Here is a 72,089-nt window from a genome sequence, read left to right on the forward strand (position 1 = left end):
ATGTTCAGGTAAGTTCGAAAAATGTCAACAATTCGAATTTGAATAGTTGACATTTTTCTGTTTCGTTATTTTGATTGGTCTATGTTATTTATTTCGAAAATGTTTTTCTAATAAGTAATTATTCGCAAAAACGTTGTCAGAATTTTGATAGTAAACTGTAATTTTTAATAATTCAGATTTCCCTCTAGCAGCTGTTTTAATTAAGACTGTTGTATTTGTGGTATGGCCTGGTTTTAAATCTGTTAGTATTTCATCTACTTCCAAACTATATGCTCCACTTAAGTCTATCTCTTAATGCATCAGAAATTGCACATCCAAACTAACAATGTTCTGACAGTTTATAGCATTTTATCATATACTGAGATGTGTTCTCACTTCTAAGCCCATTCTTCTTTTGGAATATAAATAATTCCAGAGTCAGTACTGGCTTTAAGTTCAAATAGGTTTACAAGTTCTCTAACATGTTTTTAAATGGTTTTGAAGCAAGTGTCACGTGCTAATGAACTTCAGAATAGCCAATATATTTTCATGTGTCCATCATATTATCAGGACTGAGACCTTTTCCTCTTCTTTTATTCAAGACAAAATAAAAGTTGTACTGTTTTTAATAAAAGCTGACCGTTTTTCCAAAGTAGCATTACAATCATTAATATTTGCTCTGTTGCCTGCCATTTTGCATCTGACTTCACTTTAGGAACCTGGTACGATACATATTATTATGTGACTCCTTACACTCTGCAAAATTATATGCTGACATTTTCAGTGTATATTCATTTTATATACCAACAATCCCACAGTGTACTCTTTCTTCACCACCATTCAGTTTGTGTAATTATTCTGCATGTCTGACATCACCGTATATGCAACCTCATTTTACCCAAACTGCACTGTATAAGTATTTTCTTCATTATAAAATAATTGACTTATTCATTGTACAATACTGTTCATAATGCCTTTAGCAAAATCATCTTTACAGCAAAGTCAATCTGTACAAAGTAATGCCATTTCAAACATGCCTCATGATTCAACTTATGTCACAAGCTTTGCATCAAAGGTAACAGGAAAATGACTATGTATAAACTTATGGGAAAATATTAGTTTCTTATACTTAATTAAAATGTTATTTTTTAGCAGGTAGTCCAGGAAGGATTAAACCGAAGCAAACACACATGACAGTTTTAGTTCTGCTGTGGGGAGAAATCTTTGCTCCAAGAATGCTGCCTGATTAGACTTAATTAATTAGCTAGTAAACCATTCTGCATTTGAAACCAGATAAAACACTGCTTTGCCAAAATTATAATGAGCACAGGTATTCCTTTGGGGAAGAGACTGTGTTTAATGCCTTTTAGATTCTTAAAAGGGAAATGCACGCAGAATATGAAGTATTTTTCACAGCTACAGGTCTGCAGGAATCCCTGCACTGCAGCTGTAGCATTTATTTTGTACACAAAGCACAAATTAAGCTGAGCCCTAATGTTTTTCCTCTGGAAGTTTCTGTGCAGGCTAAATTGCTATATTTTATAAGAAAAGATCATTGATGCTTTTAAGAATCATTGTTTCCTGCTTCCTTTAGAAGACTTTCATTTAAACATCATCATCATCACAATGGTCTTGTTGTACCATAATAATATGAACCCCTGTGACAGGCTTTACAAACACAATCTCATTAATAGCCATTTATTTTATTTAAGATGCTTCTGAAGCAACATTTGTAAAAGTATTCAGCTGCACGAACACAACTGTACTATAAACACGCACATTTACATCATATTATTTTAACTTTTAACATCATTTCAATGAATAAAAACAACAGAAATGGTAATTTCTAGAATATAAATCCTATTATCTGAGTATTCTTCCTTTGTGCAGTTTCAAAGGAACAGCAGAAAACAAGTAATACTGAGCTGTTGTATAGATTCATAGATTCACAGATTTATTTATTGTTACTAGGCTAATGACCCAGAAGGCCTTTCGAACCCTAGCCAGGTTTGTCAGAAAGAATAATGATGTCCTGTATCCAAATTGGACATCTAGAGTCAGGTATTTATAAGTCACCTCTATCCATAAGGGACACGGGTGCCAGACCCACTGTATATTTCCTATTTCCTATCCACTGGTCTAGGTTGTACTTAACTGAGTAATAGCAGAATTTAGCTACACATGGCTGGGAAGCCTATTCCAGATGAGGTGCATTTTCTGGGATGTATATCTGTCTGATGTCCAGCATGTTCTGTTTAACTCACAGACAAAATTCAGGTCCTTAGACATTGTATTTCTGGTACTGTTTGACATACAAATATGCAGAAGATTCATAAGTGTGGAGTTTGTGGATATTTTGTAAGCCAGGCATAGATCACGCCTCAGCAATCTATAGCAGACTGAGTAGAGGCAAAGGGCTTTAAGGCACTCTGCATAAGGCAGGTTTGTTACGCCTTGTATTTTTTTTGTAAGAAACTTCTGAGGTCGTTCTAGTTGCTGCATATGCCTGGTCAGGTACACACCGAAGAGAGCATTGTACTCTATGATTGGTCTGATAAGGTCGGAGTACAGTGGGATAATGACCTCTTTGGACCTAGATGCCATGCCCTACTTATAAGTTATGCAACATAAAAGGATTTCCTTGTGACACCCCTGCACTGACCCAATAATCAAGGAGCCTCAATCCTCACCACTAACACCAGTGAGGGATGTGCACATTGGGAGGATGACAAGTACACACACAGTAAAGTACAATTTCCCTTAAGCCCACACAGAGATCACAGTCAGTCTGGGACTAGTTTCTTCCTCTCTTTCCAGATCTCCAATAAGACTCCCCAATGGCACAGCTATAAGGTTAACATCTCAGCTGAGTGGTCAAGTCAAAACCTCCAGCACCCTCTCTGTTCAACCAGTGCTTCGTGTCCCTGCCCAAGTAGCTCACACACATGCACTTTGAGATTTGATCTGCCCAGACTATACAGTAGTACCAGCTGCCACCTTATCAGCTATTATAAGGCCCTTACAAAAGGTAACCAATTCTACTGTGTAATGTTACTGTTATCCGAATGGTAAGTGTGTCCACTAAGGTTATTTAAGGGTGGCTTGTACAGTGTTACCAAATACATATGCAAGTACTGTAAGAGCTTAAATATCTCTAACAAACCAGCCACAATTAAAAGGTTTAAATATATTTAATAATAAATAATAACAGAACAAGACAATACTCAGTAACTCAATACAGTGACAACAGAGTTCAGAATCACAGGAAATATTTCAAAACAACATTTCAGACAGTCTCACATTAATACAGAAAACATCTAGACTGATCTTACTATTTTCCTATCTATCTCTAAGGGTGATACTATGATCAAAGTCTTACTTACAGAATAAGGCAAATGCAAGTGCTGAATGGATGTTTACAGATCCAAAACAAGATACAAAATGCACAGACATTCTCTCTGAGATAGTTCTTAAATTAATAATACACATTACTGCTGGGTTAGCTAGATGACATCACTATTTGACAGTTGCCTCTAGTTCCCAGGCTAAACAGATACCAACAGAATTTAACATGTCTCTATGAAAAATACTTATCTCCTAGATGCTGACACTCATCTCTTAGAAGCTTGCCTGAAACTAGAAGTCACAAAACGGTGCAGTGGTGCAGTGGTTAATGTTGTCGCCTCACAGCAAGAGATTCTCCTGTTTGATTATCGGCCAGGGTGCCTTCTGTGCAGAGTTTGCATGGATTTTCTCTGGGTACTCCAGTTTCTTCCCACATCCTAAAGACGAGTCTGAAGCATTTCTCCCTGGGCCTCTACTGAAAATAGGCTCTGTCCTAGTCGGACTTTCCCGGTCAACAAATGTTAAAACAATTAACACTTTTACATTTTAAACCTAGTGATTATTTCTGTCTTAAGACAATCAAAAGAAACTCTAGCTGAAGACATTCTGTCTTGTAGCTGTGTTAAACACAATTGTAAAACTCTTTACTTATTTTCTCAGAGTTTGCAAGTTAACTCTGTATGTCCCAATTTTTACTACAAAAACATACATTTTCACAGGCATATAGTCCATATACATTTCTGCTCTTTTCCAGCAGGGTACACTGTGGTTACATATTTGAAGCTCAGCACATAACATACAGGTTACTTACATTTGTAGACAAGCCTATGGATCATATTAATATTTACAATGACATAGAATTATTTATAAAATTCTAGCTAGCTGAGCTGGCAGCCTTCACATTCCTCACTACTGTGGCCACTTGGTGGTCAAAGGTAATGCTATTGTCAACATGCATACCCAGATCCCTGACCACTGGGTCGACTCTTAGGGGCATATTATCAACATGGTAATTAGCCAGGATGGTTGACTTCCCAAAGGGTACAATTATGCATTTTTTGGCTTTGAGTTTACGATCATGGCTTTAGCACCATTTATTAGTCAAAGATAGGCCTTCTTGAAGAATGCTAGTATCTGTAGGGGAGTCAATCATAACCCCCAGCTTGCAATCATTTGCAAACTCACCCAGCCATAAACCTTCAGCATTTGCTTCCATTTCAGAAAAAAATAGATGTAAAAAAAGAATGGGCGCAGTACCGAGCCCTGGTGGACTCCGTTAGTGACTGGCCTCTGGGTGGAGGTGGCCTCACCTATTTTGACCTTCATAGTCCTATCAATGAAACAGTTGGCTATCCAGCATGTGATAGAAGGGTTTATACCTAAATTAGTCAGTTTGCCTACAATTTCTGAGTGGGGACATTGTATCAAAAGCCTTGGCCAGGTCAAGGTAAGCTGTGTGCATTGGCTTGCCTTCATCCAGTACTTTGGTGACCCTCTCAACAATTCCACCAAATTTAATAGGCATGACATTCCTTTAACAAAGCTAAACTGTGATGGGTCCAGTATTTGCGGGTTACCTATGTCCTCATTTACCTTTCTGTTGTGAAAAGTTGAACTACAGACCACACATCAGTTTATTTAAGCATACAACTGAACTATTTATCCCACTATTGGTACTTTTTTTTTAATATGTACATTTGTTAACCAGGAATCCCCACTGGGTGCGTGTCCCTTTTTAGGAGTGGCCCAGGAGTGCTGTCTGGTCAAATGATTTCCTCAGAGTCACACAGTAGGCAAATGGTGGTGTAAGGACTCAAGCCCTGTACCTTGACTATACGAAGCAGCTTGTTAGCAGCTCAGAGGATTGTAGGATCATAGGAGCCTGAATCCTCTGTGCTAACTGCTTGAAACACCACCAATAGAGACATGAGTCCCCTATCCTCAGGAGATATACTGCTGTATCAGTATTGGAGAATGAGTGAATATACCCATCAGTCAGTTTGTATTCACATACTTCTCAATTATTCCTGGTTTCAAGGTCATGCTTGATGTTGCCCCAGAACATTTCTAGCCCTTAGAAAATATGTGATCCTAAATGACAAAACATTGAAAAGCACAGTCATTAAATAACACCAGAAAGTTCAGCTGCAATCATCTTATTCTTTAGAAAATGCATAACTGATGTAATTCCTTTCATTCCATCACCTTTCTAAGTGAAAAGCATCAATATTAAAATAGTAATAATAATAATAATGACCTTCATTCGCTGTTTCTGACCCTGCTTATGTTTTGCTTTGTCTATGATCCCTGACGCAAGAGATTAAGAGTTATGTATGGTTGACATCTCAGTTTGTACCAGTAAAGGGTTGAGGATGTGAGAACAAAAACATGCACTGGATTGTTTTTACGCCTATGAGAAAGTAGTATAGTATAGTATAGTATAGTATAGTATAGTATAGTATAGTATAGGGTAGTATAGTAAAGTATAGTATAGGGTAGTATAGTAAAGTATAGTACAGTAAAGTAGAGTAACAGTAAAGTAGAGTAGTGTAAGGAAGTATAGTATAGAATAATATAGTATATTATAGTTTTGTAGCCACATCTCAGAACTACAAAGCTAGAGATGTAGAAGAAAATCCTGCCATTCTACTATTCCTTATATATGCATATTTTACAGCCCATTAATTTAAGAGCTACAGCACACTAAAGAAACTGGAATATTTATGCCCTAATGGACAACTCAAGCTAGCTAAAGTCCAAGGTGTAATTCTGTGCTCAGCCCAGAATTAGAGCTGGCACTCTTCATCAATGCTGACGTTTTACCACATACTGATCAGCTTCTCATTTACAAGCTGTCCTGTGCTAGTTTCCATTTCAGTAAGGTTTGACGTGAATGGGCTACCACCTTGATGCATCTATAAATCTATCCAGTGTTTAACTGTGTCTTCTCTTTTCTATATTATTTCTTCTTCTAGTCTCTGCAATTATCTGGCTGGAAATTAACAGCAATGAGAGTAGAAAAAGAAAGAAAAACAGACTTGTGACAGGTAACAAACACAAGCAAAGAAAGATAGTGGATTTGGCATAATGGTTAAGGTCTTTACCTCGCAGACACAAAGTACATGATTTGATTCTGAGCTCAATTTATGGTTAGGCTTAAAATGGCCCTTTAAGGTGGCTAGTTTAGTATTTGCCTATGAAAGTATGATATCATTAAAGCTGTAAGCATACAGCCAAACCAAGACAAATGCAGGGCAGCTTGCTTTAAAATATTACAGGCAGCGCACTCCCAGTTGTAAGACATGGGAGTGCATGCAGACAGGGGGGTAGTGACAGCATGCCCATTTATACAACAGCAATGCACTGCAGGCACTTCAAACAAAACATGGCAATAGGTCTGGTGGGAAAGCCAATTGTATTAGCTAATCTCTGTCTCAAATCCTTTTCAACAATGATGCCTGCTAGTACAAAGGAAGGCAGAAAACAAAATGTATGACATCATTGCATAGCCTGTATAAATCCACCAGTGTCAAGCATTTGTTTCTCTTTTCAGCTCTGAAATTTCTCTGCCTGGTTGAATTTGAAAGTGTTCCTGCTGAGCCAGGCCTCAAAGGGTTTAGGCACGGTGCAGACAACAAGGATAACATCACTGAATTAAAAAGTTGAGGGGGGAGGCTACAGAATTCAGGGGGTAAACTAATATGTTGTGTTAATATAAACAGAATTCATAAGCCTGAGGCAGATTGTGCAGTCTACTGTATTCCCTGAGCCCTCGTGTTTGTGCCCTCCGTCCTCTGAAAGGCCATTTCTTTCTTTCTTTTTTTTAAATGCAATACAGGTCTGTGAGCAACCCCAGCTGAAAAAACAGTTGGGTCTACTAAATTAAATCTCAGAAATAGGGTCATTCTGTTTGGCATTGTCTGAATTTTTCTAAGGTGCTGGAGAAAACCTTGCATCTGTAGTCCATTTGGAAGCTGGCAGTTCCACTGTGATTCTCACTTTTGTAAACCAGTGCTGTTGCATATGATGTAAAGTGATCTGAAAAAAATGTTGTAACCTTCCCCACTATGCCTTACTCAGCTGAAATGCTATGTATATGAATATGAAAGCTATTTATTATCTGGCAAGCTCTACTTTATTTATTTCTGTCAAGGAAACAGAAGATAATGGACGTTCCCACACACAGCACATGACTAGCAAGAAACTGTGGATAAAAAATGTTGTGTCGTCATCATCAACTGCATGTAAATGAGACGTCTACTAGTTTAGCTCAGAAGGTTACTGCTGTCAGCTGTCAGCAATCATTATCCTGTAGTCCTGAGTCTGATATCTTCAGTTTTCACCTGCAAACTGCATCACTCAGAGCAAAGTCACATAACTAGTTAGTGTTTTGGAAATGCATGTAAAAAGGCACATTTTCTCCCAAAAGACTTACTTTAAGTTCATAAATATTAACAGAAAGGCTGTAGATACTGTTATACATTTCATAGTTCAAAGCTTCTGCTTTTCAATATTGCCCCATTTAATCGATGTTCATCTGCCCATTCTTGAGAGACCTACATGGCAGGTAGTTTGACTATCTTTTTGTCAATATAACACCAAAGGGTACGAAGTGAATGTGCTGGGGTTCTTTAAATCTACATGGCTCTTTTTCTGCTTCTCTGTCCCTTTTTTCAGCCTCAAACAGTTGCATGCATTACATGTGCAGAAACATGCCCGAACAGCACCAAAGCATGGGCCCATCTTTCTATACCATTTATATCTGTATGGTCACTAGGCCAACTGTTATCAGCAGGTAGCGCAATAAATCAGCTTTGTTTGCACAGTCACATTAAATATTAGTACTGCATCACCTCTTAGTCCAAGGAAATCAAGTCAGAGTCTGAATTAACAACCTTCACCAAACCTGATGAGACTCCCAGCTCAGCAAAAGCTGTGGTGACAGTTCTTTATATTCACTGAAAATATAAACTTTCATGTTTTCAGATGTTTAAAAAATGCAGGAAGGTCACATCAAAATGATTCTGTCCATGCTTAGCAGTTATATACCGAACTGAGAATAGGAAGCATTCATCAGTATCAGGGAGGTTTTGCCAGCTGCATTATCACTTAACGTCACTAGCATGGAATACCTTGTTATGGCATAAAGACATTTGGACTTAGAAGGTGTCACATTTGTAAAGTGCCTGGGGGACTTCAGTATGCTGTAAGTAGTGAATGAACACAATGAACTCCTGCAGGGACTATAAGGCATAATTGTTCAACATCAACACTTGTACTTAAAGTTGATGGTTGTCGGCATTTTTGGTTCAGATTCTCAGCATGTTTCTTACAGCCCTGCTTAGTGAATAAAAGCAGTGACAGTATTTCTGCTTTACTCCAAACAAGATTTTGCACAGAAAATGTAACTGACCTGAATCTTAAAAATGGCAGCTGTCATACTCTTAACCTACTATAAAGAAATAAATTATTTCTAGCCTCATGCAAAAATACTAAAAACTGTTTAAGATAAGGTGGCATGTTGTAAAACTAGGTTAATCATCTTGGAGGTTTCTAATATGTTTGTCCCATTTTAAAAGCAATATTTGAGCAACCCTACCACTTTAGAACATGTGACAAAAATATGTATGCATTGCATGCAGTGTGATTTACCACAGCAAATGCATAACTTCATTCATTCATTAGTTTTGTTATATCAGGACTCAAAATATTGCAACTTTAACATCAAGCACACAAAACAAGGTAAACTTCAAATGTACAACACAACATTATATACAAGGCATGAAACATCATCCCCCTGCACCCCACAAACACGAAAACATCCTCTTGCTATTCCGAGTGGGAGAACTCTGACAACACTCCCTAACTTATAAATATATTAACTCTAAGATTGCACAAACTGGAAGTTAAGGGAAAAGTAAGAAAGGAAAAAAACACTTTTTCCTTCAACTGCTGTCCAACCTCAGATAAAGTACAGACATAGCTATAAGAAAGCAGCAGTCAATGCAAAGAAAAACAGATACTTTAAAACTTTATTGAACTAGGCACTTCAATTCTCAACTGATTATAGTGACAAAAGTGTTCTATTCATTAACATCTCTGTGTTTCAACACTTTTGTCCCAGATTTTCTGTCACCTATTGTCATGTAAAAATTTAGTAAAACTGCTTATACTTAGTTTCTAAAATGATATTGACACAACAAAATTGAAAGTCTTGAAGCTGAAAAAGAAAATTGTTTTTGACATGGGCCCAAGAAAGTGATAACCTCTGTCCTAAACGAGTCTAGAAAGAAGCTACAACCATTTTGTAGCAAATGTACAAACTACTGATTAAAAGGTTCCTAATGGCAATTTGTCTACAACTAGTCTTTTATGCAGGAGCAAGGTTCCTTTGTCAAATGTACTACAAAACTTAAGCTGCTAACCAGTGGAATGCAAACTTGTCAATCACAAAGGGCAGCAGGCCACTTCCTGGCACCATCAAAACCACATAACCCAAAGGTCTTGTATTTATTTATTTTTAATGGCCCACCTACACCCATAATGTGGAAACTGTACCCCTTCACCCCCATTACTTAAATATACTGTCACCAATGAACACAGTAACTGTATGAACTGAACTGTAATCCTGCAGTCTAACTACAAATATGAAGGACAGCCAAAGAAAGATAACATCAGGGAAACAGTATCAGGAGGGTAATACTCAACCAGTTGCACATAAATTACCTGGAGAGAAACCTGCTATATGTCACATTCTTGTTACTTACTCTAATCACCTCCAAGGTGATCATTACTTGCATAAAAAACAAATACTTATTTTTAAATACAAACTTCACAATGGCAAACATTTCCGAAACATTGCCCTTGAATTTCTCTGAACTGACCACTTGTGTTTCAGAACAAGTTATTTATCCCAGTCCGAAGAAACAGATTTGTTAAATTTAACTTAAAAAATATTGAGAAAATTATGAATCTAAACCTTACAGAGTAAACATACTCTCATAGGTCTGGAGGTTTTCAGTTTTTAGTTCATTTTTTGTGTGTTTTGGAGATCAGTTTTATCTGGCCAAGCATCCTGCCTGATTTTAACAAAAAAGGACCTCTGAAAAGCTGAATTTGCTAGCTCTGTATAAGAGGCCGTATGTCAATTCTCCAAAGACAGCTCACAATTAAAGATTCAGGGATTTAATACTTGGGTACAGAATACACAAATTGTGAGTTGGTGGAATTTATTCCTTCTTAGTTGTTACACCACCTTCAAATGTGAAGGAATCACATAAATATAATGAATGAACATGTTTCTCTTTGACAGATATTGCCCTCTCAGCAAGCCATATCAACAATCACTGTGAATTGATCTTCTAACTGTTGTTTGCTTTAATGTATAATCTGTCACCAAAAACTGATAACCTACTTTATTTATATTTTTGATATCTCATTGAGAAGAAAATGAAAAACATAACATCCAAAATAATATATTTCACCTTGATACTGCAGGACACCCCACCACTACATTGACCTCCATAAAAATTAAATAAAAAGTAAATACAAGTGTATTGTACTGTAACATTGTGTATCATTACCCTTGCCTATAGATCTACCTGGTTTTATGCCAGGGAGAAGTGAAAGAACATCCAGTCATAGTAATGAACTTCATCTTGGAGCATTCAGACACCAAACTCTGTCCCCATTGCAGTCAAGCCACAGCAATGATTACTGTAATGTAACTGGCCTCAGTCTGACATTTGTTGTCTTCTACCAGCTACCTCTAATAACTATCTCTCACACTGCATGGAACAAATGGACAACATGTGGAACACGGGAACACTTACTAATTTCAGCTAGATGGCCCCAGCATGGTTAATAAAAAGTTTTTCATACTTAAAAAGTTATTTAAATGACACCATGATCCTACAAAAGAACCTGTGCCAAACAAACAATCGGTGCCCAAAACCATGGACTGAGACTAAATGCTATGAAATGTATAAGTGAATCCTTCATAAAGCATGGCTGCCTTTGTAACCACCACATCAACAATATCACCCTGAAAACTGATCCCATAGTTAGAGATGTGGGGACCAGTGCTGGCAATGAACTGACCTTTTATCACTATGTATCTGCTATTGTAAGGAAGTCTTTTTTTCACCACTCAGCTTATATCAAAGGGTATGGCATCCATCTCCAGAGGCATAATTGATCCTCTGGATGCAGCACTCATTAGGCTAAGCATTGAGTATAATTCCCGTTGTATGTACCTTTCTAAGCATGCGTCACAGCTGGAATGACGACACAGCTTCCTTATTAAAAAAGTAAGGGCCTAACTCATAAATATGCTGACCATCTCAAAGCCTTATCTCTGTGTTCTCAGTATCATACAGCCTACTGAGAAGCAACCTCTGTTTCTTGTACAGAGACTCACGCCTATTACACATTAAGCCTTGTTAAACCTATTACATATTTAGTAGTCCAATGGTATCAGAAACACATGCTTTAGAGACTTCACTCTCTTTTGCAAGATTAACAGAACGTGCAGGAGGAACAGGTATATAGCTCAGAGAATACCACTTCCATGGAACCGTGCTCCCCTCCACATAAAGCAGAGTACCTCTCTAACTCTATTCAAATGTAACTTGGACAAACGAATAGGTAAGTGCAAATTCAATCCTGGTTTACTAGTAAAAACCATCATGGATAGAGAAAACATGTAAGTCCCTAACATATACTTGTGCTGCCCATCTTTAGAGATTCATACTGCAAAATGCAAAGGCTGTTAATTATCATGGGAATGCAAGACTAGGTTTCTTAAGATCTTCATAGATCAGTAGCCTAGTAAATACCTATGAAGCTATGAGGTAGTATGATTCAGTATTATTAGCCATTGTGTTAAAAAAATTGTAACTATGAAAATGTGGCACTTCTTCAATCTGGAATAGTGTGGAACTTGGAATTTTAAGCATCAAAATGAGGAGCATTCTATGTAACAAGAGAGAGTCGAAGCTATGCTTCTTGTTTTCCCCAGACAGCCACTTATGGCAATCAGTTTTGATTGCTAAAAGTGGTAAAAAATAGCCACAGAAATGTAAGTTACAGAGGGCAGAAGGTGATACTACAGGGAAGAACCCCTTTACACCACACACACACAAACACACACACACACACACACACACACACACACACACACACACACACACACGCGCACACACACACACACACACACACACACACACACACACACACACACACACACACACACAAATGCACATTGATCACAGTAAAAGTAAATTAAAAGAAAAAAAAGCATATATATTCTGCTGTAGGCAGTGTCTACTCTTAGTACTCCCCACAGTTCTATCTGATTTCTTAACATGATTTAAAACAAAAAACATACCTACAAAGGGAGAAATGAAATGGTCCCAAAGATCCCCATGCATACCTGTCAACTGTCTGTCCAGATTTTCATAGAATGTCTTGTGTCTCATATTTTTGGTCTGTCATAAAATTTGTGGTTTTCTGGAAAATCATTGAGGATTGAAGTCACTAAATAATAACATACATTTTAGTTTCAGACTTCATATCCTTCAGATAATGCATTTTTGTTATTGTAACAACTTTCCAAGTTAATAATATGTAAAATCTGTCCCTATTTTGGGCCTTTTAGGCTTTGTCCAGATTTCTTACACTAAGGGGTTGAGTGGTATGTCTGCGCGTCTACAGTTTGTTCAGTAAACTCTTGTCATATGATTAATTTTAGCTTATATCCAGTGATTTCATGATTTACTAAATCATAGAAGTTTGATTAACACCTGTATCTGTCAACATTTTACCTCTAGAATTAGGGAAATGGTGAAAAAAAATAATTAGATAAAAGGCCCCAAACTGAGGACACATTTTAAATTCTGGTATTATTAACTTTGTAGATGGAAAAACAGGACATGAATTAACATGTATTTTCTGCGGTACAAGAAGTTGTAGCTGTATTGATTATCAGTACTGACTGACCGTCTCCCTTTCTCAAAAAAAAAAAAAAAAAGAAAAAATTGCAACTGTAAGAGGAACTGAGAAAACTTTTAAGCAAAATGCAGGATGTCCCTAAACAGCTATGAACATTTGACAGGTATGCTGGTACCAAATCTTAAAATGTGCAGTAAACGCATGTCTGTGACATCTTCTTCCAATTGTGTCTATGAGTACCAGGTAAGTAAAGTTTAAACAATAGTTTACTTCAGGCATTAAAGAACTGAACAGAGCACATTGATCACGCTCTCTGATAACCGGGTGACATTCTAAATTGATATGACTTGAAAATGTAAGAGTCAGCAAGTCAGACAATGCCTGACAGCAGAATAATCTAGAAGTGGCCAGTTTTTGCATTCTGTAGGCATGCTAGTCATTTGATAAGTCTTGTGTTACGACAATAGATTTCGCACAAAACCTTTAGTTCTACTGTTACCACATGACTCTATTTTGGGCAATCTTGATTTTTTTAAATGTTCTGCAGCAATAAAGAAATCAAAAATGATAAAATGTCCTTTTTAGGACAAACAAGTTGTCAAACTGTTCTCCTAATACTACAAACATCATGATATCCGATACAAAAAAAACACCTTTGTGCATACAGATATGTGAAAAAAAGCAAACATCAACTCTGAGTCATAATTTTAGTGTGAAACAAGTTAAAATCAACTTAAAGTCATAACTTTAGTGATGGAAGTAAACACAAGTCCTTCACATTAACCCAGGCCAAGATCTGTCGAGGAACTGCCTATCTTTCAATAGAGAAATACTCTTTTTAGAAAAGACGCGACCCAAGTAGCCATGTCAAAAAGCACATCTAGGCAAATGTATTCAAATCAAATCTTATCACCTGTTTAGCCAATTCAAAAGAATTTTACTTGAGAGTGAATTTAAATTAAATCTGCACCATAGTCAGTGCTAAAGGTGGTACAGAAGAAATAATAATTTGTCACAAAATAACTCATGTACCTAGTATGTGTTGTTTCTCTTGTTACACTTCCCCTCTTGATAGAGACTGTTGGGGAAACACTGCACCTTGTCAGAACAGCACAAACTATCCACTTATGCTGTGCTGATGAAGTGAATAAAAAGTCCGAAACATGCATGTCCACTGCTAGTGGAGTTTGGCTTTATTGGCCTAAATGCAACCATAAAGACATTTTAAAAAAGTCATGGACATTCAAAAGCCATGTAGCTGAAACACTTGATGTCCTGAGGGTGTCATTTGCATATATCCCATGGGCCTCCACTACAGGAGGTTTAAGGTATCACACAGTGAAATCTCTAGCTTGTCTAGATTTTCCTTGCAGTTTTTATGGTTTGTTTGTGTGTCCATTTTACCCTTTGCTTTGTATTTTATTAATGAACATAACATTAAGAACATCCAACTCAGTACCAATAGGAACATATAAGCACAATCTTATACATAGCAACAGGGAAAAATCTGTCAGTGGTTCTAATTTGCTAAGATTTAACACAACATATGATAATACTTTTTTTTCAGATCAGGGATGTTATTCTGAAGGAGGACATTTTTTGAAAACGATGTACCAGATACACACAATTTTTTCTTGGCATAGGCATCCAAACATAAAACCAGTGAAGTTGAATGCCGATGCACACAGGAGATGTTACCCATGTCATAACTGAATACATCATAAGAGAGTCCATCCATCCATCCACAACCCCCTTTTCCCATTTTTGCACATGGGTTGAGGTGTCACTTCAACAGTGACAATCATCCAGAGCCAAGGTTTATACCCCTGGGTGGCTAGTCCTGCCGTGGTAGTTTTTTCACACCACACACACTTGCACATCTCTCACACCTATTGTAATTTAGAGTGTCCAGTCCACCTACTGTATGTTTTTGGAATGTAGGAGGAAACCAGAGCAAACACGGGGAGCACATGCACACTCCACACAGTAAACAAAATATTTTACATCCATTAATAATTCTAAGGCTTTTGAAATCAGGCACCTTATCATCTGCATAACAGAATGAGTGATATACATGGTTGTTTGTTCCTGCAGTGCTTTCTCTGTGGGCCAGACAAGTAGATCATGGAAAAATAAAATTTCATTATACATAACTGACTAATCTTAAAAGAGAAAGGAGCCCCTTGTACAAACATTTACTGAAACAATACAGTTGTATTTACTTTCATTTGTATTATAAGTGGATTACAAAAGTTTACCCAAAAGTGATTGGCACAATCTTTTATCCAGGAAGAAATGTCAATGGATTGTTACTTTAGGTGCCCTTTACCCCAGGCTTAAATGAGTATATCTGATTATCTGTTTATGGAATAAGATTAATATTTACTACAATGGATGTTTTTGTCAGAAGGATCTTTACATTTATTAATTATTTTTTATATGCATATACTTTCACAAAAACAGCAAGGGTACTTGAATTATTATTTAAATTTGTTTGACTTGCAAAAGAAAAGCAGTTTTTGTTTTGCAAGGGACACGGTCTCTTAACTGTGGAATATGTTGCTGAGTAGTTACCTCTCCTTTTACACGTATTGCTGGTATGTTTTAGGCTCTCCTGGTTCCATCGTACTAAACTATAGGAGTACGAGGACTCAGCAAACTTTATAAAACATGGTGAGTTGTATTCACTGATTTGGTTTAGTATTTATGATAATGGATCTCTTTGTTATTGAATTGTTCATGTACTTGAATAGGTGATTTCTATATTGGTTAATTCCTTTTACATTTGTCCTATATACCTACATATTTTTTGTACTTATGAAACAGAGTATATGTAGTTGTCTTGCATAACTGATTTTGACCATAGGTGGCAGCAAAGTTAATGAAAGTACCATTTACTTTTGTTGCATGTTTACTTTTGTTTTGAAAGAAAAAAAAAAAAAATAAACAGGTCATTCAGTTAGGTTCTCCAGAAATGTTATGTTCTTCTTTAATATGAATTGTTGGAATGCTTTTGGCTTGATTATTTAAGAAGTGTAGTAAGAAAGATAGCTAGAAGCATAGCTGACTCAACTGGCACATTACTGTAATTAGACCATTGCTATGTTCAATCCCATCTCAGCGATATTGTAGTGTACTGGCTCACCAGATGCGCAGTAGCAAGTGCCGCCCCAACCCCGCCCCAGCTGGTTGACGTCTTGCTGTACTTATGAATAACCAAAAATGCAGTGGCTTCCTCGGCATGAATATTCATTTTGATGAGTAATCGCAGTTATATTTATATATATAGTGACAAACTACTACAAGTAATCCTAAACCGCCGTATTATGTCAACTGTACAAGAGATCCCAGTAAATATAAACAATTACTTTTCCCCTTTGCTTTTGCAGGGGGCAAGCCCCCTGCACCCCCTTGTGGGAGCGCTGCACCCCCCACACACCCTGCTATTTGAAAATACCAACTCCAAGAACCAACTACAAGGGGGTGCAGGGGGGCTTGCCCCCTGCAAAAGCAAAGGGAAAAAGTAATTGTTTATATTCACTGGGATTACTTATATGGGATTAGTTGTAGTACTTTATATTAAGCAAAAAGCAAAAGAAGGCTCTTGCGCACCAGTATTACAAACAAATAAATAAACTATCACAGGAATGTATAGTACTAAGCTGCTCATCTATATTCATTATATGCATGTCATCACGGGGTAATATACATGGCATGCCAATCATGCCTCATTTCCTTACCACTTCCTAGGTTTTAGGCTTGTCAATCACCCTGGCCACACCCACTCATGCACAAAACTGCCAGTGAGCCAGTACACTACAGTATTGCCCCCATCTCTATAACTGAAAAGAAAATACTTTACTGTAACACACAGTCAGAGCCACATCCTCCCCAAAAAAAAAAACAACAGCCATCCTTCTATTGGCACACCTACCAGTTGGCCAGATGCAGGTCATGTCTTCCCTTACTGCCCCAGCCATTCAGGTCCAGTTTCTGTGCCCTGCCTCCAACCTTCCTTTTGCATATTTATTTAAAAATAAATCAGTAGTTATTTTAAACTGCAGCAAACTGCTTGCTACAAACAGCAAACAGTTGATACAGTTTATACTCTGCCCGCAAAGAGCACTACAGTGCTCAGGTTTTAGTTAGAAAGAAAAAAAGTTTAGACCACACATTGAGCAAGCACTACAGTGTTAAGGTTTGGCCACAAAAAATGGTATTGCATAAAAGACAGATCCAGACTGTAACATGATTCAAACACAACCAGGTAAACCACACCAGCACTATTACACGTGTAGTAACCATTACTTCAGACCTTATAATTCCTAATTGTTAATTTGACTTCCTCCTTTCCTAAAATGTACCTACATTGGTTGCACCTGTCACACCTGTAAGTACCCTTCCTATTTTTGTTCCTTTGTTGTAATAGGTGGTACCTTTTTCAAATCTTTCTTTAAGATTTAGATCTCTCTTCCTAATAAATTGTGGTGCATCTGAACACCTTGTTTCCGCATGTATTTTGAGAATAGCCTAATGTTTTCTGATAGTCTCCTCCACTTCATAGTAATTACATGTAAAGGTGTGAATGAATGCACTGTCATATTCTACTTGAGTGCGTTCGTGGTTAATAGAAATATCACTTCCTTTACCTAATAATGGGGAATATTTCTCTTCCCTTTCCCGGGTCACCTCCTCTATCAACATTTCCACCATAGCCTGAGGATATCCTCTCTGAGTGAATAGTTCTTTAATAAAGTTCACTTCTTAGTTAAACATCCTATCCTCACTACACATCCTCGAAGCTCTAATAATCTGTCCCTTGACAATACCCTTCTTTTGATAGAAAGGATGACTACTCTCACAATGGAGGTATGAATTGGAAAATGTGTGTTTCCTAAAAATAGTGGACTGGAAGCAGTTGTTGGTTAAATCTCTGCATAATCTAATGTCCAAATAATTAATTTCCTGAAGTGAAATTGTATGAGTAAATCTCAAAAACGAAGTATTGTCATTAATGTAAGTCAAGAACGTAGTCAGTTCTTCAATAGGTCCATCCCAAAGAATACAGATATCATCAAGGAATCTGGTGTAATAGGTAATGTATCTAGAACACATAGTTTCCAAGATGTATTTTTTCTCCCAATAATATAACACTAAGTTAGCATATAGGGGGGCACATGCTGCCCTCATAGCAACACCACTTTCTTGCTTGTAATACTCACCATTGAAAAACATGTAGTTGTTCCTCAAGGTAGTTTCCAAGAACTCAACAATCAAATTCATAGTGTTAGCATCCAAATATCTCTCTTCAGTCAAAACCTCCTGAAACCACTTAAGACCTAACTCATGTGGAATGTTGGGAAGTAATTCAACAACATCCACAGTGACCATGATCACTGTGTTACTATATTTGTCACCAGTCATATTCCTCAAAAAGTCCCAGAAGTCTTTAGTAATATGCTTTATTGAGCCCAAAAACCTTTTGAGATGATAATCTACAAAAATGGCCAGTGGTTCTGTAATATATCCAGCCCCTACCACAATTGGTCTAAAACTCAGATTTTCTGTTCCCTTATGTGTTTTGGGTATCCCGAGTATTACCGGAATACGTGTTTTTTCCACATATAAAAATTCAAACAATTTCTTATCAGTTGCTCCCTGTAACAAGTGGTCTTTCAGATAATACTGGATTTTAACACATGAAACATATATCTCATTTTTAGATTCAACACTATATTTCTCTTCATCATTTAAGATCTCAAACATCTTGGTTTCGTAGTCAATCATGTACATAAGCACCACCCCACCCCCCATTGTTGGGTTTCATAATTCTGCAATTATTTCAAACTAGTTCCTCAATCAAAGCTTTTCCTTTTGATTTAAATTTCTCTCCTTTTCTTTGAAATTGTTAATTTTTCTAATATCCTGCTCCACTAGTTCTTCAAATACTCTCAAGACAGGGTTAAGGGGGGGGATTAAAGGTGCTTGGCCTCCTCAAGTTGTGCTCATTCCTACTTTTCCCTTTAAAAAACACTTTAAAATTTAATTTCCTCATAAATAACTTAAGGTCTACCAAGGTCCTAACCATATTAAACTGCCTGGTAGGAACAAACTGAAAGCCTTTAGTAAACAATGAAAAATGTTCATTTTTTTTATCTGTAAATCTGTGTAGTTGAAAATATTGAAGTTATTTTGTGTTAGTTTTTTGCCATTCTCTGTGACCAAAATGTCCTCCCTTACCATCTCCATTGTCTATCTTTCCATAAATTGTCCTCTTCCATGGCTGTTCTTTCTCATAAAATTTATGTTGTTGTTGTTCCAACCTCTCCCTCTGTTCCCCCTCCCTTGAAATTGATTGTATTGATTGTATGTATTGTACTGTCCCTGTTTCTGTGTGATTCTTTCGCTTCTCCTTGGGGGGGGGTCCTCTAAAGGGATGTTGTGCATAGTATTGGAATGAATAACTTCCTGAGTAGGCATTTCATCATGTGAATTTTCCCCTTCCATAACCCCATTATTATAAACCCAATTTGGGGGTGGGTAAGTTTTCCCCTCTCTGCATTCATTTAGGTTCCTCTGTAATTTCCTAACCTTCCTTGCTAATACATTTTCACAATGTGAATCTAACTCTCTAAAAACAGTATTATATTTAATTTTTTCTACATTGAATAGACAGTCACTTGTTAATTTATCATGCAAAACATTCACTTCTTTAATTACATTGTCTCTCTGAATTTCATAATTTCTAATCATTAACTTCAATAATTCAATTCCAAAATTATTAAACAGTTCTACAAGTTCCTTGTGGAAAATACTATTATTTTCAACATTGTTGGTATATTTATAGAGCTGTAGCCCCTTCGGAACTCTCCCAACTGCTACACATTCTTTTAAATAGTTAATCTCAAGCTGTACAGTTTTTAAATGTAAAAGTTTTCCTTGAATACCTTAAGCATGTCACTGTATGTTTCCTGCAATTGAGGTCTGTCCTCCGAAAAACAGAATCTCTTGGATGCCCATTTTTCGAATGTAAAATCTGTTTTGTTTAATTCCTGATTAATATTTAAGGAATTCATTGTCCCAGTGTTCACTGAATGCGAACGCATGTCTGCCATGCTAACAGTCACCTCCCTCAATTGTCCAACTCCATTCTGATTGGCCAAAGCTGGCAAGGCACCTATGACTTCACGCAGCTGTTGCTGGTTGCCCGGTAACACCAGCAAACTGCTACGAATAAAAGAATTTTGGTTCGTTGCTATCTATGTTAGTATTTCAAGCATTTTGTTGAATTCTCCCCTTGTAACTGGGGAATTCTCACTGCTGAGGTGCCTTCTGTGTGGAGTCTGCATGTCCTCCCTGAGGTCGTGTGGGTTTCCTCCGGATGCTCCGGTTTCCTCCCACATCCCACAGACATGCTGTAGGTGGATTGGACACTCCAAATTGGCCCTAGGTGTGCACGTGTGTGCCTTCTGTGGAAGGTTAGATGCTGGGCTGGCACCTCAGCACCGTAAAACTCCACTGCCAATCATGAGCGGACAGTTGATATGCTATAGTGACCCCTAACCAGGAAAAAGCCGAAAGAAGAAGAAGAAGAAGAACTGGGGAATTGTCAGTGTTATTATCTGTATCTTGAAACACACTTGGCAAATCTTTTAAAGAAAGATTCTCTGCTCCTTCAGCCATGGTGTCACTAAAATGACCAAGAACCAAAAAACAAAGGAGAAACCAATAAAAAGATGGACACCACAGCTTCCAAAGCCAGTTTTATTGCCTGTGCCATCCATTCAACTCAGCACAGAACCCGAAGAATAAAACTGTCACAGAACTTACAGAAAAGTCCACAGTAGATGATGAAATCCCAAAACAAGCACAATAATTTACAGTGTAGATAAAATCCACTAGGCACACAAATACAGTTAAGCACTTTCACCTAACTAAATGTCAGGCTTCCTCAGAACAATTATATGCAAATACAAATTATACAAATTTATGGTTGTAGAACAGGTTATAGGGGATGCCAGGGGTGGTAACTGGGAAAGTAAGCTGGAGTATAGGGAACTATACTGGCAAATAAAACTTGATGCAGGAAAACCCCTGGTTTGAATGACAGTATGACAGTATGAGCATTTCCAGTGTTTTGAAGCTGAGATCAGCCAAACTATGAATGTATCATGTAAAAATTGTTGGAAGTTATTAACAATGTCTCTATGCAATATTAATATTATTATATTATTTATCTTACTCTTACTGTTACTTCCCTTACTTTTAATCTTAGTTTTACAAATCTTTCTCCTGCTTCCCATATCTATCACACTTATTACCTCTAACAAAATTTTTTTCTCACTCCCCTTTTTCTTCCTCTCCTCCTCACTAGCCACTATTTGAATTTTTCCACTCTGACATTTACTTTATAAGTGAGTAATAAACTCTCGCACATATAACATTTCAACATGTTTTAATGATACATGATATTGTATTTGTCTTGTTTTAATGATGGTATATGTGTGCTATTATTATACATATTATATGTGTATTAAGTATTTGTGTTAATCTATGTATTTACAGTATACTGTAATATGATGTCAGTTTTCACCTATGTATATGTATTTTCTGTTCTTTTATTTGTGGATCTTTTCTCCCCAGGTTCCCACTGAAAATGGATAAAATTATCCAGTTGGACTTTACTGGTAAATAAATGTCAATAAATAAATAAAATACTATAGCTCTGCATATTCCACTGCAGTCAACAGAGGGAACTATGCCACTATTTATGCCTATATCTATATTTATATGTATATCAATATCTATACCTATATCTAAATGGTACCAAACCTGTATCTTGAAACAGCTTTCTCAGAAAGAATAAAAGTTTTACTTACAAGAGACAACAGAATATTTTCATCTTTCTAGAACACAAGTTTAAGTAAAAGAAACTTCAGCAAAGGCAGTCCTTCCTTGTAGGAATTCTTCACAAAAGATTTTAAAGCAAATCATATTACATTTACTGAATATGTTTTAGCACACACAGATATATTTAAATTTCATTTAACAGCTCCCTTTCATTTCTGGTTTCAGGGGTATCTTCCTAGCTCAATAATGCAGCAAAAGCTTCCAGCCTGGTTTCTCACTTTAGCCTTAAATTTCCTGGAGACTCCCTGACCCAACCATAACTCAAGAACAGAAGTGTAGCTGGCACAACAAATGCCCTGTAGCAGACCTACAAGCCAGCACCCCCACCCCTTCAGCTCTTCATGTGAAGTGCAAAAAATTGACTTCTGCAAAACTTCCCGCAGACAGTACCCAATCTGCACCACTCCCCCAAAAAAGTCTGTTTCTTTTACTGGCATACTAACCATGATGCCAAATGCAGGGCATGCCCCTCCCTCCTACCCCAGGCATTCACGTCCTTGTTTCTGTGCCCTGCCTGCAACTATCCTTCACTACATTAGAGTAACAAAAAATAAATAAATAAATAAAACTTCTATTTTAAACTGCAGTAAACTGCTTGCTACAAATGTAGCAAACAGCTGCTACAATTTATATCCTGCACTGAGTTCTACAGTGCTCAAGTTTTATTTTTTTTTTATTTAATTTTATTTTTTACATTTAAACTGTAGCAAACAGTTGCTACAGTTTATCCCCTGCATGGAGTGCTAGGGAGCTCATTTATTACTTAAAAAAATACTTTTTCAACAGTTGTAAACTGCTTTGTAGCAACAGTTGCTACAGTTTATATCCTGCATGGAGTGCTACAACACTCAGGTTTTAGTTATAAAAAAGATTTTCTTTTTTACATTTAATGGTAGTGAGCTGCTTACTACAATGTAGCAAGCAAATGCTACAGTTAGACCACACACTGAGTACTCCAGCACTTAGATTTGACCGCAAATGCAATAACAGCTTTTAAAAGCCAATATTGCACTAAGAGCAACCAGGATGATGGATAACTGATGGGATCATGCCCTCTAATACATTGTGCCCAGGGCAGTTGCCCCTTTTGCCCCACCCTAGCTATGCTACTGCTCAAGAAAACAGTAATCTGCTTCTAATTTCCTTTTCTGTCCATTATATTTCTCAACAAATACCTGTTTTTTGTTGAAAGTGGTCTGCCTGCTTTTAAAGTCATAGTGTTCTTTAACCTCAGCAGCCATCACTATTTTTTTATACATTTGTTGCTGGATAATCTCATCTGATACAAGTATCCTTTTTTAGTAGTAACTCAGGATCACTTTCTGGTCAGGTGATTCGTGTGTCATACAGTTGACAGATGAAGATGGAAAGAATCAAATCCTCTAAACTTTGTGTGTGTGTGTGTGTGTGTGTGTGTGTGTGTGTGTGTGTGTGTGTGTGTGTGTGTGTGTGTGTGTGTGTGTGTGTGTTTGTATCATACAAGTGGCTATCATTTGACCAAATCCCAACTGATAGAAAAGTGTATAGGGAGTATGTGATGGTGTCATTTCTGATCACAGAAATTAATAGGCAAAGGAATCAAGAAGAGTATGTGTGGACTGGAAATGGCCACATCATTATCATGTCAGCCTCCCAGATCTGCAGATGCTTGTGTTTGCATATTAGCACTGATTCTCTGTGTGTTGTGTTTTTTTTCCCATGGCTCTACACCCATGAAGTTAATATATATAAGTAAGGGGGTATGGGCGTATAGAGGTGCTTGTACCCCCCACCCTGTAAAGACATTTGCTTTATGCTGTATTTGTTGTGTAGAATGTTCAGGCATTTATGTTTGGAATTTTGTGAGTCAGTCAAATAAGCATTCAATCAAATGACATAGATCCATACATATTTAGAGAGAGAATGTAGTCTTACAGAAAAAGTCTTTTTAAAGGTGAAACCATGGTTTGCTGTTGTTGATATTGAAATTAATGGAGTACTTCATTTGCTGAGTGCTGGAAGCATTTTTTGGAGATTCTATAGATATACACATGTATATATATACATATATATATATATATATATATATATATATATGTGTATGTGTGTGTGTGTGTGTGTGTGTGTGTGTGTATATATATATATATATATATATATATATATATATATATATATATATATTCTAAAAAAGACTCTGCTAACTCTGCTAAATATTGGCGTCTTCACTGTGTAATACTTTAAATCTCCTGTAATGCAGGCCCATGACATATATTCAAATGACCCCTTAAGAATGTATCAGTATTTCAGCTACATGGCTTCTGAATGTCCATAACTTTTCACATTTTACTTTTTAAATCTTTACTGGTGCATTTAAGCCAAAAAGCCAAAGTCAGTGTTTTACAGATTCATAGATAAATACTAGGCTAGCTGTTCTTGTAGGCCATTTTAAGCCTAGCCAATTTCCCTACAAAGTTGAGACTCATTCCCTAAACCTTGTGTCTATGAGGTAAACACGTTGCCCATTATGCCAACTCCTTTGCCTTTGTGACCTTTTCACCCTTTAGTTTGGCTGTTATTTGTGATGTTTTGCAGGCACTTTAATGGTTACAGACATTAGGTTTGGTCTTATGGTCAGTGCTTCTAAAGTATAGTACAGCTAATATGTTTTTTGCCTTTGAATGTAGAAAAAATCCCTTATTAAAAGAAGTTAAGGTAATTTACATTTATAAAAACAGGAAACATTATTCCATTAATAAAAAATGTTTGGAAAGGTAGTTATTCATATTGTTGCGACTCCCAGTTTAACACATAATAAGATAATAAGTAAAGACTTTCTTCTTTTAAAATATCTGTGCAGGCAACATGTAGAAGGCAATCTTTTTGATAGACCAGCTTATCAGTATTACGAGGAGAAACAGCAAGTGAGTAACCTTATAGATGTAGCTCTTCTTAAACAAGAAAATTGTGTGAAACAACTGCAGGACAATTTCATAAGAGCATATGAGTCCAACAAAGATCAAGACACAGTGTTAGAAAGCCCTAAATGTACAAATGTGGTTAAAGGACACAGAAAGACAAAAAACCTCCATTTAAAGACATATGTCAGCATATACCTATGGCAGAGTATCCTGCAAGATCAAAACCAGTAAAAGGAAATGAGTCACACAGTAAAATATTGCAGCTTGATATTGTTGCAAAGCAAGGCAGAAGTCTCATTGCAGCATGAAAGTGTTGCAAAGCAGGGAGTGAAAATGACTTGCAGAACTTGGTGAGGAGAAGGAAACACCCACTCAAAGGGTATATTCCAGAGGGAATGAAGTTATTATAGGAAATACACAGTCTGAGATGGATTTTACTCTTCCTCTGAAGATAAAACATAAAGCTACAGAAGTAGAGAATTCTAAGCATCAGGTGAACATTGAGAAGGAGAAGTACAATAGAAAGAAGTAATTAATTAGTATTATTAAATAGGAAGAAGCAGTACCTGGTCAGAGTTCTCAACCCCTTTTTGTTAACATACAACAAAAAGCTCAAAACAAAGAAGATTCTAGGCAACACATTTTATAAGTAAGGAAAATGTAAATCTAAAGTAAAATAGGTGTAGAGGGACAGCAGTTTAAATAATAAAAGAAAAATGAGTGAGTAGTATATACGGAGAGAAACTATATAATTAGAGGTCCGTTCAAGGTTATTTCTTTTGAGATAAAATATGGGAACCTTAAATAGAAGTTGGAGTTCTATGCATCAGGTTCATAAAGAAGAACTAGAAAAAATAACAAGGTGGAAATAGCACCTAACACTGAAGATAATGGATTGGATTGTCTTTAAAGAAGATTTAGACACTGTGACCCAGGTACCCTAAGCATGCCTTTCTATCTCATGATGGGCTTCCTATGAAGAAACTATAAAGAGATGGGTGACCCCCCCCCCCCCGTAAGCTATATAAACTTTGAAAAAGGCAGAATAGAAAGATAACACTGAGTACAGTAATGGAAATTATATTAGTATTATAGGGGAATTATAAGAGAAGAAGCTGAACAAAATGTTTCCACTTTTTACCTGTACTTTGAGCTACAAAGTAATGTACTACCTAGAGCAAAGGCAGAGAATATGTAGTTTGTCAACTAATAATGCCAAAACTTTCAGAGACATAGTAATGAGGTTAGCACATGGTCACATACTACCAGGGCATCTATGAATGAAAAGGCTAAGAAATGCATCTTAGCAGAACTTAAGGCCTACTTTTGGTTAGATGCCGTGAAAGCTAGTATACAACCCCATGCTCAAGTTTAAAAAAATCCTTTGTTTCCAATACCTACTACAGAGGCATCATTTGAACAAATTGCTCTGGACATTGTCGGGCTACTGGTAAATGCAGCAGTGGGCTGTAATATACCTTCATTGAAGTACCCTGAGGCTAGACCACTGATGCAAAGCAAATGCTACATGCTAAATATACAGCTATAGTGGTAGTGTTATTATATCCTTGTACAGACAAGGGGACCTTATTTATGTCCAGAATAATACACCGAGTTTGACAGTGCTTTAAGGTAAAATCCTCAGTGTACTACTCCTACACATGGGTCAGCTATCCTCAGTGTACTACTCCTACACATGGGTCAGCTATCCTCAGAGTACTACTCTTACACATGTGCCAGCTATCCTCAGTGTACTACTCTTACAAATGTGCCAGCTATCCTCAGTGTACTACTCCTACACATGTGTCAGCTATCCTCAGTGTACTACTCTTACACATGTGTCAGCTATCCTCAGTGTACTACTCCTACACATGGGTCAGCTATCCTCAGTGTACTACTACTATACATGAGTCAGTTATCCTCAGTGTACTGCTCTTACACATGTGACAGCTATCCTCAGTGTACTACTCCTACACATGTGTCAGCTATCCTCAGTGTACTACTCCTACACATGGGTCAGCTATCCTCAGTGTACTACTCTTACACATGGGTCAGCTGTCCTCAGTGTACTACTCTTACACATGTGTCAGCTATCCTCAGTGTACTACTCCTACACATGGGTCAGCTATCCTCGGTGTTATACTCTTACACATGGGTCAGCTATCCTCAGTGTACTACTCCTACACATGGGTCAGCTATCCTCAGTGTACCACTTCTACACATGGGTCAGCTATCCTCAGTGTACTACTCTTACACATGTGCCAGCTATCCTCAGTGCACTACTCTTACAAATGTGCCAGCTATCCTCAGTGTACTACTCTTACACATGTGCCAGCTATCCTCAGTGTACTACTCCTACACATGGGTCAGCTATCCTCAGTGTACTACTCTTACACATGGGTCAGCTATCCTCAGTGTACTACTCTTACACATGTGCCAGCTATCCTCGGTGTACTACTCTTACACATGTGCCAGCTATCCTCGGTGTACTACTCTTACACGTGCCAGCTATCCTCGGTGTACTACTCTTACACGTGCCAGCTATCCTCGGTGTACTACTCTTACATGTGCCAGCTATCCTCAGTGTACTACTTACACATGTGCCAGCTATCCTCAGTGTACTACTCCTACACATGGGTCAGCTATCCTCAGTGTACTACACCTACAAATGGGTCAGCTATCCTCACTTGTACTACTCCTACACATGGGTCAGCTATCCTCAGTGTACTACTCCTACACATGGGTCAGCTATCCTCAGTGTACTACTCCTACACATGGGTCAGCTATCCTCAGTGTACTACTCTTACACATGTGTCAGCTATCCTCAGTGTACTACTCTTGCACATGTGCCAGCTATCCTCAGTGTACTACTCCTGCACATGGGTCAGCTATCCTCAGTGTACTACTCCTACACATGGGTCAGCTATCCTCAGTGTACTACTCCTACACATGTGCCAGCTATCCTGAGTGTACTACTCCTACACATGGGTCAGCTATCCACAGTGTACTACTCCTACACATGGGTCAGCTATCCACAGTGTACTACTCTTACACATAGGTCAGATATCCGCAGTGTACTACTCTTACACATGTGCCAGTTATCCTCAGTGTACTACTCCTACACATGGGTCAGCTATCCTCAGTGTACTACTCCTACACATGAGTCAGTTATCCTCAGTGCACCTCTCTTACACATGTGTCAGCTATCCTCAGTGTACTACTCCTACACATGTGTCTGCTATCCTCAGTGTACTACTCATACACATGGGTCAGCTATCCTCACTGTACTACTCTTACACATGGGTCAGCTATCCTCACTGTACTACTCTTACACATGGGTCAGCTACCCTCAGTGTACTACTCCTACACATGGGTCAGCTATCCTCAGTGTTCTACTCTTACACATGGGTCAGCTATCCTCAGTGTACCACTCCTACACATGGGTCAGCTATCCTCAGTGTACCACTCTTACACGTGCCAGCTATCCTCATTGTACCACTCTTACACATGTGCCAGCTATCCTTGGTGTACTACTCTTACACATGTGCCAGCTATCCTCGGTGTACTACTCTTACACGTGCCAGCTATCCTCAGTGTACTATTCCTGCACATGGGTCAGCTATCCTCAGTGTGCTACTCATACACATGTGCCAGCTTTCCTCTGTGTACTACTCCTACACGTGGGTCAGCTATCCTCAGTGTACTACTCTTACACATAGGTCAGCTATCCGCAGTGTACTACTCATACACATGGGTCAGCTATCCTCAGAGTACTACTCATACACATGGGTCAGCTATGCTCAGTGTACTACTCCTACACATGGGTCAACTATCCTCAGTGAACTACTCCTACACATGTGTCAGCTATCCTCAATGTACTACTCCTACACATGTGTCAGCTATCCTCAGTGTACTACTCCTACACATGGGTCAGCTATCCTCAGTGTACTACTCCTACACATGGGTCAGCTATCCTCAGTGTACTACTCCTACACATGGGTCAGCTATCCTCAGTGTACTACTCTTACACATGTGCCAGCTATCCTCAGTGTACTACTCCTACACATGGGTCAGCTATCCTCAGTGTACTACTCTTACACATGTGCCAGCTTTCCTCTGTGTACTACTCCTCCACATTGGTCAGCTAACCTCAGTGTACTATTCTTACACATGTGCCAGCTATCCTCAGTGTACTACTCCTCCACATGGGTCAGCTATCTGCAGTGCACTACTCCTACACATGGGACAGCTATCCTCAGTGTACTACTCTTACACATGCGTCAGCTATCCTCAGTGTACTACTCTTACACATGGGTCAGCTATCCTCAGTGTACTACTCTTACACATGGGTCAGCTATCCTCAGTGTACTACTCTTATACATGGTCAGCTATCCTCAGTGTACTACTCCTACACATGGTTCAGCTATCCTCAGTGTACTACTCTTACACATGGGTCAGCTATCCTCAGCGTACTAGTCCTATACATGGGTCAGCTATACTCAGTGTACTACTCTTACACATGGGTCAGCTATCCTCAGTGTACTACTCCTACACATGGGTCAGCTATCCTCAGTGTACTACTCCTACACATGTGTCAGCTATCCTCAATGTACTACTCCTACACATGTGTCAGTATCCTCAGTGTACTACTCCTACACATGTGTCAGTATCCTCAGTGTACTACTCCTACACATGTGTCAGTATCCTCAGTGTTCTACTCCTACACATGGTTCAGCTATCTTCAGTGTACTACTCCTACACATGGTTCAGCTATCCTCAGTGTACTACTCCTACACATGGTTCAGCTATCCTCAGTGTACTACTCCTACACATGGGTCAGCTATCCTCAGTGTACTACTCCTACACATGGGTCAGCTATCCTCAGTGTACTACTCCTACACATGGGTCAGCTATCCTCAGTGTACTACTCTTACACATATGCCAGCTTTCCACTGTGTACTACTCCTACACATGGGTCAGCTATCCTCAGTGTACTACTCTTACACATAGGTCAGCTATCCGCAGTGCACTACTCTTACACATGTGCCAGTTATCCTCAGTGTATTACTCCTACACATGGGTCAGCTATCCTCAGTGTACTACTCTTACACATGGGTCAGCTGTCCTCAGTGTACTACTTCTACACGTGTCAGCTATCCTCAGTGTACTACTCCTACACATCTGTCAGCTATCCTCAGTGTTCTACTCCTACACATGGGTCAGCTATCCTCAGTGTACTACTCTTACACATGTGTCAGCTATCCTCAGTGTACTACTCTTACATATGTGCCAGCTATCCTCAGTGTACTACTCCTACACATGGGTCAGCTATCCTCAGTGTACTACTCTTACACATGGATAAGCTATCTTCAGTGTACTGCTCTTACACATGGGTAAGCTATCCTCAGTGTACTACTTCTATACATGGGTCATCTATCCTCAGTGTACTACTCTTACACATGGGTCAGCTATCCTCAGTGTACTACTCCTACACATGGGTCAGCTAACCTCAGTGTACTATTCTTACCCATGGGTCAGCTATCCTCAGTGTACTACTCCTACACATGGGTCAGCTAACCTCAGTGTACTACTCTTACCCATGGGTCAGCTATCCTCAGTGTACTACTCTTACACATGTGCCAGCTATCCTCAGTGTACTACTCCTACACATGGGTCAGCTATCCTCGGTGTACTACTCTTAAACATGGGTCAGCTATCCTCGGTGTACTACTCTTACACATGGGTCAGCTATCCTCAGTGTACTACTCTTACTCATGGGTCAGCTATCCTCAGTGTACTAGTCCTACACATGGGTCAGCTATCCTCAGTGTACTACTCTTACACATGGGTCAGCTATCCTCAGTGTACTACTCCTACACATGGGTCAACTATCCTCAGTGTACTACTCCTCCACATGGGTCCGCTATCCGCAGTGTACTACTCCTACACATGGGTCAGCTATCCTCAGTGTACTACTCTTACACATGCGTCAGCTATCCTCAGTGTACTACTCTTACACATGGTCAGCTATCCTCAGTGTACTACTCTTACACATGGTTAAGCTATCCTCAGTGTACTACTCCTATACATGGGTCAGCTATCCTCAGTGTACTACTCCTACACATGGTTCAGCTATCCTCAGTGTGCTACTCTTACACATGCGTCAGCTATCCTCAGCGTACTAGTCCTATACATGGGTCAGCTATTCTCAGTGTACTACTCTTACACATGGGTCAGCTATCCTCAGTGTATTACTCCTACACATGGGTCAGCTTTCCTCAGTGTACTACTCCTCCACATGGGTCAGCTATCCGCAGTGTACTACTCCTACACATGGGTCAGCTATCCTCAGTGTACTACTCTTACACATGGGTCAGCTATCCTCATTGTACTACTCCTACACACAGGTCAGCTATCCTCAGTGTACTACTCCTACACATGGGTCAGCTGAACATTTTACCATGCAGAGAAATGGAACTGAGGAAGATGGCAAAAGCTGTGGCCATTTCATAGTATATGTCTCATCTGCTGTGGAAGAAGTACCACAGGCCTTGTAAGGATTCAGGCAGAGTTAGTATATGGCAGGCACCCTCATGTACTGGTAAGTATTGCCAGAAAAATTTGGTAAGATGAGAAGAAGTCCCATTTAAAAATGTTGTAGAACACTGTGCCTTCTTACAAGTTAGTCTAAATGTAGCATTGTCTATCATACAGGAACACATCGAAGCACCCAATTTGAGATGTATCTCCCTAAATGTATCAAACAATTAGAAAGACCTCAAAGGTTCGTAACCAAAAAGATCACAGGCCTAAAGTCCCTAAGGTGCCATGATTTTGTCTGTATGTAGGTGTGCATATTTGTGTGTGTGTGTGTGTGTGTGTGTGTGTGTGTGTGTGTGTGTGTGTGTGTGTGTTTGTGTGCGCATGTGCGTGTGTGTGTGCGCGCGTGTTCATGCATGTGTGTGAGTCTGTGCAAGTGTGTGTGTGTGTGTGTGTGTGTGTGTGTGTGTGTGTGTGTGTGTGTGTGTGTGTGTGTGTGTGTGTGTGTGTGTGTGTGTGTGTATCCTTGTGTCTGTGTGTGAGTGTTTACATGCAGGTATGTATGGGGGGTGGGTGTGTGTGTGTGTGTGTGTGTGTGTGTGTGTGTGTGTGTGTGTGTGTGTATCCTGTGATAAGCTGGTGCCCCACTCAAAATTTGTTCTACTACCTTGTACCAAGAGAGTTCCTGGATAAGTCCTGGCTTCCCTGTGACCTTGAACTGGATTTTGAGTGGATTATCAGACAATGAATAAATGAATGAATGAATGAATACATGAATGAATGATTTTCATTAGGACTGCACCGTTAACACACCCCTGCATCTCAACAATATTTTTATCAATTCCAGAGTTGCTGTTCCTTGAAGGCATGGAAAAGAGCACTTGGCAGTGATATCCTGCAATAGATAGAATGTTTTTTTCTTATGAAACATCAGGATGAGTGTGTTTTGATTACGTGTTTCAGTCAAATCACATACTTTGCCTTTTGCAAGTTTAGTTTTTCTTACTGTCTCTCTGCACACCTACTTTTCAGAATGTTATGACATGCATGTCATGTTTCTTCTGTAGAAAACACTTTTTGAAATGTACTGTTACAGTCTTCTTTTTGGTGCTGCTGTAATGAAAATAACTTTCTTTCATCCTTGCACATCTAATCTGTTTAATGTAGCTGTTATTGCTTTTGCTGTTTGCAATGCTGAGTCTTTGTAGACTCATGATGTAGGGGGTTTAGTGTGGTCATGTATTTTTCCTCATACATGATATGGTGAGCATAACCTTTCTTTCCATGGTGGGTTTTCAATGCCACAATGAATTTATTGCTTCTCTGCATTTTGGTATGTGGGTTAAATAATCCTTGCTGTATGTTTTACTTTCAGTGTCCACCAGCTTCTACAGTCTTGTCTCACTGAGAGGAGATTTTACAGTTTGCTTTTCATAGCCTTAGTCTTGGGTCTAATCATATTTATGCATGGTCCATAACTACAATGTAGAGCTTCTCTTGGTTTTACTTTTCCTGACATTTAGGAATCTGACTCCTGTGTCATTTGGGGCGCAGACACTATCTGCAATTCTGGCTGAACTGGAAGTGCTATATTTCAGGATACATCTTCACAAGAACAATGCAGCCTTTCAGCACATCTGTAATTATTTTTGTGTGCTGTTCCCTAAAGACTAGAGGTCTTCACTTATTAAATTTTCTTTCATTGGGTACAAAGACCAATAGATACACATAAGGACAAAATTACATTTTTGCAGTTTTTAGCTATTTTCTTTCCTCCACTGCCTGAATGCAGGTGATATGGAATTTTATTGCAAAATATGTATTATAAAATGAGGTTGTGGTTGAAACTTGAAGGCATTTGCTGAAAATATAAATTTATGTAAAATATTATGTATTCCTTGTTGTATAGATTTTCCTGTTTTCCTTTTATAAAACTGTTTTCCAAAACAATAAAGAAGGTTTACCTGAGAAAATTATTCTTCTTGTGAGTGTGCCATGTTAATCCTTTCAATCAGAAAAAAATATATATTGAACCATATTTTTAGTTTTAATTGCTGTACTGTGTTAGCTATGTCACGTTATGCAATTTACAAGCTTATGAGTATTTATATTCTGTCCATCAGTAATTCATTGTACTGATAACTTCATTTGTTTCATACTGTGGGTGGTCTTGTGGGTTTTACTTTTATGAATTATATAGTTCTTTTATTTGAGTCACTAACTACCCTATTCATCAGTCTTTTTTCTCTGTGAGGGACAGGAAACTCACGGGTAAAATGAATTAGGGTATTTTTAAATCTTTGTTCATAATATAAATACTTTTTCAACATAAGTTTGACAAATGGGAAAAATGAACTCATCTGATACAAAAAGTATTAAAAATGGATGAAATCCCTGGGACTGTCTTTATACTGCCACCCAGATGTAAAATGCAAATTACTCACATTGTAGACTGAATGAATCAGCAGACAGACAGACAGTTCTGATGTTATTCTCCACAATCTGTGTCACCACAGAAGGTGACTGAAAACAGATTCCACTGGTATTGCACAAAGCAGGCAAAATACAGTGTAGCCGGGGATGCTGAATTAGTTCTGCTCTAGTCGAAAATTGTGTTCTACATTATTATTAGATGTGCCATTCCTTTCTGTCGAGGCAACAACAGCTGTCATATAAATGCATGGATTGAACTCTGACCATACAACACATCATATAGATTCATGATAAGAAGAAACTATTAGCTGCTACATGACAACTATGTGTTTGACTGACAGTGCTTGCCGAAAAGTCTCATTCATTGAAGGTGGTCGCTGCATTTGGGGGTTTGTCCTTCCACCAAGTTAGTAACCATGTTGCTGTCCCTCACAAAAAAAAAAAAAAAACAGGCTACCTCAAAAGGAAAAATAATCAGTTTGTTTAGAATCTGCTCATTTTACAAGAAACTGTTTTTGAGAATCTGACATGATATCATCTAACTGGCCTTCTCTCCTTGGAGTTAAGTAACAAGGTCAATCAGTCATGCAGTGTGGGCTGCAAGTAACAAATGGATGGATCTGACATGGGTAGAGCAGTGGAGAATTTCAAGCAGCATTCAGTAATTGGATAACTGAAGAGGTGCAAAGCAACTAAGCTGAAGACATTTATATGCATAATGCTTCTTACAGGAGCTGGGATTAATCAACGACCGTATTTTTGTGTATATAGGTTCATACGTTCATAGTCAGTTATTGGGCAATCAGTCCAAGAGCCATTTTAAACTAACTCCAAATTTATCAAAATATTGCTGACATGTCAATACCGGTTATAGTTACAGTATAGGCTTGTACACAACAAGCATTCACAGGCTGCCCTTGTCCATTAGGGACTTAGATGCCAAACCAGGAGTCCATTTGTGATTTCTGATCTGCTGGTCCAAGTTATATTTGAATAGGGTTAGGCATGACTTTTGTTTCATATGGATGTCTGTTCCAGAGAAGGGAAAATGTTTGAGACACATACCTGTCCCTCCAATGTATCCTGTTTATATCCCAGACAAGGGCCAGGGCCTTAGAATGGGTATTTATGATGTTATTTGTTTTTCAGATGTACAAGAAATCCATCAGTGTGGGATCAAAAGATGCCATGTAGGGTAACCATACTTCACTACACAGCAGTCTATAGGAGACCAAGTATAGGAATGGGGCTTTGAGATCATATGAATGAGACTTGTTTGCTCACTGTATTCTTTTTGTGAGAAATGTTTGTGGTCTCTCAAGCTGTTTCAAGTGCCTGGTCAGATGCATGCAGAAGAGAGCCAAGTACAGTGCAACAATGACCTCCTTGGAGCTGGATGTGATATCCTTCCTCATAAGTTGTGCAACACAGAATGATTTTCTCACCACTTTAGATGAGGTAGTCAAATGTCAGGTTATTGTCAGCATGCCTGTTGCATTTGTGACAATATTGCCTGTTATGAGGAATCAAGAATTCTGGGAAGTAATATGTTGCAGTACTACCAGGGTTCATGAGCATATGTAGCATAGAATGTGTCATTTTGTTGGAAATGAGTAGCAAGACTGCAGATTTTAGATGCACGTGTGTGTGTGTGTGTGTGTGTGTGTGTGTGTGTGTGTGTGTGTGTGTGTGTGTGTGTGTGTGTGTGTGTGTGTGATCATGTATGTCTGTATGTGTATGTGGGAGGAGAAGGTTCTAGATTATGTGCATGGCATTTCTTAGTAAGATTAGACAATGAGACAGAATGAGAGAAATAGATTACTGGAGTTTAGGTACTCAATATCACTCCAGGCCACTCCCAAGCTTGACCATCCTTTGCAGAGGGATAGTCACGAAGGATGGCCAAATACCACCCTTCACCGAGAGCAAGCAAGCCTTCCCATGCTGTCCATGTCAGTTGCAATAAGCAGCTGAACTGGGAGTTGTCTGAAACATAATCAGTGCTGATTTGGGAATAAAGCTTTGACTGAAACTGCGTATTGTGAGAAGTTATTCAGTATTCAGAGTACAAAATTAAGCCATGGACTAAAATTCTGTTATGCCAGCAAAGAAAACATTTCTTATCAAAGAATAAATTCAATCTCCTTTGAAGGAATTGGTGTAAGGGCAGTTTCTAATATATACTAATAACTGATTCCAGTTTTCCACAGCTCTTTTACAGAGCTCATTTTGTTTCAATTGTTCTTATATAATCTAATCTTAGTTTATAGGGCTCGATATATAAGACTCTGTGTAGATCAAACATTCAGAAATATACTCATTAAAAGCAGCTTTGCACAAAACAATGATTTCACCACTGATTTCTCTGTATTTTAATGAAAATAGATCCAAAGAGAATAATCAGACTTTAAGTTAAACATTTATAAAGCATCCATCTCGGTAAATGTGCACTGGATCTTTTTTGGCTTAGCAATCAGGTCCATGGTATATGATCTAGTCTTCACTGGACTAAACTAATGAACAAGGGTACACAGACGTCTTGACTTAAAGAATTGGGTATGTAGCCCATAGTTTTGCAAATAGAATTATAAGTGTCAGGGTTTAAAGAAAGAGAGTGGAGTATCCTGTCTCGAATTTAGTGATTTCTCAGGTTCATTACCTTGGGTATAATAAATTGCATTGATCGTATTTTTCCCCCAAAGGACATCTATTTAATTGTAGATTGCTCTCCTACGCCCTAGAATTTAAATTATCAAGTGCTCTCTAAAGACACCCTGTACCACACTTGCTAGTTATTATCTGACTGAGTTTAATATCATTAGTAGAGGAGGCATAGAAAACTGATTATTGTAAACTGACAAACAGATCTTAAACAGATACAGGCCCAGAATGGACCCCTGTGAAAAACTCTGGTTAAGTTTAAACTAGTTTAATCTCAAACCCTTGCATTTTACACACCATTCTGAAGTTTGATTCCCACAGCCCTCTTTTGTCCACTGTGTGACCTTGAACAAGTCACTTAACTAGACATTACGTCCTTGCCTCCCCTGAAAAGGGACTGTATGTCCAGTAGGCCTAGCTGGTTAATAGAGATAATATCCAGAATATTAGTACCTCTTGTTGAGAAATCTACAATTGAAATCAGGTCCTCACCTTAAATATAAAAGGTAAAGGTCTTTGTAATGCACTAGACATATCAATGTTACTTTGGTCATTCTGGGGCAAATTCAGATTGTCCATCAGTACCTTTTACTTATTATCAATCATATGCACAATTTCTATCAACCTGACTAGCTCAATAAGCAAGCAACTGGAAGAGGAGGGGGGTATATAAATTCTAATAAGTGTCAAGACCATCTGTCATAAATTTATAGCCATGGCATACAATCAGGTTTTATGTTAAAGTTAAATGAGGTTGGTATCTCCATAACTGTGAGAACGTTTTTAACAAACTGGAAAGACCTCTATTTCTGCCCTTGCTACTGGTTCTGTTACGGAAATATATGTTAAAATTTAGAAAAAGTATCATGCTAGCCCTATCCCTGTACCAGATTTTTGCAGCTGTCTAGAAATGCAATTCCTTTTTACCATTTCATCATGCTAAAGAACAATATTGTTTATCTTTAGATTTATGACACTGAGTAAGACCATGGCAGTGTCCATTTTGTTTAGGAAGAGTATAAGTATTACTGACCTCCCCAACTTCAAAAATTCCCACTATCTTTGGTATTTAGTTCCTTTTTTTTTCTTTTTTGGTACTTAGTTTCTTAAGAAAGCCTTAAGCAAGTATTTTTTTTATCAAGCTGTAATTGATGAAGACCATCCTTCAGTCTCGAGCAGTTCCTGTACAAAGTAAAGTCTACATAGTCCAAATAACAAAATCCAATGAGTAATCATCTCTCCAAAACGCAACTGTTAAGCATTTGCATATTTAGAAGTCTGAGAAATTCATTCCCATATCAGGCATTACATTTGAGTAAATTATCCTAACTCTCATGGTCTTAACTTTAATAAATAGGCCCAAAGTCTACTTAATTCCAAGCCAGCAGTGGACATCATGTTATAATATCCTGCATGCAGGATAACTGCATCTATATTGCTTTTATCGATTTGAATTCTCAGGAGTCATTCAGAAATATTTTTACTTATTTTTTCTTCAGGTAGCAAAGTAATTAATTTTTTTATTAATTGTCTTCATTACAAAAATATGAATAACTACTTTGAATCACTGGGACCCCAATAACTAAGGTATTTACTAGCTTCATCGTCCTTACTGTTTATGTTACCTTACATTATCAGAATCACAAAGATGTCTGTACAAGCAATCTGAGATTACAGTAGCTAATGTTATGATAGATAAAATGTTGAGAACATTGCATCCTTTTCTTCTTAATAAGTTAAACTTGTTCCAAAGGAACATGCAGTGTGGAGTACCTAAACCTTTTATGTTTAGAGTTCCAAAGGTTTCTTTTGATTGGTACCTCATTAAATCTGTTTTGTGAAGATATTGCAGACTGTAATATGTGCCTTTACCTCTACTTAGTAGTAGCTTTCCATTGGTTAGATTTCACAACCATTGCTCAAGTGTGAAATGAATGAGGTTGCAACTAGGGAATCACATTTACGTAAATTGCAACTTATCAATTTGTATTTCTTATAGGGAATCATTGCCTGTCCTGTTTCTATTACAATGCTGGCAGTAATTGTTTTCCTGAGTTTTCATTTTTCCTCCAGCAAAAAAAAAAATTTTTTTTTTGAGCAACCAATTAGAGTTGTAACTCAGTCCATAGGCAACTCAACATTTCATAGTGGAGCCATTTTAACAGGATCTATAACATATTATGTGAAAAAGCCATTCCCAGGCACCCTTGGTTCAGGGTCATATGTTTCTGCCTCTACACCTCTCAATCACTCAGCTCAATAAATCTGGATAAAGCTTGAAATAATGAAGGAACAAAGGTCCAAAAATAGGGACATTTTTTAAATATAGCTCTTATAAACTTAGAAAGTTGCTAGAACAGGATTTGTATTAGCATGCATTTTCTGAAGGATATGAGGTCTGAAACTCAACTGTATGTCATTATTTAGTGACTTTAGTCCTCGGTGATTTGCCAAAAAAGACCAAAAATATGATGTAAAAATTTAGACGTTCTGAGAAAATCTGGACAATTTAGACATATGTCTGCCTCTGCCATCAACACAATTTCTCTTTTTTCAAGCCTCTAAAGTGACTAAAGTTCATCTGACAATTTGCATGACATCATGTATTACATCATCCTTTAAGGGCTGGGTAGAGCCTAACAGAGTACTACAATTGCTGATGACATCTCTCTCATCTAAGTAAGATTATACCTTTCAGTGCAGTTCACCTCTAGACTCACCCAATATTTACCTTTATCAGGGATTTCAGTATGATTATTTAAGCCACAACTGGATTTAGATTTATGCATGGTACCTCCTAATAAGTCATACAACTAGAATACAATATTGTCTCTGTCTTTAGTCATTCTGCAATAAGAAAGTAGTAAGTCCCCTAATCATAAAATTATGGAACACTTAGGACATGGATCAGTATTGTGATCACTCATCTCAGAAATTATGACAGATTTTCATCAAATCATCTTATCTAAATGGCACTCATTAGCATGGAGCTGTCAGAAGGAGAGAAAAATCCAGTGTTTCTTAAGATGGGACTATGTCATCTTACCCATCTTCACTCTAGAGTGCTTCACCCCCCACATCCCCTTATATAAACTTCATCTGAGGATATAATTAATTTAGATTAAGTGTCCCAGTGTCATTGGGTGCTGTCTAGATCAGCAGAACTAATAATTAATTAAAGCATTCCATTTCACTTTCCCTATTTTGCACAATACATAATACATTCTGGAGGTGACATAGTTTTCCGCTCGACAATTGGCAAATGGATGCCAGATTATGGAGCATACCACATCTTTTAATTATTTTTTAAAATTTGCTGCAATAATTTTTTTTTCTGCTTGGTCCATGGCGATTTTATGTTGAAGGCACTGGCAGGACTATGAACTTTGTTATCTTTTCACTTGCTGACTATAGTATCTATACAGTATAGTGACTTATCTATAATACGTTCCCATTTATTAGTGGTAATAAGTCATTATCTACCATGGGATGGGTAAGGCCATAATCAAACAGGATAGATTATTTTGAACCAAAAAAGAGAAATTGGCTCTGCTTAAAATGGCCCCAAAAGGGCATCCAGCCTAGTACTTACCTATGAACCTATAGTTGTGCTGCGATGATTTGAGGTGAAATAGGATTCTCTCATATCCTAGTCTCTTGGTTGTGGAATAAAGTGGTCCATGACTTTCACAGCTAGAGGAACACTGGTGTGGCCTGCTGTATTCTTGACTATTTCACCTTTACTGATGCTTGATGCTAGGCCATTTAGCAGTTAAGAGTTGGGCATTTGTACCTCCTGAGCTCCACAGATGATTAAAGACAGCAACATTTGAAAAACTGCAAAAAAATATATATATAATATATATATATATATATATATATATATATATATATTATATTGCATGACAGTGGAGAAGAGGCAGTATTTTGAGTTTTCAGTATTTTGGGATCCAGTATTTTGTTTTTTCAGTCTTTTAAAGTAGACCGATTTTGGGAGGGGGGGTTGTTTTGTTTGCTTGTTTGTTTGTTTTTTATTGCATTGCTGGAAGAATAAAAAGATGCTGTTGTTGATGTACTGTAGATTGGCCATTATGCAGATGGTTTTAATAAGACTACTTAGTAACCATTTAATGCTGGTCTTCTAGCAATGGCAAACTGTTTTTACAGCTGAATGTGGCTTCATTAGAATTTAATTTTAAGTCTACCAATCAAAATCTTCTATTAATATTTTTATATCAATGAAGCTTAATTTGTTTCTTATTACCACTTTGTTACATTGTTTTATATGGTTGGAAAGAATAATTTGTAGCAGATTTACTGCATATTCTTCTGCTGTTGTTGATTTTAGATATACATTATGCAACATTGTTGCAGTTACTGTTTTTTATAAAGTGCTTAGTAATAAGCACTTTAATAAACTTGCACTTGAAAAGTGCAAATTTCCAACAGACAGTTTTAATATGTCTTCTAAGACAAATATATAAGCACTTTCTAGTAAGCTTTTGGTTCTGACAAATGTTTATCAATGAATAGACACCAACAGAAATTTAATGACCCTTCTCACCAAATCTAATAGATTCCCACAAGAAATAATTCAGTTAAAATAAAACGACCACAATATGCACACACACACACACACACACACACACACACACACACACACACACACGCACGCACGCACACACACACACTTCGTGTGGGTAAGCTATCTGTATGTGCAGTCAGTGTCGAGTTCTCCTATAGTTTCTGTGCTATTAGAGGCCTGGCTGAAGGGAGAGGGTATGAACTGCTTCAGACTGATCACTTCTCCCTTCTCCTTGAAGAGTAGGGCTCTCCTTTCATGTCTACCATTAGCACTTCCAGTGTATGTCCAAGGGTAATGGCAAAAACAGAATACTTTCAGAAAAAAGAAAGTTTTCAGAGAGGAGCAGGACTCTTGTCCCTGAAGTTGTGTACATTGCAAGCCTCCACTGCCATGCTGTTGGGTCAATATGCAGGACACAGCAGGGCTAAGTAATAAAAGTAGCCCCTATATCTCATGCTATTTGTAGGATTAAATTGTGCACAATGATAACAATTACCAAACATGTTCCATTGTGGGAATGGAGTGGCAAAAGAGCAAAACGGACAAGAAAAAATAGTCTTTCATGATGTTGTGACATCATGATGAAGTCCTTAATATCCGACTTCCCTGTGTTCCCAGATATCCCCAGTAACAGAAGATGAGTATTCTTATGCAAAATCAGGGATGAAAATGCCGGTGCTAATTATGTAACAAATTCTTGAATTAACTTATTTACAATCAGTAGCGGAGTATCTGTTTACTCTGGCATCCTGCTTAACTCACTGTTCAGCATTAGAAGTCTAGATTGCTTACTTCAAGGTTTGTAAGGCATGAATGATCTGAAATATAAACATTCACCTTTGTTTTTTCTCCTTCAGCTTTCTCTGATCATAAAGTTCTCATCCTCTTTTGGCCATTTTATTTTCTATACTCCCCAAGTGTCGGAGTATACTGAAAGAGGGGTCATGGTTATTATCTGATGGCAGCTCATCTCTCCCTGGCAACCAATAACCATACCACCAAATTAGAGTGTGCTATGATGGCACAGTGGTGTATGTCTATGTTTCTGTGTATCTGTGTGTGTATGCTCCCCCCTTATGCCTGCTGCTCACTGAGATAGACTCTGGCTCCACTGTGACCCCGACTAGGATATTATAGTGAGCATCTGAAATGAATGAATGATTCTGTCTGCACTCTAATGTAAGAGGTGCCTCTGTACTCTTTTAAAATATGTGTTTGCTGTACTTAATATCTTTTACCAATGATTATATTAAGAATAAAGTGTTAGTTCCTTTAAATTCTTTCTTCAGAGCAGATATAAAAGGTATGTGCTAAGTTAATGTAGTAGGAATACCACTCAGCAAATAGTCTCAGCAGCATCTGTTTTGATTTATAGTGGTAGGTAAACTAAAACAATTAAAAAAAGTGATTGCACCCATCTCTGATGTAGTATGCTACCGAAGAGAATGGTTTTATATCTGAACAGCTGTTAGTGAATGATTCATAAATCTATTTTATTTTCATTCCTATTTATGAAGTATGTTCCATAAAGATGTTTCTTTTATTGGAAAGATGAAAATAAATAAAAAAATCATAACTATAGTAATGCTAACCAAACAAGGAGAAAGGAATGTAAGCAGAGAGTGACAGTGAGATACTACTGAAAACAAAATATGATAAAACATACCTAAAGTAAAGCAGACAAATAGTCTTGGCAGAGTTGACTACCAGTTGGTTTATATAAGCACATGTCCTGTATGCAGTCTTAACGCTAAACATGGGCAAAGCAATATAATTAGATGGGATTCATCTCAGAATTCTGATAAAAATATGAGTAAAACCAGTAACAATCAGTAAAACCAGTACCAGCACTTGTAAGTGTCCTCTCTAATATGTCATGAAAGTTTAGATGAGTTTATGGGACTGGAGAATTTTGCTATATTTGGATGTTTATACATTTTATTAGTGGATGCAAATGAGAAACACAAATGTGACTCTAGTGGTTTGGAAGAAATGATTTGATCCCCTATAACAAAGATAATTATTGGGTACTCAATATGTCAGTGGAGTGCATAATGCAAGAAGTGGGGATTCACACCAGAGGGTGGATATTAGGCAGATGATACAGATTTCTTTAAGTGAGTCACCAAATTGATAAACAAATGTGTCACTGTGGGTATGACCTAGTAATAAATCAACTAAGTTCAAAGAGGGAATCACACACTAAGTTAAAATCTCCCTGGTCAATAGAATTTGGAAAGTAACAGTAAATGGTATCCATATTAAGAATTTCAGAAGTTGTGTCAGATAATTTGAAGGGGGCTAGCTTGAAAATTAAAAAAAAATAGAATTATATAACATGGCACAAGAAAATACCCCTAAGGTGATTCTATAAAAATAATGGAAGATGATAAACCAGCAAAAAAACAAAATCTTAGCATGTAGTAATACCTGCTCACCATGACAATTAGTGCTGAACTGATTATGCCTGTTTACACTTAAAGGTTATTAAAGAGCTGGGAGTTGACTGTGATCCTGAAAAGATGCACACTTACTATGTTGTTTGTGTGCATGTCTGTGTGTACAGATGAAGTTGCTTATTTAGCATCTGGGGCAGTTCCCAATCTGGTGCCCCTCACCACCTCTAAGATGAGCTGAAAAAACACACCTCCCTTGAAGTAGCGCTCTTCTTTTCTGCGTGCTTTAAAATGTAGCAAACCACAAGCCATAAGTACAAATGTACATTGTAGCACATAGTGTGCTCATTACCATACCAGCTTCTTACAGCTTCGGGGTTTCAGCACTTCAGTCCTATTGATTCTGTACCAACTACTCCATGGGCATTCATTTCTGAATGCTGGTACTTTCATAAAGCCACATTAGCACTGGAATGTTCATACACCTGCTTGCACACACACACACACACACACACAAATACACACAAGTACAGGTATCTCTAGGCAATTTAGAGAATCATCAGTCCACCTATATTCTTCTCTTTGGAATGTGGGAGGAAAGACCAGATGAAAGTTCACATGAAAACAATGAGGATGTGCAGTGTCCATCCAGAGAGCAGCTCAGCTAGGATATATGAAATGAAAGCACTGTGAGGCATTATCTCTAACCATGCACCATGCAGAGAGCAGCTCAGCTAGGATATATGAAATGAAAGCACTGTGAGGCATTATCTCGAACCATGCACCATGCAGAGAGCAGCTCAGCTAGGATATAAGAAATGAAAGCACTGTGAGGCATTATCTCGAACCATGCACCATGCAGAGAGCAGCTCAGCTAGGATATAAGAAATGAAAGCACCGTGAGGCAGCATCTCTAACCATGCACCATCATGGCACATTACAAAGCATAATCATATCACTAGCTATCAATTAACTTCAGATTTAATTCATTATTCCTTATACTACTCTTTTGGCTTCTCATCTCCTGTTCTTTGGCTTCATAGTCTCTTTCACGCCACCAGACTTTTAACAATGTGCTTCATAAACACATAGTAAAACTGCTCAGGAGTTCAACAAAACATTGATATCATTGTTCTAATAGGTGTTTTGCCTACATTTTAATCTGGCTTGAACAGCAAGAAGTCTTTTCCGCATATTATAGGCCACTTCTTGGAATCCTAATCAATATTTTTGTGTGGCCAGTCGCAACATGTAGTCTTATTCTCCCAGCCACCAAAAACTGCCAAGTGTTACTCAAAGACAACTGGACACCTTATTTATGAGTTTTGGAACTTTCAAGACTATTTGCATTTTTTTTCTATCGGCTATGACACCTGAAATCATAACCAACAGCAACCTAGAGGAGTCAAACTCATCAAAAAACATCCCCAAAAACATGCAAGTGCCATTTCTTTTAAAGCATTTTATTGGATGGAGCCCACTATATTGCCACATCTGATGGGCTTCACCTTCATTTGAACTTCTATAGTATGTATAATTCCACTACCTCAATGCTGTAGAGAAAAGTCAAAACTGAGGCAAAACTGAAAGACTGGCTCACACAACTGCAGTTTCACAGTATTGTTAATATATTCACAGCTGCAGTATCGCAGTACTACTTATACATACACAGCTGCAGTATAGCAGTACTGTCAATACAATACACAGCTGCAGTATCACGGTACTGTCAATACAATACACAGCTGCAGTATCATGGTACTGTCAATACATACACAGTTGCAGTATCATGGTACTGTCAATACATACACAGCTGCAGTATTGCAGTACTGTCAATACATACACAGCTGCTGTATTATGGTACTGGCAATGTATACACAGCTGCAGTATTGCAATCCTATCGATATATACACAGCTGCAGTATCACGGTACTGTCAATGCATACACAGCTGCAGTATCACAGTACTGTCAGTACATACACAGCTGCTGTATCATAGTACTGTCAATACATAAACAGCTGCAGTATCACATTACTGTCAATACTTACAGGCTGCAGTATCATGGTACTGTCAATACATACACAGCTGCAGTATCGCAATACTGTCAGTACATACACAGCAGCTGTATTACGGTACTGGCAATACATACACAGCTGCAGTATTGCAAGCCTGTCGATATATACACAGCTGCAGTATCATGGTACTGTCAATACATACACAGCTGCAGTATTACGGTACTGTCAATACATACACAGCTGCTGTATCACAGTACTGTCAATACATACACAGCTGCAGTATTGCAGTATTGTCAATACATACACAGCTACAGTATTGCAGTACTATCAGTACATACACAGCTGCAATATCACAGTACTATCTATACATACACAGCTGCAATGTCACGGTACAGTCAATACATACACAACTGCAGTATTGCATTTCTGTTGATACATACACAGCTGCAGTATCACGGTACTGCCAATACATACAAAACCATTCTGAGATTGTGATTGGTGAATTTCAAGTCAGAAAACAGCATTCTTGGAGTTGTTATTTGCAAAATGGTATATCACTTCTTTTTTACACCTGTCACTAACATTGGGGTTAGGCCTGTGATCCAGACAGCTCTTTTACTTGGCCTGTTACCTTCTACCCTTTGCAGTATTGCAGTATTGTCAATACATACACAGCTACAGTATTGCAGTACTATCAATACATACACAGCTGCAATATCACAGTACTATCAATACATACACAGCTGCAGTATTGCAATACTGTCAATACATACACAGCTGCTGTATCACAGTACTGTCAATACATACACAGCTACAGTATTGTAGTATTGTCAATACATACACAGCTGCAGTATCATGGTACTGTCAATACATACACAGCTGCAGTATTACGGTACTGTCAATACATACACAGCTGCTGTATCACAGTACTGTCAATACATACACAGCTGCAGTATTGTAGTATTGTCAATACATACACAGCTACAGTATTGCAGTACTATCAATACATACACAGCTGTTGTATCACAGTACTGTCAATACATACACAGCTGCAGTATGGCAGTATTGTCAATACATACACAGCTACAGTATTGCAGTACTATCAATACATACACAGCTGCAATATCACAGTACTATCAATACATACACAGCTGCAATATCACGGTACAGTCAATACATACACAACTGCAGTATTGCATTTCTGTTGATACATACACAGCTACAGTATCACAGTACTGTCAATACATACAAAACCATTCTGAGATTGTGATTGGTGAATTTCAAGTCAGAAAACGGCATTCTTGGAGTTATGTACAAAATGGTATATCACTTATTTTTTACACCTGTCACTAACATTGGGGTTAGGCCTGTGATCCAGACAGCTCTTTACTTGGCCTGTTACCTTCTATCCTTTGTTCTCATGCTTATTATTGAAATGCACTGGTGTATTCTGACTCCAGGGGGTTTTTGCCTGTCTCCAGGGGATAAAGCATTGAGACAATTTGGATTTACCTTCACTCCTAGCACTAGATGAAGAGAGGCAGAGCCTATCTTAATGCGGCTTGACCATTTTTTTGTTGTTGTTGTGGTTTTGGCTTACCTGGGAGGTGAGCATGCAGTGATGTCAGCATGTGTCTGCCATGCTTCCATGATTGCACTGCCCAAACATCTTACTCCCATGTATAATTTGTTACCAGATCCCTCCATTAATTAATCTAGTCTTTGGCAGTGTTAAACATGTAGATCCTAAATATAAATTCCTTCCACTGGAATAAGTGATATTTCCTCCTCTTTTGAGGGAGGCTTTTATTTATACAGGCAATAAAATGATCAAGGATGTCTGTAAACAACTTCTGTGCAATTTTTTTTTTCACCATCTCCTACATTCAGAGGGCAATCTTCTTCTTCTTGTCAAACTAGTTATTTTATTTGCTGTAAACCATTTTGTTATGTAAAGATTGGGCTCTACTCTAAACTTTCCCACCCAGCATCTTTTGTATAATGCAAACCCTGGTATGTTGACATCCATATCTTGTTTTGCTGTGTAACAGGCTTTAAAGATTGTTGCAATATGCAAGCAAAGATCCATTACTTCTCTGCAAGACTACATGACAGAAAATGCAATTTCCCAGCAAAGTGTGCTCAAAGTTCACAGCCTGTGCATACAAATCACTGTAACATGTGTACTCATGTCTGAAGATCAATCAAGTAGATACGTCACTGTATAAATCTGAAACAAAGCATGTATTGTGGGGCACAAGCCATTCCTCCCTCACCCCCCTTACTTAATTATACTTTCACTGAGGTCACTTCACCTCAGGAAAAGAGTAATCATCAACAGAGAGTAAAAAGCTGCCCTGTTCTCCAGGAGACTGCAGTCTTGGAGAACACAACAAATAACGTACATGCAAGCACAAAGGAATCCAGCATGTATGGAACTTACAGCAACAAATGAACAGTTACTACCTCAAGCTGTGAAGTTCAGACAACTATAATGTAGTCACTCCTATATCCAACAGTAACAGCATGGAAGCTTTTAGACAGTCATATTTGATTAGGGCTAGCAGTTTAGCGAACCTGCTCTTGGGCACTGGTGGTTATAATCCTCCATTTTCTTGTAACTTTAAATCTTTCTAGTCTACATTTTCAGTGTTGCCTTCTATTATCAATATATTACTATTTCTTAAAATTTCATATTATGTTATTGCATCCAGTTTAATAATTACATGGCATTTTTTCTGCAGAGGAATGAAAAGCAACCATTGTCCACCAGCTAATTAAGTGCAGCTAGTGAAATATCTAATCCATCATTTAGGATTTAGTACCTCTACTTGGGCATAAACAAACCACCACACAGTAAAACTTGGATTACTCCATGTATATTTACACTCTCCCACAAAGCCAAAACCCTAAATTCTGCACATGTCGTTCAGCTGCAGTGCAGATTATCACAATGTGTACTTCTTCTTTAAGATCTTTCCCCAGTTTTACGAAGCACAGTGCTCTTACTTCTTTCTTAGTAGTGTCTTTCTTCCTGGACAGACAGCAGTATCCTTTTCCATTCTTCTTACAGATGTCTCCATGATCCCAAGATTCAGCATAATCTTTGCCATAAACGGCAGCAAGAACAGTCCAAACCTCCATAGCCCTTCCCTCACCCTTGTTCTACCTTCCCAACAGCGAAATCCCCCAGCAGATGTTGTTTTCATCTTGGGTGAGGTTCTGCACTATCCTCCTATGGATCTCCCACCATGTGTTTTCCTTTGTAATTTCTGTACAGGAACCAATCTTCTGTAAGGAAGAACAGGAACTATGGAGAGACACAGTTAGAGAAACACACCTGTAGTCCATCTCCCTCATTTTTCCAAGTCCCTTGAGGTCTAAAAGCTTCTATTTCTTTACACCCCCTGGGGATGTGGTCAAGGTATTTGTAGTCCATTGGTACAAGAAGTGGATCCCCTGAATCCAGGCTATTATTGTTCAATGATGGTATACCTCCTGTGTCAAACTAGAGAAATGGCAGCAAACTGAGTTATGGTACAGCCTCCAAAATGTCTTCCAGACAGTAATAGTTATGCTGTCAACTCTAAATGAAGGAGTTATTTCATCTATGCATATTTCTAAAGAACATAGTGTTATAACCACTGGTTTAAAAAAAAATCAATGATACTTTAGGAAAAGTCAAATCAGCAGAAGGTGCCTTCAAGGATCTAGGTAGATGACAACAATGGTTATATCCTCAGTGGGTGCAAATGTGCCACAACGGCTACAACAACCACATGACAAACACATTTATGATATAGTCACATCTATGGCAACACCATATGCAACTAGAGGGAAGGTAAATACTGATGTCAAAAGTAATGCAGTGAGGAATATGCAAACCTAGCCCATTTTGATACATGAAGCGACTGTCACAAGGGTTCATCAGCAGCAGCTTCTTTTTTCCCATTTTCTACATGGGGTTGAGGTGTCACATTAACTATCGCCATCTCTTGATTCAGTGCAACTCTCCTACCTTCTTTAGCAGTCATGCCTGTCTTTCACAAGTCTTTTATACAATTTATCCATTCTGTGCCAGATGTCATAATTTCCTCTTGCTATCATTTCATAATGGTCAGCCAGTGCATAGGAATTCTTCATGCACGTCCGCAGGTTTGCCAGGAGCAAATCATCAAATCCCATAGTGCACAATTCTGTGGTAGACCATAACACCATATGAATGTCAGACAGTTCCCAAATTAACAAGACATAACAGTCAAAAATGGAAGGTATGATGACATGCAACAAAGAACAGAAGACATAGCCCATTACCAGTTTGTGAAGCAATGCATATACATGAACACTATACTGTCAATGAAGTTCAAGTTCCTTTTCATTAAAATGCTTGTAAACCAACACCATCACAAAAATAAAACAGTTAAAACATTAGAACAACAAAAATCCACAGCATGGATGATGATTAAGGAAGTATAATAAAAAATTATAATAATTAGTCATGGTAAATCATATGCCAGTGTAAAATATGTGTTTTCAGTGTCCTTTTAAAACCAGACAGTGTGGTGACTTCCTCACCTAGTGAGAAAGCAGTTTCCAAATTGTGGTGCCTGATGAAAAAAGGAGATAGTATAAGATATCTTTGCCTGTACTCAGAACTTCGAAAAACATGAGAGAACTGCGGGAAACTAAGCTTTATCAACAGAATACACAGTAGGCATTTTGTCCTGAAGAAAGGATAGCTAAAGGAAGACATTTTATCCTTAGAAAGGGAGAGCTAATTCTGTATTTGTCAGTATCACAATGATTCTGGAGAGCTATCTCCTTAAAACATTCTCACAATGAAACACATATATAGAGAACAGCAAAATACACATAATGGAACATAAATATTTACCTTCCTGCTGGATGCATGTGGGACAACAGAGTGAAAAGATGAGGTATTAATCCCAAATGCTATTTAATGAGTTAATCCTGAAAAGTATGAGAGAAACTATTTCAAGACAATATCAACAGCCCCACAATAGGACCAAATTGTCAAAAAAACTTTCATGGCCTACTACTTCAGATGTTAAGGAAAGATTAAGGAGGGCCTGTACTTCTTAATGCTAATGATCCTTCACCATTAAAAGGCCATTCGAGACCCATATAAAAGCCATCTCAATACTATGTCATTGCAAAAGGCAGACAGGAAACAGCATGAAGTTAATAGCTCCTATAAAACAGACTCAACCTTTGAATAAACAACCAAAACAATAACATTATAAATAAACATAAGGTTAGATATGGGATGATAGTTATAAAGATCTTCACGATTTAGATTAGACTTCTTCAACAAAGGGGTCAGTAAGCCTGCTTTTGAAACAGACGGAAATAGTCCATTACTCAAGGAGAATCGGTTTGATAAATGATATGGCTCATCTAATTCAAATCAGGCAATAGTCAGTTTTGTTGGATATGGGTTCAAGCTATATCTAGCAGGCCACATGTCTGAAGCCACAGAGAAGAGGTATTTGCAATTAGAAAGCTGAAAATAACACAGGTTCCAAGAAACAGTCTCATCATAAGCCCTATAATGTTCACTGAGCTTTTCACAGAGAGCATGCCTAAACTCAGTGATGTCAACACAGCTGCAAGGATCTGATAGGCCAACTCATATTCATCAGACAAACGTGGTCTACTGGTGGACATACAGGCCAGGTTATTCAGTCTGTTCATCAACTGGCACAGCACAGCCATTTGTTTAGATATAGTAGATATTTCTTTAAGCAGAAATGTTCTCTTTTCATAAGACATCTATCTATGCTTAGCAAAAAATATGGTGCTCTTTAAGCATAAGCTTGGCATCAGTGAAGCTTGTATACCTCTATCTATGCTTAGGCCTCTGCCCCAATGTCCTAAGTCTCAGGAGTTCAGTGCCAAGAGAGAGGTCGAACAGGGTAAGGTATGAATAGCATATATAATATGGGATGGTGGCACAAACAGGTTCAGGGAAGAGCTCATCACCATATTATAAGTTTGCCAACAACAACTTTGGTCCACTTACACTGGACACCAAAAGGAACCGGTGGGAAACAGGAGTCAGCTGCATAACAGTTTCAAATAGCAAATTCCTAAATCCAGAGATCATGTGGTTAAATGTTCTCTATTTTTAATCCTCCTATGGCAGAATATGAAAGCTCAACAAACCATGGAAAGATTTTATTGTACCTTCTGGAACTTAATTCCAAAGGAAAATGTAATTTTAATTCAATAAAAACAGTAGCAAGAACACATAATTGGATACAGTGGATATTTACTGCTCTGCACATGTGTTCTCTCAGTTCCAAATGTTAGCACCAGAACTGGATAATTTGAATATTTACTAAATGAATTTGTAATTGGATGAACAAGGTAGATGGGAGGAATCAGGACAGATGGTAATAAGACAAAACAAAAAACACAAAACTTATATAGGAAAAGAAGGAAGAGCAAAAATTATATTCCAGAGTACAGCAGGATTAGAATCTAAATGGAATGATACCAGGAGGAATATTTAAGGAATTATAATGTGATAATATTACACGAAATCTGCCTTGTAAGCTCTGAAGTGCTGAAAATTCAGGATTATGAAAGTATAGCCATCGTAGCGGAAATCTTATGATCTTAATCAGGACAAAGTTAGAAAGCATACCTAAATGGATGTTCTCTTCTGAAAATTCATTTATAGTGAGACTTAGGGAGAAGTGCATTTGATGATAGTAGATGTAGTGAAAATGTCTCAGCAAGTCAAAAATGTGTGGGCAGACTTAGATTATACAATCATATGAGAGAGAGAGATAATAAGCTGATACTCTGATGGAATTTTAATGAATGAACTAGTCAATATTGTAATTACAAAGGCTTATAAGACAAAAAACTAAAATATAGTCTGACAACACTGTGGTGAACTGTAATGGCTGCCAATTATTTAAAATTATAAATAAAAATGATCTGTGGATAGTAAATGACTCTGGTATTCCCAGTAATAATGGCAGACGTATGGAGATGGCATCTGAAGCTGCATTAGTTATTTGCTATAATGCTATAACATAGTCACTCCTGAAATTAAACAATCAATAAGTAATACTGCACAGGAAAACAAAATGGAGAGTAACAATTTTCCAATATTGCACAGGAAAACAAAATGGAGAGTGACAATTTCCCAATACTGCACAGGAAAACAGAATGGAGAGAGACAATTTCCCTTTGAACTTAGTAATTTTATATATCAAAAGTCAGATGCCATTAAGATGAATCATACAGAGCAAAATAAAAATGTCCAGTTAAAAAAATAAGATGAAAGAATTTTAAGAAAAAGGAAGAACACCTAAAAAAGTAAAAAAAAAAAAAAAAACATTAAATTAATAGGAAGAGAGGAAACATGATGTCCCACAGGAAACAACTGCCATCTTTGCAAATTGGTGCAGAGATAAAAACCAAAAGTGTGAGATAATGTAAAAGACATGGTATGATAAGGAATGCAATTAGATTTATAAAATTGATTGCAAAAGCATTAGGAAATGAATAAAGTGAAGGTATGGAAAACCTGTGAGTAGCTATAAAAAGCAATTATGTGCCACTCTGAGCAGCATGGGTTTTTGCCATCCCTGGTGGGTGGGTACTTCCATGGGTGTGTCCTGCAAGGATCCCTCTTGGAGGATGGAGACATTATATTTGGGAGGTGTGGACCAAAGAAGGGATAGGGTGTTGGACGTGGCTGAGATAATGTGGAAGTAGGCAATATGCTACGCATCACCATTACATGCCTGTCCCCAGGATATTACCATGAGGACCATGGGAGGGAGGAAATAATAGGGGTAGGTCATAAAGCTAACCCTCAGGCAAATGTGAATGATCAAGACCTTCAGAACACCCTTAAAATGTATTTATTATTTTTTATTTTTTGGTTGCAAGTGTTCTTATACCTTTGTGGTTCCTGTGTTTTACACCCTTAAAATTCCCTTCATCTCAAGCCCTATCTGAGATAGTGCAGAGGGTAGGAGGTGGCTAGTATACCCAGGGATAGACATCGGGTACTGGGCAGTAGGACCATAGGATGATGCAGAGAGGGGAAAAAAAACAATTGTATAGGAAATTAATACATGGGAAGACAAAATATGAATAAAAGATGAAATTATATTTAACAAGTGATAGAAAAAAAAGGAAGGATGACAAATGCTTTTGGAATTTAGTAGTCCAGAACAAAGAAAGATCTTCTAATCATGGGGACTGGTTAACAGATAGGAATTTGTGACTCAACTATTTAAAGAAACATGGTCAGGAAACATAGGATAGTGATGTAACTGAAAACAAAGTGCAGGAGACTTAATAGTGGATTTGATCTAAATCTTTAAGTAAATGCTGAAAAATAAGATGCTATATATGACGACTGAAATGAAACAGAACTATGAATCTAGATGAGATAGGCAAAAAACTGTATAGTCTGAATGAAAATGAATGGACAAAATTTATGGCCACCAGTTTAAAGAATAGACTCTAAACATTAAACTTTGAATATCCTGGAAATGGGCCATTATAGTTCCTATTTATAATGGTAATATTAAATGCATCGCCCTATCAGAATACCTGACTGATTCTTAATGGTTTTATCAATCATCATCTTAAAGAGGCTAAAGAAATGACAGCTGAAGATATAATTCACAAGCATCAGTATGTTTGCAGAAATAATAAATGTATAAGACCCATGTTTTATTTTGGGTCATGTGATAGAGACATATGCAACAGTTAAAAAACAGAAGATGGATATTGCTTTTATAGATCATGAAACAGCTTTTTGTCTCAGTAAATAGGATACAATTGTGGATGGCAATGAGGAAAATTGGTACAGAGTAAAGCTTGGTAGCTGTAGTAGACTTTCTGTGCATACCAGTATGGATCAGAGTAAAAATATCATCACAAGGACACCTTACAGAAGAGTTCTAAACTGCAAGGGGTGTACACCAGGGACATGTATTTATTTATATATGGCCGTGTACCATTTCACTGAAGGTAGCTTTGACCAAAGCACAAATGGTCAAAAAAATGACTCAAGGTACACTTGACTGAAGATACAGTTGACTGAAATGCTATTTCATTGAAAAGTGTAGAAAGTCTGTAGATGGTATTTCTGATGTTGCTTTTGCTCATGAAAGTTATTAGCGGTCATATTTTAGAAGATTTTGTGTCAACTGGTAATGCCTACTGTTATGTTGTATCTGCAGATATGTAGATGTTTTGTGTACCACCACAGATTCACTGGGGTGGTGTTTTTTTCTTCTCTCCATTTTTGTGTGACTATGAAGTTAAAATAAATAATTAAGGGGGCAGGGGTGCAGGTGAGCTTGATCCCCTGCAAAAAAATCTTTAGACTGTTTTCGACAAAATAGCATTTCAGTCAAATGTTTCTTGAAACAGATGCAGTTTCAGTCATTTTATTCAAACATTTGTGCTTCATTCAAATCCACATTCAATGTAATGATAGATAATTGTGTGTACATATAAGTGTGTGTCTATATATGTATGTATATATATATATATATATATATATATGTATGTATATATATATATATATATGAGAGAGAGAGAGAGAGAGCGAGAGAGAGATACATGCACAGTGGATATAAAAAGTTTACACACCCCTGTTAAAATGTCAGGTTTTTGTGATATAAAAAAGTGAGACCACAATAAATCATTTCAAAACTTTTCCCACCTTTTAATGTGGCCTGTAACCTGTACAATTCAACTGAAAAATAAACAAATCTGTTAGGGGAAAAATATAAAAAATTAAAAAAGTACAATACACTGGTTGCATGAGTGTGCACACCCTTAAACTAATACTTTCTTGAAGCACCTTTTGATTCAATTATAGCATTTAGTCTTCTTGGATACACACCTGCCATCAATTAAAGAGACTCTGATTAACCCCAAATAAAGTTCAGCTGTCCTAGTAGGATTTTTCTGACATTTACTCAGTTGCCTGATACAGCAAAAGCCATGGTTTGCAGAGAGCTTACAAGACATCAAAGGGATCTCTTTGTTGAAAGGTATCAGTCAGGAGAAGGGTACAAAATCATTTCCACAGCATTGGATATACCATGGAACACAGTGAAGACAGTCATCAAAAAGTGGAGACAATATGGGACAACAGTGACATTGCAAAAAACTGGACATCCCTCCAAAACTGATGAAAAGATAAAGACAAAAACTGGTCAGTGAGGCTGCCAAGAGACCTAAAGCAACACTGAAGGAGCTGCAGGAATTTCTGGCAAGTACTGGTTGTGTACTACATGTGACAACAGTCTCCCGTATTCTCTCTATGTCTGGACTTTGGGGTAGGGTTACAAGATGGAAGTCTTTTCTTACACAGAAAAACATCCAGGCCCAGCTAAAATTTGTAAAAAAAATACATTGTCTCCCAAAAGCATGTGGGGAAAATGTGTTATGGTCTGATGAGACCAAGGTTGAACTTTTTGGCTACAATTCCAAAAGGTATGTTTGGCGCAAAAACAACACTTCGCATCACCAAAGGAACACCATCCCCACGGTGAAGCATGGTGGTGGCAGTATCATGCTTTGGGGTTGCTTTTCTTCATCTTGAACTGGGGCTTTAGTCAAGGTGGAGGGAATTATGAACACTTCTAAATACCAGTCACTTTTTGCCCAAAACCTTTAGGCATTTGCTCGAAAGCTGAAGATGAATTTCACTTTTCAACATGACAACGACCCCAAGCATACATCCAAATCAGCAAAAGAATGGCTTCACCAGAAGAAAATTAAAGTTTTGGAATGGCCCAGCCAGAACCCAGACCAAAATCCAGTAGAAAATCTGTGGGGTGACCTAAAGAGGGCTGTGCACAAGAGATGACCTTGCAATCTGGCAGATTTGGAGCACTTTTGCAAGGAAGAGTGGACAAATATTGTCAAATCAAGATGTGCCATGCTGATAGACTCCTACCCAAGAAGACTGAATGCTGTAATTAAATCAAAAGGTGCTTCAACAAAGTATTAGTTTAAGGGTGTGCACACTTATGCAATCAGTGTATTGTATGTTTTTTTTATTTTTTATATTTTTCCCCTAACAGATTTGTTTGTTTTTCAATTGAATTGTACAGGTTATAGGTCACATTAAAGGTGGGAAAGGTTTTGAAATGATTTATTGCGGTCTTTTTTATATCAAGAAAACCTGGAATTTTAACAGGGGTGTGTAAACCTTTTATATCCACTGTATGTGTGTGTGTGTGTGTGTGTGTGTGTGTATATATATATATATATATATATATATATATATATATATATATATATATATATATTCGGCAGAATGTCGAACTGAAATGTATCAACTACACTACAGCGAACAGGTAGTGTAGTTCGAGTATTTGGGTCTGACATTGTGTAGGGAGATCGTGGTTCAGTGAGGAACAGGGAATTAGCCCATTTCCTCACTGTAGTGCGATCACGGAGTTCGTATATTTAATGTGCAAAGGGGTATACCAGCCCCTTGCAAAATAGTAGAATTAACGTACCATTGACTGTCAAGTATAACAGTACTTTAATGTGTATAGCAGAAGATGAGTGACATCACCTCCTGCTATGTTGAATACATCGAACTACAGATGTCGATGTATTCATTTTTGCCTTGGTTGCTGTTTCGAAATTCGAAATTCAGCATTTCAAGTCGACATTCTGAACAGTCGACCGAAGTGGAAGCAGAATTTCAATAGTAAACCATATATTTGTATATATATATATATATATATATATATATATATATATATATATATATATGTATAAAATATATACATATACATACACACATATGGTATGTTTAAACTCATGAGTGAAACAGAGGACAAAGTTCCTAAAATAAAAGATAAATTGTGACTTGTGTGGGGTTTTGTGGCTGATTTGCTAATTCTAGGAAGTAGTCTTGGTACATTAAGAAGTCATCTGGTCTAGAGACATCCTCACAGCAAAAGAATCTTCTAATTAATGAGAAAACAAAGATGATTTCACATGATGAAAGAAATAGTTACAAAGTAATTAAAATAAATAGGCAGAAAGTAGAAGTGGTAAATGCTTGTTTATAACTGGGAATAATGGTTTCCAAAAATAGAACATGGAAACCGCAGTGAAATTTTGTCAAACCAAATATGAGTAGGGTAGACTATACTCTTTGGAAGGTAGATCCTAACCTCCGTGGAACACCTATAGCCCCTGCATTAAAAGAAAAAGCCTGCTGTCATATTATACTCATTACAGCCTAGTGATGTCTCCAGGTGTTTCTGCAGTTACATCATACTGGTGCCTCTAGGGGTCAAACACTGCGTATTCATTATTTGCATTAGTAATTCAAAAAGCATGATTCATAAAGGATATCAGAAGATTTCATTTTAAAGGTTTCACAACGGCAAACACAACTGTATTGATATTTAACCTCTGTCTAGTGCAGATAAAGAGATATTGAATGTTATTTGCATGCTGTTTATTTGTATTGCAATAATTTTAATATTTCTCTGTCTCGATAATCAAGTAACACAGAACTGCTTAGCTTGATAAGAAAGCTCACATCTGTATGAAGAAAATCAGCTGCCCATATGTTTGTTGCTTGAATGGCAAATGATATATATATATATATATATATATATATATATATATATATATATATATATATATATATATATATGTTGTTTATACAACATTACATAATTCATATTTACTGTAGTTACTGTGGCTTATAACATTCAACTTAAATCCTAGAGCTGAATGAATGCAACCATTGTAAAGATTACTTTGTGCTGAACAGTTTACTGTTTACAGTTTCCACTAACACTTATGGATCTAGAGGTATAAACATTGGTTTGAACTGTGAGGCAACAACTTCAGTTTTTAAAAGTCTCAAGCCACACTCACTGGGAGTTAAGAGTAGAAGCTGAAAGAGCTCCGCTGCAGAGAATGAGTTAAGGTGCTGAATGTTGGACAGGTACAGATTTGGGAAATGTATTATCTCGAATCTACATGTTAAGAAGTTTGTGATGAGTGCTACTGTCCTTTCCCTTGGCATTTTTGAGAGAAAAGCATATACTGACCCATGAAATATCTGGCAGACTCCCAATAATTAGTCTTCTGGATAAAATTGAACAGAAAAAAATATATTGTCAACATGCATGAACGTTTGAGAGAAGACGAACTGGCAGAAAAATGGCATTAGAAGAAGCCCCTTTGTAAAAAGAACACAACTTCTGAATACTCTTTCTTAAAGACATATTTAGCTAAGAACATCAATCTAATTAATTATACCTATGATATTAAGAAAACTATCAACTCATTTTGGGATATAAAGAAAAAGTCAGTAGATGCAAATTAGCACCAATTCACCAGGTTATACATTAAACATAATAATAAAATATACTTATATGAAATCTGCTCAAGAGATTTATAAACAGTATATGCATGATACAAATTTGAGCTATAATGTGACAGTTGGTGGGTAGAAAGATTTGATCATAGGAGCAAAGTTCAGAAGTACATCTGCTATATGCAGATGACTCAAAATATTTTTATATCACAAGCCACTGTCCAATTTATGAGAAGATAAGAAAGAAATTGTCAATCTCTTAAACTCAAATTATGGGAAAATTATACTTAAGGATAGTAAAGAAATGTTATTTTCAGTAAATGAAGCATATTATTTTACTAGGGTCACCACATTGTTGAAACTCATACAAAAATGTAAAAAGGTCCAAAGAAAACCAAGTCAGTCCAAAACGAAACCACAAACCAGCATTTTAATAATCCCAATAAAAATAAAACAGAGAATGGTTAAGCGCTTTTGTCTGTCAAGTCAGACATCTTCAGGTGGTTCTAAAGATGTCTGACTTGACAGACGAAAGCGCTGAACCATTCTCTGTTTTATTTTTATTTGGATTATTTAAACGCTGCTTTGTGGTTTCCTTTTGGACTGACTTGGTTTTCTTTGGATTTTGTTTGGTGTATACCTGATCAAGCACTGGTGGAATTATTTTGGAAAAATGTAAAAAGGAAAATTAAATATGTCTATTCCCTCCCTCTTCCTCTTAAGAGTTTGCTTATTCCTCTCCAGAGCTCTGGCGCCATCTTTAAATACTAAAAACCTCTGCCTGCCTACACTCTGTTTCTGTCTGTCCCACGGGCATCCCTCAGTGGTGTGCACAACTTCCCTTAAACACATTCAAAGGTCCCAAAAAAAAAAAACTGAAGCAACTACCTGCATACAATAACATGGAGAGTGGAACACCGTACAAACCAGTAAAAGCCACCTGCAAGTTCTACTTTTATCAACAGACTGTGAGCAGTTCCCTTAAACACATTCAAAGGTTCAACAATAAAAAAAAAACCTGAAGCAACTACCTGCATACAAGAACATGGAGAGTGGAACCCAGTACAAACCAGTAAAAGCCACTGCAAGTTCTACTTTTACTAACAGACTGTGAGCAGTTCCCTTAAACACATTCAAAGGTTTAACAATAAAAAAAAAACCTGAAGCAACTACCTGCATACAAGAACATGGAGAATGGAACCCAGTACAAACCAGTAAAAGCCACTGCAAGTTCTACTTTTACCAACAGACTGTGAGCAGTTCCCTTAAACACATTCAAAGGTCTAACAAAAAAAAAACCTGAAGCAACTACCTGCATACAAGAACATGGAGAGTGGAACCCTGTACAAACCAGTAAAAGCCACTGCAAGTTCTACTTTTATCAATAGACTGTGAGCAATTCCCTTAAACACATTCAAAGGTCCAACAAAAAAAAAAAAAAAAAAACCTGAAGCACCTACCTGCATACAAAAACATGGAGAGCAGAACCCTGTACAAACTAGTAAAAGCCACTGAAAGTTCTACTTTTATCAACAGACTGTGAGCAGTGTAGGTCTATTATAATCTTCTCTCTGTGATACTCCTACTGATTCTTCTGCAGTGCACACTACTGGACCCCCCCTTTTTCCTCCCATTTACTGTAACAAATATATACATTTTTCCATAACTTTACATTTATTTTATATTCTTATATTTTCTTTATATTGTATATCACATTTCTTTTATATTCTTATATTTTATTCTCCTGTTTATTATAACAAATATATACAGTTTCCCAAAGCTTTACATTTATTTTATATTCTACTTCCCTGATGCTCTACTCAATCTGTTTTTGAATTCCCAGCGATAAACAGACACCTTTAGGTACTGACCTGGGCTTGCTGGTTGATTGTTTTTCTCTTCTCACCGCTTTCTCCAAGTCCTGGTCCATAGACCCCCCCCCACTTTTCTTGTTCTCCTAACATAATTCTAGTGTAAGTTTCCCAGCCCTGTCAAACCTGTTTTCTCACAGCTTTCTCCAAGCCCTGGCTCTTAGTCCTCCCCCTTTTCTCAGTCTCCTAACATAAACTTATTATAAGGTTCCCAGCCCTGTCAATCCTGTCTATTCCCTCCCTCTTCCTCTTGAGAGTTTACTTATTCCTCCCATGAGCTGCGGCGCCATCTTGAAATACTAAAAACCTCTGCCTGACTACACTCTGTTTCTGTCTGTCCCATGGGTATCCCTCAGTAGTGTGCACTTACTGAATGTCCCTTTCTAAAACCTCTGGCATAACTACATTATTTTCCTACTTCTCAGTGAACTGCAGCTCCCCGTTGGTGCATAAATAATAGAAACAAACAGAAAGGTAACATTCAAACCAAAATGATAGGCTGCCCTATTTCTGTAGTTGCTAACCTTTTCACTGATTGTTTTCTGTTTGGCGGCTGCTGCTTTTCACTGAAGGGCTAACCCGCTCCAGTCACACTTAGGGCTCACTCTGCTCCCCTACTCTGCCCCCAAATCTCACCCATCCCCACTACCTGTACTTTTATACATCCTCTGACTCCTCCCCACCCAGCACCTCCAAACCCACCAATCTGTAGATCTACATCACCCCAAACATCCACCCCTCCTACTCTGTTTGGCGGCTGCTGCTTTTCACTGAAGGGCTAACCCGCTCCAGTCACACTTAGGGCTCACTCTGCTCCCCTACTCTGCCCCCAAATCTCACCCACCCCCACTACCTGTACTTTTATACATCCTCTGACTCCTCCCCACCCAACACCTCTCCAATCACAATACACCTAAGCCAAACCCACCAATGTGTAGATCTACATCACCCCAAACATCCACCCCTCCTACAATGCTCTACATAACATCTCTCCCTATAACCCCATTTGCCCTACTAATCTCTCTCTTCTCTTACCTAACTCACACTTTTTCCCAACCCTTGTCATAACTCTCACACTTCGCACTACATCTTACCATCAACCTCACTTCCCATCATACTCATCCATCTTATATGAACTCTTTACCTCTAACCCAATCTATTTTTTCAAACCAAAACTGCTCCCATCCCCCCGTACTCCCCTCCTAAATGTGGTACCAGAAAATCACTACTCTCACACAACCCAATCTACCCTTGCCCAACACACTGCCTCACTCTTCTACTCCACTAAATCTCTCTCTCACTAGCCGGTGACATCCACCCCAACCCTGGACCCATCTCTAACATGAATCTCACCAAATCCTCCACTCAACCCACAAACTCAAAGTCCATTCACCTTACAACACTTAATGCACAAAGCCTACAAAACAAAATCCCTAACCTCCATGCCTGGCACTAACATAACCAACCTGACATTACTGCAGTTTGATAGTGAAATCATACCATAAGGTTTCCAAATCATTCAAAATGACAGAGCCCACAAAAAAGGAGGTGGAGTAGCAATAATCTACCCCACCTATCATACCATAACTCCCTACTCCAATAAAATACCAACCTTTGGCAATGCTGAATTTATAATAGGTTTACTAAAAATAAACAGCCACACATCCATATGTATCACTGCCCTCTATATTCCCCCTGGTGATAATATCAAAACTCTTGAAACCATCCTGTCCTGGTTCTCCTCCAATATAAAAAATGAAACCTATACACTCAGCGATACTAATATCAACTGGAATACTATTAACTCTGAAGCCCCATCCCACACAACCTGTACAACTTCTCCCAGCTAATACAATCTCCAACCAGACCAAATAAAGATGTTACCTCTGGTACCAACATTGACTGGATCCTAACAACTCACCCAAACTTTATCACCAAAGCTGAACATTACCTGATCCTCTCAGCGATCACCTACCAGCCTTCACCGACCGTCTCCCATCTCCACTGCATAAACAACACCACTACATCCAAACCCACAACCTCTCCTCTTTCAACCCTCTAACTTTCTCTGAATGCTTAAAGCATACTGACTGGTCCCCTCTAAAAACCTTTCCTCTAGATGATGCCATTTCCTACTTTAACTACTAATTCCTAACCCTTCTCAATCAGCAAGCCTCCCCCTTGAACCAAATGCATCAAAACCAATCCCTGCCCATGGTTATCAAAAGATACTAAACTAGCCTTGCACCAAAGGGACAGAAAATGGAAACAATATCAAAAACATAAAAACCCTAACACCCTCCTAGAGTATAAGCAGCTATGAAACTCCACAAAAAAAACTAATAATTAAAGACCGCAAAGCCCACTACTCCAAACTCCAGTCCTTGCATTCAACAAATCCCAAAAAATTCTGGGACTCCATCTCATCCATACTACATCCTAGCAACAAAGAAAACCCCTGCCCAGACCCCAACCTCTCCAACCTTGAAACAGCCAGCCAGTTCAACTCATTCTTCATAGACTACATAGCTAAACTAGCAGCCTCCTTCCCAGCCCCCTCCTCCACCTCCACCACCTCCTGCCCCAACCACGACTCCAATCATCAACCTTCCGCCACATCCTTCTGCCTCAAGCCCATCCCCACAAACACTATAAAAAGACTTCTCCTCAAACTCAAACCCTGTCACAATGCACCCGACAACCTTCCACCCACCTTCCTCAAACAATCTGCACACAGCATTGCCTATCCCATCTCTATTCTTATAAATAGATCCATACAAGACTCATACATCCCTTCTATCTGGCCCAATGCTTACATCATCTCCCTCCACAAAGGTGGCAAAAATACTGATACCACCAACTTCAGGCCTATTGCCATCCTTTCCCCTCATTCTAAAATACTAGAGAAAACAATACAAGCACAACTCATGGCACACCTAACACTAAACAATCTCCTCTCCCCTACCCAACATGGCTTCCGCCTTGGCCACAGCACCATGACTGCCCTTCTTTCCTTTCTTGAAACCATAAACCTTAAACGCGACTCAGGCAAGTTCAAATCCACACTATTTCTAGATCTGTCAAAGGCCTTTGACACCATCTCACACACCCTACTTATATCCCAACTCTCCACCCTGCACCTCTCTCCCACCACCATCGCATGGTTTACCAGCTACTTGTCCAACCGCCAACAAGCTGTCCAATAGAAAACTTCAACCTCCCCCTTCCCTCCCACACCCACAGGTGTCCAACAAGGTTCTGTTCTTGGCCCTCTTCTCTCCAACCTATTCATTAACAACTTTCCCCAATCCATCCCAGACTCATCTATCATCCAATATGCAGATGACTCATCAAACATCTGCTCAGCCTTCTTCCCCTCCAAGCTCCTAGCAAAAACCCAACTAACCTTCTCCAAAACAGAAACCTGGATGCAGTCTAACCATCTGGCACTAAATGCAAATAAAACCAAACTAATGTATTTTCCCCTACCAAAAACTCCATTGACAAATCCACATTCGCCATACAGAGCCAAAACAACACCCTCCTTGAAATTTTTCCCAACACCAAGCTTCTTGGCATCATTATTGATGAAGAACTAAAATTTGACACCCACATCTGCTGCGCAATCAAGAAAATCCACCAAAAGTTAAGTCTCCTTAACAGGCACAACCACTTCCTAAGCTCCTCTCCCCATCAAACTCTTGCATCCACCTTCCTACTCCCCTCCTTTACGTATGGTGCCCCTCTTTTCCCCAATCTCCATCTTGGCCTTCGGTCCAAACTTGAATACTGCTACCACAAGATCTGCAAATTTGCAGCCAATTCATAAAAACTCATCCCACCACTGCCACTCCCTCCTCACCCTCAGCTGGCTTGAACTACCCAACTACCTCAGTTACCTACAACTCACCATTGCCCACAAGCTCATCTTTAAACCTGCCAACTGCGCAGCTCTCGCTACTTCCTTATTCTCAACTGCTCACTCAGATCTAAAAACCAAAATCTCCTTCAGGTCCACAAACTTGCACAACCTCCTGGCCATCTACTGCTGTCCCACTCCTTAGCTAAACAGTGAAATTCTCTCCCCACACACCTACGCAACCTACCTAACCATACAAATTTCAAATCACAGCTACTCTCTCATCTTTCTTTGAAATAGGAATGCCCTTGGCACGCTCCAACTTAAACCGCTTACCCCCCTCATTCCACCTTGCACTGACTCATCCAACTACCTCTACTATTACTTCGTCCCACCCAAAACAATCCCTCCCCTACCAAAAACTAATTTTCTCTCTAATACCTATTGTACTATACTCTCCAATCTCAAATATACTATTACCCTCTCCATGCCTAATATTTTCCTAACCTACTAATGGCTAGTAGCTATATACTCTCCAATCTCAAATATACTATTACCCTCTCCATGCCTAATATTTTCCTAACCTACTAATGGCTAGTAGCTATATATTTTGAAATGTTAAACTTGCAATTGAGTTTATAACAAAAATATTCACTTTATGTAAATGTTGAAATTTCTGTATTGAATTATGCCTTTTCATTTTTGTAACATTGTGACAAGCCATTTGCAAATATCATAGAGCTTATCTGTAAATGTTTAATTAGCTGTATGAACTATGTCTTTTTGTAACATGTAAAATATAATTTGCAATTATTGTGGAGCTTTTTTCCCCGGGTCACCAATGAAAATGGGCTCTTCTTGGCCCAGTGGACTTCCCCGGTCATCAAACTTAAATAAAACAAAATAAATAAAAATAAAGTGAAAAACATTGTGATGTTTTAAATGATTTTCAGTGAATGGAATATGTGAGTGGATTGGTGTTTTTAAATGTAATAGAACTTTTAAGACTAGGCTAAAACAACAAATGAATAAATAAAATACTCAGAATAAGTTCCTATATCCCACTGGTTCAGCAATGGGGATTGTAACTGGAATAAAACTACTGGAAACTAAACAAGGCAGTGCTGGGATCATGGAATAGGTTCCCTCACTTTCAAAGGTCCAAAAGCTGAAGCTGTGCAAAGTGCCTGTCCACAACTTCATTGGAAAACAATTAGTTATAAGCCGTGAGAAGCATAACTGAAATACACAATATTCAATAGACTTCTCAGAAGTGTTCTGAGGCTCAGTACCAAAAATGGAGAGGGGTACTTGATAATACTTATACCAGTTAGAGAAAGAAGAACAATGAAGGGCAATAGGACACAGTGAAAGGGAAAGACATTGGAAGGTTCAGTTTTGTTCAGTACTGTCCAGCCTGGATGTACTATTACATTTAGAAATGGGTCAGCTGTTTTTCTTTTGTTCATGTGCATTTTTAAAATAAGATTATATGCCATTCAGCTCTTATTTAGAGTGTTAAGTGGATGAGGTTCAAACTTGTGTTTAGCTCTGCAGTGCTGAATTCCCTAGTTAATGTTCTCTATAGGAAATTACTGCTGGTATGAGTTTTATATGTGTACCAGCAGTCATTTTGATTTTCCTTTGATTGTGTAACAGTGGAGTTAGTATAATTCACTAAAGATGTGTGGGTGTATAGGGCTGCTTATTCTTTGCGAAACATGCTTATAGGGGATTCAGTGAGCTGCAGGTTTGACCGGTTTATTTAATCTGGTTAAAGTGAAACATGTTTTATCTTGGAGAAACAGTTTTCCTAACAGTTTGAGGTAAAATATTGCATGCACCAGAAGGAGCTACTGTCAGAAATTGCTAATATTTTCTTAGTTAAAGAAATAAATAAATACTGCCTCAGGAGGCTGCCTATATATTTTTACAAGTTGATAGCAGGTTTTGGATTACCAGGAATGAGTGAGTTTTTCACAGTATGCTAAACTCCTGTCCTGTCCTGAGATTAGGATGCAGCATGTGGTCATGTGATCATGGTGTTACACAGCTTCTTCCTACAAGCTTCAGGTATGCATTGCTTCCTCCTTTTTCTATATGTGAACTGTGATCTTATTCATAGTGGCTTGCTGAAATGCTTCAGATTTATGTCAGCATGTCTGTTTATGCAATGAGCAGAGACATTTGTGCCTCCGTTTCAAAAAAAAAAATCTCATAATACAAGTTCAAGAACAGATGGTGGCACCTTTTTAGTAATGTATTTATAAAAAATGTCTGAGCAAAATCATCAAGAATATTTCTCCAGCATTCAGGATTAAAAAAAATTCTATTACAGATACTGTTGAATAGTAAAGCCATTTTTTTGAAGTGACAGTTAATAGCTCTTAGACTGCATTTATAGCTTTGACACCTCAGGAAGACTGTGAAGTAGAGTCTGTCAGTGCTTCTTGAACAACATAATAACTATCATTTCAAAGCCTGCAGTGTAGCTACTTTTCTTGGCTGGAGCTGTATAAAAGCTGGGTATAGCTAAAAACAAGCTCTGAGAGAAAGTTATATGATGGTCATTCAGGGGAAAACTGAATGCACTTTTGCTACAGAAGGTGTGTAAGATGCCTTTGACTAACTCTGCTTCCATGTCTCCCTAATGGGAACACAACATTATTTCTTTCTGTCTAGCATGACTCATATAAAGGGGACTTGAAATGGAATTTGGGAAGGAGACATGAAAGCAGTAAAAAGATGTCATGTTAATGTGGCAGGCCCGATGTCAGCCAATTTGCAGAAAAACATATTAAAAATTTGTAAGAAGTATGCAGAGTCATTTTGATGCATTAAAATAGTCCAAAAAACAAAGATACAATAAAAAGCAGATTTTTTTTATTTCCAAGGTGCAGTCTTCCTTTATTTACTTTACTGTAACATGACTAATTTAGAAGGATACCACAGCATTTATAAAAATGTGCACAGTCACTGTACAGACTTGTTTTTGAAGGGCTTACATACATTCAGAATATGAAAGACCCAACAACAGCCCTGTACTATGTCACATATCACTAGTCTATAACTTAGAGAGTATTTTTCCAGATATCCAGAGATAGAAGTTGTTACATTACAGAGAGGAGGTTATATAAACAAAAGACACATATACAACAATGAACCTCTACCAATTCACATAGGAACTGAGATTATACCTCATAAAATAGAGCCAGCTACCACAGTGGACTTTGTCCTCTCACTCACCAACACTCCAAACACTAGCTAAATTTTGTTTTACCAAGCAGATTGTTAATACTAATTATGAAGACTGAAGCTGGAGGAAAGAAAAAGAGCAATATTATACAGAAAGATTACATGCAAGGACCTAATCTGTAGGGTATTCTACAATCAGACTGCAATGTAGTACAGTCTTCTATCTGACATCCTGAATGGTAATAGTGTAAGCAGGGTAGCTAAAGAAGCTACCGTGTGGTATAGCACATACTGTATAATACCTCATATTAGCTCACAATTATGTTATTATGAAAATGAAACTTTTAAGTTATGTATAAAACCATATTGTTTGACTGGGTATCTCACTGTAGAACAGTGATGCTTTACCAACATAATGCAGCCATATTGAATAGCAGTATTATGCAGAGTTATCATTTATGCAAATACAGCAAGAAAGATCTGACAATCAATTTAACAAAATTATAATTACTACTTCATGTAATAATGAGATATGACATTGAGAAGTCAGGATCTACCATGCCTTCTCTGGAAATTACTGACCAAGAAAGACAAAATACTACAGATCTGCTATAGTGCCTCTATGTATTTATGGTGTTCAGCAATGGTGAAATGGAACATTAGAGCAGACGGAAAAGCAGAGTAAATTATTTCTGTATTTTCTAGCTTATTTGCCTGCCCCCACACTACAACAGGAATACCTCAAACACAAAGCACTGTATATGATGGCCCTGACCTTTACCAGTATTGGAAAAGAACAACAAAGAGAAACAGTATATTTATATCTATAGAGAGTGAGAGAGAGAGAGTGAGAAAAATAGAGAGAGTGTGACTTACTGCCTGATGAGCCTGGCTACTTATTGTGGTGTTGTGTCTACTATATATTCAATAGCTGTGTTTGCCTTGTATAGACAATGTGTCAGAATCTGATAAGGCAAGCAAACCAAAGAAAGAGGTAATTCTCCATGGCAGCTAATAAAGAACAGCTGTATCTAAGTATATAACCAGTTCACGTCTTCCTAAGGGAGTCAGGTCCTTGATGTGTGCATCTAGGCAGGTCTCCAGGGAGCTGTGTGTGAAAGATTAAGGCAGTCTAGTGGTGTCATATCAGAGGTATATTAACCCACTACTATGTGATCTGGTATGAGACCTATGTCACTGTTTTGCATAACAAGTCTGAAGGTGAAATGGTTTCTTAGAAACACAGATATACCTCCAGTGACAGTGAAGAGTGAGAGCGAGCAAGCGATCCCTGGCAGCCACACACACACACACACACACACACACACACACACACACACACACTATGCACACTGACAGTGAAGAGCGAAAGCAAGCAAGTGATCCCATACACACACACATACATATATATACGCAGACACACACACAGAGTCACATACACACAGTTTCAGAACTAGCGATTCCCTCACAGAAGCAATACCTCGAAGATCTAAAAAAACATACAGGTTTAACATATGACTAAATAAACTCTGCATTGTTTATTCTGCACATCTGATAACTTATTGGGAAGACTGTCCACAATAAATAACTTTTTAGCAAAGATGTTTGCACCTTGGACTTGTTTGGAACTGTTCTCATTCTTAGCTGTATGGTTGGAATTGTTTGTAATTGCAGCTCCCTCTTTCACTGACCCATGCAGTGTCAGATGGAGTGTTAAATTCAGAATCTGGGCTTGTTCCTCCTTAAATAACATACTGATTGCAAAACTCTAGACAGAGTTCTGGAGACTTAGTTGAATCAGTCTAATCAGAACAAGGAAGAGGAGAGAGACACAACTGCATAGGAGGGAAGAGAGAACCTGGTGGCAGAGGCAAAACAGCTCAGTCATACTTTGTTGGTCCTCATATTTGTTAGAAAATTTAAAAAAATTAGTTTGGAAAGAAAAATTGTTGGGAGCTACACACACACACAAAAGGAAGGAAAAGCAAAGCAAGTTGAACTCTCCTAACTGAGCCCCCAGAGTGCAAATACAAATAGGTGCACAGCCGCCACTCATGTTAGAAGTGAAGCTTCTGTAATGAAGTGCAAAAATGAACACGAAAACACACACACACACACACACAAAGGAAGGAATAGCAAAGCAAGTTGAACTCTCCTAACTGAGCCCCCAGAGTGCAAATACAAATAGGTGCACAGCCGCCGCTCATGTTAGAAGTGAAGCTTCTGTAATGAAGTGCAAAAATGAACACGAAAACACACATGCACACACACACACACACAAACACACGCATACACACACACGCACACAAAGGAAGGAATAGCAAAGCAAGTTGAACTCTCCTAACTGAGCCCCCAGAGTGCAAAGACAAATATGTGCAGAGCCGCCGCTCATGTTAGAAGTGAAGCTTCTGTAATGAAGTGCAAAAATGAACATGAACACACACACACACACACACACACACACACACACACACACACACACACACACACACACAAAGGAAGGAATAGCAAAGCAAGTTGAACTCTCCTAAATGAGCCCCCAGAGTGCAAAGACAAATATGTGCATAGCCGGCGCTCATATTAGAAGTGAAGCTTCTGTAATGAAGTGCAAAAATGAACATGAACACACACACACACACACACACACACACACACACACACACACACACACACACACACACACAAAGAAACAGCAAAGCAAGTTGAACTCTCCTGAGCCCCCAGAGTGCAAAGACAAATATGTGCACGGCCGCCACTCATGTTAGAAGTGAAGTTTCTGTAATGAAATGCAAAAATGAACACAAACACATTTTCGCATTTCATTAAAGAAGTTTCACTTCTAACCCGTATGGCAGCTACGCACGTTTTTTTTTTTTTTTTTTTTTTTATTCTGGTGATATACCTCACTTTTCTTAATTTTTTCTGTCTGTATCTATAGTGAAGCATTTCTATTCCACAAGTGGTTCTGTTAACATTTTTATAAATACCTTCTCACTCAGGGATTAGAGCACAGGTCTCATAAATTTAGGAGTCATGAGTTCAAATCTCAAGACCTATGTGCATAATTTAAACTGTCTAAGGCAATTGAGGAGATGGGTTTTGGTATAATGGTTAAGGTCTTTACCTTACTGATGAAATGTACTGGGTTCGATTCTGACCTTTGCGATTGGTTAGGCTTCCAGTAGTCTGTAAACTGATAGACATTAACCTGTAAATGTACATTTGCGGTCATTAGTTCCATTGTTATACATTTCACTCCATTCCCACCTCAAAATTACTGTATTTAAATTTATTATAAATATCAAAGTATTAATTATGTTGTTCTGTAAATTATTATCCCAGTTGATTTAGGCAAATGTAAGCCACCACTGAGAAGTATAGTTCAAGCAAGTTACAAAAATGTAAAGTTCACACAATGTGATATCAAGTGTTGTATAAATCCTATGACAGGCCCTCTTACAGTTCTGCATCACACAGAAATGTCTGATGATTCACCAATCATGTAGATATTAATTATTGACAAAAACTGATACCTTATAATATAACCCGTCAGGGCAAGCCACTCAATTCTATAAACATCGACTCGGAGTAATTTGGTCACATTGACTAATGTTGATGTGGTACCTTGACCCCGTGACCACGTGCAAAAATAGAAAATATTGGTTGATGATGACAATGAGACTTACATGTTACAGATCAAAACATGCTAGAAAATATAATAGTTTTAAATACCCATCCAATTATCTATCAATCTCTCTATTTATCTAGCTAGCTAGCTAACTAGCTAGCTGTCTTTTTGTCTATCAGCCAAATTCACATTTGAATATTTATTTATTTATTTTCACAGTTGTTGGCCAGGTCAGTCTGACTGGCAGGAAGCCCTTTTTCAGCAGAGGACCAAAATAAAAGCTCCAGTTAAGTCCATTACAAAAGTTCCAGTTAAGCAAAATTTACAGTAGGTATTAATATGCACACTTGGTACACACAGCACAGTTGGTACTCCAATTTAGCAAATTACAAAAGCTCCAGTTAAGCAAATTACAATAGACATTAATATGCAAAGTTGGTACATTTCAGCAAGGCT

Source organism: Protopterus annectens, chromosome 11.part0 (genome assembly GCF_019279795.1).
Source record: "Protopterus annectens isolate FY-2018-M chromosome 11.part0, PAN1.0, whole genome shotgun sequence".
NCBI classification, from domain to species: domain Eukaryota; kingdom Metazoa; phylum Chordata; order Ceratodontiformes; family Protopteridae; genus Protopterus; species Protopterus annectens.